Source organism: Anser cygnoides, chromosome 1 (assembly GCF_040182565.1).
Source record: "Anser cygnoides isolate HZ-2024a breed goose chromosome 1, Taihu_goose_T2T_genome, whole genome shotgun sequence".
Classification (NCBI taxonomy): domain Eukaryota; kingdom Metazoa; phylum Chordata; class Aves; order Anseriformes; family Anatidae; genus Anser; species Anser cygnoides.
The window spans coordinates 180,410,069-180,482,157 of NC_089873.1; the positions used below are offsets into that span (position 1 = coordinate 180,410,069).

At 41.4% G+C, this 72,089-nt stretch overlaps 1 protein-coding gene across 1 annotated transcript; it reads left to right on the plus strand.

Annotated features, from left to right (window-relative positions):
• Positions 1–22,459: 22,459 nt before the first annotated feature.
• Positions 22,460–42,429, plus strand: TNFSF11 (TNF superfamily member 11). The gene is made up of 5 exons (XM_013179680.3): positions 22,460–22,913; positions 28,854–29,021; positions 35,411–35,456; positions 35,538–35,636; positions 40,082–42,429. The coding sequence occupies exons 1-5, from the start codon at positions 22,680–22,682 to the stop codon at positions 40,501–40,503; spliced, it is 969 nt and encodes a 322-aa protein (XP_013035134.2). The 5' UTR covers positions 22,460–22,679; the 3' UTR covers positions 40,504–42,429.
• Positions 42,430–72,089: the final 29,660 nt, after the last annotated feature.

Below are 72,089 nucleotides of genomic sequence, written 5' to 3' on the forward strand. Positions count from 1 at the left end.
ACCTTTCAGTTGACTGAGATGCAGTGTAAAAAGGCTCAGAGAAATGAATATCCTTACAATTATGCATAGTAAGGCATTCTTACTCAGTTTTTCTCATGTAAAGAAAACCAAGAAAAACAGAGCTATTATGACTTTACCCACCTACAGACAAAGCCTGAGAAGATCCTATTTCTCAGACCTTTTTCGGATTTTCAGTCTATCTAGTGGGAATTTTTTTCTTCCCCTAAAAGATAAATACATTAAGCAGTCTCAAGGGACAATAGCTTTTCATCTGAGAAAACAAATGTCATCACTCTCTCTCATTCTCCACTCTTCTCTTCCTTTCCCCACTTAAACTTTAGCCCTATCCCTCTGGCCACGAGAATACGTGTTCTCCTTTGGTGTTCATTTCTCTTCTTCTGGGATCATATACCATTTGGGGACAATATATGCTGAGACAAAAATCGCATGTTAGGAAAATTGAAACAACTGAAACCTATCTTTATATTTGATTTTAAGTAAAATAAAGTAGAAAGCGTAAAAAGAGAGAGACTTACAGCCATTTAACTAAAGAAGAAAGCCACAGCTAACAAAGAAAATATTTAAACTGATCACTGCAAACTCCTGAATTTGCCAGCAAATTCACATTTGACTGTCAACTCCTTTATGATACCAAAGGCGAAGAAAGGAAAAAAATGGGGGATTAGATTTCAAAAATAATGTTGAAAATTACAAAAAATCATGTTATAAAAGTATATTTTTGCTAACATACCTCATGCAGCAGGTGATCAGTGTCTTCAGCCCCACACAGGTGAGCTAAGACACTGCTATTAGTACCAGAAGCCATTCTACAGTCCTTCACACATATGCATACAGTATGGGGACTATACAGATCCGTTTTTTAATGACCTTTGTCAGGGAAGGATCATGAGTCTTGTGTTGATTTTTTTTTTGTTGTTGTTTGTTTGTTTTTTGGCCATGAGATCAGCATGTTCTGTTGTGGTGGCTGCTGGTAATCCAAATCCCCACCTATGGGGGAAAAGTGAGCTGGAAGAGGCCAGTATTGATTGATGGGTATCCTGTTACAAGGGTGAAGCCCCAGCCTGCCTCATCCTCCAGTGGTATAACTGGGAAGTCATTTTATCTCCTGTTTGTGAAGGACATCTAGGGCTCCTGCAGCCATTTACAGTTCATAACTTGTGGCTCCTGTGCATATGGAGATCATGGAGTAGAGCAGATAGTCAGAAATTTTGGCCAGTTTCCTTGGTTCTGTGCACAGTATGATATGCCTCCTTAACCTCATCTGCAAGCTGACAAGCTTGCCATCTACAAAAACAACACTGGGGCAACAGCACAGAAGCGTGAAAGTTTCTATTGTAACCACCCGTGTCACAAAGTGGGGGCAGCAAGTTGTCCTTGACTGCTCTGCTGCTCTAGCCACACAAGCATTACAGCGGGGATTGCTAACATTCCTGACACCGTGCAGAGCCACACACTAAAACCTTCATCAGGCTGATGGAATAGAGGACAGGATAAATGAGAAAGTCTGCTCTGTGGCCTTGTGTGGGTGCATTTACATTAATGTTTCAGGTTGGATTGAGAGAAGTCTTTTAAAAAGTGATTCTCCATGTTGTCCTCACAGACTCTACTTCGGTTCACATCACAGAGCAGTTGCAGCTGCAGTTCACAAGTTCACTTCCTTACAGACGAATCTAAACTGAACGTTGCATTTTAAGATTACATCAGTTTTTCTCCAGTCACTAGTGGGCATGGGATCTGTGGGACTTGACCTCATCTGAAGGAAAGTCCTCCAAAATGCAAGTAGTGTGAACAATGGATCATCTGTATAAACTTTTTCATTCTGTAGATACATTTCCATTATGCCACAGGGCTTCCAAATGTGCATAGCCTGTGTGACCTTGAGTCACAAAGCTAGCTTTAGCCTTATCTAGCAAGGAATTAGCTATCCTTATTACCATTTTTGGAGGAGAGAATATTTTGTAATTCTGGAGATCAAATTCTTAAAGACTTCTTAAACTAATTCTTCAAAATAAGTCTTTAAGACTGATGATACCTGCCTTCATGTTCATGTACTTTAAATAATAACAGTAAAATGTTAGAAGCCCATTTAAGACATCTTCTTGTACTTAAGAGAGAGCTTTAAAGCACGTTAAGCAATTCATGTGTTTTGCAGTGACTTTTCAGCAATAATAAATTTTAAACATTATGGAAATTAAATAATCTCAGTATGGCAGGCTGGAGAAATGAGCTGACAGGAACATTGTGCAGTTCAACAAAAGCAAATGCTGAGACCTGTACCTGGAGAGGAGAAATCTCATGTACAAGTAGATGCTGGAAGCCAGATGTCTGGAAGTGATGTTTGCAGAAAAGGTATGGGGATCATGGTAGACACAGTCACTGGGGGTGTTCAAGGAAAGGTTGGACCTGGTGCTCAGGGACATGGTTTAGTGGATCACACTGATGGTAGGGGGATGGTTGGACCGGATGACCTTGGAGGTCTTTTCCAACCTGAATGATTCTATGATTCTGTGTTACACTGACGAGAGACTAGAGCCTGAGCTGGAAAACGTCATGTGGAACATGTGGAACAAGGTAGATAAGGCTGCAATTTGCAAGGTCCTGCAGTTTTGCCTCATACGGCTTGTGCGGCAGGAAGAAGAGCCAAAGCAGCGAGGTGAGCGGCAGGCCTCCTCAGTGTGAGGACTGCAATGCAGTCCAAGGAAGCACCGAGCAGGAGTGCACCTAACGAGAAGTGTTGTGGGCAGAGGGATCGCGCCTGCAGCACAACTGACACCAGTGCTCGAGGCACCTCTGGCACGCAGCCCACAGACACACACAGGTGGCACCACTGGCACTGCAATGATGCAGGGAACAGGCCGCCCCCTCAGCCATACGGTGACAGGGGGCCTGGGCCTAACCAGTGGCACAATGGCGGCGTGGGGCGAAGGCAGGAGCATCAGGCAGACAGCTGTGTGGAGCACAGGCCTGCCCAGAGTCTGAAACGCAGTGTGGGACCCAGCCATGGACATAAAACGGATGGCAGTATCGGACCCGCTCATGGAAATGAACCGGACAGTGGCATGGGACCTAGGGGTGGAACTGGAAGAGCCCCTGGTTCTGCACCCTGGCCTGAAAACATTCCGGACGGAAGGCATCCTGTTTGGGCAGTCCTGGGCAAGGACTGGCTTATCCTTCTGCCTAACACCGTGGAGCCCATGCAGCTGGATCCACCAGATGTGGAGGAACCGATGGAAGTGGATCCACCTTGGCCACATCAGACCTGGGACTACCCCGGCATGTCTTTGCTACCTGCCATCCGAATACACCAACAGCATCGCAGGAGCGCCAGGGGAGCTCCCTACGTCACTCAGGCTCCACCCCAAGCATTAGCTTGGAGCCACCAGACAACATGGACATCACACAGGCTCACCTGCAAGATGTCCCGGCAATAAAGAACTCTGTTGCCAATTCTCAGGGGTTGTGTGAGTGCTTCTTTCCCATCCTCCAGCCCTTGTGCAAGAGGTGGCATCCCTTCTGCACAGAGCCTCGAGGAAGAGCACAAGAGAGGACCTAGCTCCCTTCGGGCTGCTTCAGTGTGATGACAGGAGGAGTCCCCAAGGGCCACCATGTGCCTTTAACATTTGTGAAAAGACTGAGGGGTGAAAATAGTAGTGTGTAAGCAATTATAGGTGGCTAATTTCTTATATTAGGAGTGAGTTTCTATATCTGAGTAATTGGTAATGACAGACATGGAGAATGCTGAGGTACTCAGCAACATCTTTGCCTCCATCTGCACGGGTAGATGGGCTTCCCAAGACTTTCATTTCCCTGAACCCACAGATGGAGGCTGGGCGATCAAAGTTCCCCCCACTGTAAGTGAAGAGCAGGTTTGAGACCACCTGATGGATCTAAACAGGTACAGGTCTATGGGACCTGATGACATGAATCCCAGGGTCCTGAGGGAACTGGCTGATGTAGTTGCCTAGCCTCTCTCCATCATAGTTGAAGAGTCTGTCATTCGGGTGATGTCCCTGGTGAGTGGGAAAATGGAAACGTCCTGCCCCTACTCTTCAACAATTAAAACAAATAATTGAACAAAGAGCACTACCCTTCAACAATTAAAACAATTAGGAGACATTTCTTCTCAGAAAGAGCAGTCAGGCATTAGAATGGGTTGCCCAGGAAGGTGGTGGTGTCATCGTCCTTGGGGGTGTTCAAGGAAAGTTTGGACGTGGTGCTTAGGGACATGATTTAGCGGATCACACTGGCAGTAGGGTGATGGTTGGACCAGATGATCCTGAAGGTCTTTTCTAACCTTAATTTTTCTATGATTCTATGATTCTATGATAGCCACAAGATGTTCACCACAGACCTTAGAAAGACAGCAGGAATGAGACCTCTAGGACCTGTAGGACAGCCAGGAGTACTCAGAGATCTTCCATCTCACTATGCGTTGGTTTGGGTGCACAGCTGTTTCCCGGAGGATCCCAGTATTTTGGAGATTAAAAGACTTGTGGATGCATATTACAATATATACATGAATATTGTATGTTTCCTAACTTCTTTTGCCATCTTTTTTATATTCTTAACATGTTTATGTGTCTCCTTCTTAGATTTTTAACAAAGGAAATTGAAAGGATGGAAGTTCCAGTGCTCGTCAGCATTGTGCAATGTGAATTTGAGGGACTGGAACATTTTGATCAAGTATATGGGCTTCAGCAATTTGAACTAAGGGAGAAACTGAGTTTGTGGTTAATTTAACATAATTTCAGGGAAAATCCCGTTAAAGACAGATACTGAAACATCTATAGTGCAAAAAGATTTCTTGGCTGTCAGCTTCCAATATGTCAATGAGCACATCCAAACTAAATGTTTTTCTGTAGATTAATTTTTTAAAATCACCCTTAGGTGATGAGTATCCACTCATCAACAGTTTCAACCTGGAGAGGTAAAGAGCTATTGAGTGATAAGAAGCTAAATCAGAATGATATAACAAATCCTGTTGAGCAAGACTACAGATGGGCAGAACTACCTTCAGTATACACCTAGGTCAGAAAACCAAACCAAATATATTTCCAAAATTGGGATTAAGTCACAAGAATGTTGCTCTGTGCAAAATCTCAATGAACCAGTTTATTTTTTTTCTCTTGAGCTTTCTCACTTCTTTTTTTTTTTTTTTTTTTTTAATTCTTTAGAGCTGTCTTACTTAGGTGTTGCAGCTACCATAGTTTATGAGTTGAAAAGAATGAGATACGATTGAGAAGGTGTTAATGATGCACAGACCCCTGTTGGAGATACCTAACCTGGCATTGACTCCATATACAGAGCCAGAAAGTTGCAGCCTGGGTAGTAGTTTCATGTATTAATTTTCAGGTCTTTGGCTGTGCTTGCATGGTCTACTGTAGACAAAACTGATTTCTCCTTGCTGCCTTATAAGCCAGAAAGGTCATGGTGTGATTGAGAAGAAAAGCTATGTACGAGGATTTTAGTCAATCAGATGTCTCCCTACCACCCCTCTTTGCCCACAGGGTGCTGGTTTGTGCTTGGAAAATAGGAGTTTTCCTCCACACAATTCCTCCCTGGCATAAACTAACATAGAAGGGTTAAAGTTGTATTGCAAGACATGCTGGGTTGTAGGCTCATCAATACCTTGCCAGGTTACCCTGTAAGTAGATTAGCTGTTTCTGTGGTTACCTGCTTCTATAACATTGATTTTGCTTCTGCTAGACATGGCTAGCAATGAGAATCAGGTTAATATAGAAAAAGGCTAAGGAATTGACTACAGAACCAGAAATTGAGTTACAAAGAACTAAAACAATAAAACATGATGCCAGTGTCTTTACTTGGAGTTGTTCCTCTAAGTTTTTCTTTCAGTATTGTCCTCATATACTCTCCTGATCAAATGGCTGGGCAACCAACTAAAACATACCCCGCCATTACCCTGACTGAGACCCTTACGAAGTGAGCAGCTTTATCTGGGCCCTTTATCTGTCCTACTTGAGAATGGGAAGGCTTTCAACTCAGGAGTACTCAGGAGTCATTCACATTTTCTTCTAGTGAAAATGGTCAGCCAAAGGCCTTTCTTGGACGTTTCTCCAGCTCATCCCTTATGGTGTTATTCTGTAAGAGAATATATGCCTTCTATTGTTTTACCCTTGCTCTTTTCTCTTTCTCCCATTTTCTTTAGAGGGGGACTAAAACTGTAAATCTATTTCTCTGTCAGTGAAACCGTGATTACGACACATTTTCACCTGTTAAGCAATGTGGATTTGGATACCACCTGGTGTTGGGAAAGTAATCTTTCTTAACATATGTGGGCAGATAGATATTTTACACTAGTGAAAAAACTTGGCTCTTTTCTATGATACATGCCATCCATTGATCTTTAACATGGTAAAATAAACTTTTTTTTTTTTTTAAAGCAAACATCTAGTCTTATATATTCTTAGCCAGATTGACTTTTTGTTTGTTTGTTTGTTTTTGAACTAAGTTTGGCCTTTAGCTGCACCAGCTATAGCTTCAAGACCAATAAAAAGGTGGACAGCACACATTCATTTGACACTATAAATTATCAATGAATAACAAATAGCAAGATAACAAATATTGGGAGGTAAATCATGCAGCAAATGTATTTTCTTTTTTAACTTTCAACCATGGTTGGCTTGAAAAGTTCTAAAATGTCTGCTGGGGACTATCACTTACCTGCACTTTGGTGATTATTAATAAATCACAGAATATGAATTGCCCACTCTCTTTTTAATTTTAATTTTTTATACTTTGACTGTACTTTGCAGAGGTACTTTCAGGTTAATATCAGAACTAATCCATTTCTTTCCTCAAAAAGAAAAAAAATCAACTGTTAGTGACAACCATACAGGCCATACGATACAACCTCTAAAAAACATATCCAAAACTTAAATTTTAACACAATTTCAGGGTGAACAACAATCGACCTTTGGGAAACTTTTACCAGAATGGAGAGCTACACTTGTTTTGTGATAACTAACTCCCCAGGTACTGAGGTCTAATACTGAAAATGGTGTATTGCAAGCAAGCGAGAAAGCAAATGGAAACTGCACAAACCAATTTGCTGTTTTCACTTATGCTTCAGAGCTCTGAATGTCATCTTGGGTGGAAAATGTCTTAGCAGTTTTCTCTAGCCATCTGAAACCATTCTAGTATACTGAAAAATGGCAGTGACATTTCCCCGAGATATTTTTATGTGCAGTAATTGGTCAAACCTATGTGAGAAGAGAAAAAAAGAGCTTTGATTATAAACAACTGAAACTGTGTCTTCAATATAAATTTTCTTTTTTTCCCCAATATATAGTTTTTCTGGAAGAACCCTCAACTTCATAAAAATGCTGTATATTTAATTCAGCAATATAACCTTGAAGTAATACAATGTTCTCCTCTCCTCTCCTCTCCTCTCCTCTCCTCTCCTCTCCTCTCCTCTCCTCTCCTCTCCTCTCCTCTCCTCTCCTCTCCTCTCCTCTCCTCTCCTCTCCTCTCCTCTCCTCTCCTCTCCTCTCCTCTCCTCTCCTCTCCTCTCCTCTCCTCTCCTCTCCTCTCCTCTCCTCTCCTCTCCTCTCCTCTCCTCTCCTCTCCTCCTCTCCTCTCCTCTCCTCTCCTCTCCTCTCCTCTCCTCTCCTCTCCTCTCCTCTTCTCTCCTCTCCTCTCCTCTCCTCTCCTCTCCTCTCTCTCCTCTCCTCTCTCCTCTCCGCAAAGGCATTTCGACTGGCAGGTAAAGAGTCTAATAACTTTTCTAAAGGATATTTCCTCTCTCCCCACATGGTGGTGACTGAGTTGCAAATAAGCACGTGCATTTCAGGTGAATGGTAAACTTTAAGCACATACAGAGACTGTGCAATAGCTCCAGCCCTGCCCTGGAGTAGCAGTTTCCACATATGTGAGGTTTTATAATATCTTATGGGTGTTGCCTTGTAGGAAGTGTGGAAGAATTCTTTTCCCAGTGCCAGACTGACTAAGGAAAGCTGGTTTGGGGTTTTGGCTTCTGTTGCAGTAGATCAGGAGCACTGATGTGTGTATCAGGACACGCTATGCTTGTTGTCATAGTTAAATAGGCAACCGGTATCAACACAAGGTACTGCAAGTACTTTTCCAGCTATAGAGAACCACACATGCCTACTAGAATTAAGGTAGATTTCCACTAGAATTAAGCTAGATTTAGAATAACACATGTCCAAGAGACACGCGTCTCTTACAGCAAGATGACCCCACAGTCCCACCCGCATCAGATACCAGCTAGCTTTTTTCTGATGGCAGAAATGATTTAGGAGGAGACCTTGACCAGCTCTCTAAGAATTACTGTTATTACTTCCCAGGTGATGCAAGCTAATGCATTTCTTGCTGAATTAGACTACAACCCTAGTGCCCTTTTCTGCGCATACATTCTAAGAAAATAAAGGAATAATTTCTACTGTTGAAAAGAATCTGAAAGGATTATCTTCCAAATGATATTTTATTTTGGATCGGAAGCAAGTAGGAGTTACCGTTATTTGTGCATTTCTCACGTAAAACCAGTGACAGGCTTTGGCTTTTACTGAACAAGCCAGAGGATTTATTACTTAGCTAGGAAAGCCTGTGATCTAAAACCAGTGATGCTTCTCATAGACATACAATTTTTCATGTGTGTTTATGAGTTCCACTCTGTTACAGAGAAGAAAAAAAAAAAAAAAAAAACAGATGAGAGGAGTGGGATGAGGAAAAGGCTGCTGTGTTTCACTTCAGATGATGAATTAGTGTCTTGATGCTCTATTAATATTTGCATACACATTCTTGATGTATTGCATGGAGGTAGCATTGGCTTAGCTCTCAAACCCTTATGTGGGCTAAGAGCAGACAGTGCTCCTCAGTGTGTATGGGATTTAGCAGCAAAGACCTTCTTTTATTTCATTCCCCAGCTTCTTGGTATATTTGTGATGGTCTCCTGACTGCCCTCAAGTGACCATGCCTTAATTCTGTGGTCTGTTAAATGAGTACAATGACATTTATGCGCTTTGAAATGTGCTTGGAAGTGCATGGGGGAGAAAGGTACATGAGAAATGATCACCAACATGCTATTATCTCTCTTAACTTATAACGTCCTGGCACCCTGATGACTGTAGTGTAAAGAGATTATGGATACAAAGTGAGGTCAAACCACACCTGTAAAAATCAGAGATCAAGCCTTTTTCCTTTGGGGATGTGCCTGGTGGTTGCTGTTTATTCAGATGATCAGCTTCACAAACAAGATTGGGAGCACGACCTGGATGTATCCTAGCCAGCATGTCTTCAAGAGAATCACTGAAGTGAGTGTAAGAAAGCACTGGAAACAAGATTCCTGGAAGTAATTCCCAGCTGTCATGTTGAATTATAGAGAGACTTAGAGTTGCTAAGTTTTCTGTGTCTCTGCTTAATCCTCTGTAAAGTGAGTAAAGTAAAACATACCTCAGAAGGATGTAGTGAGTTACCAAAATGATATTGAGAAAGATTTTTTGTCTCTTTAGAAGAGGTGAGCTGTCTAGTTCAAGGTATTTGTGTTTTGCTGTGATGAAACAATTTGCTTTCCTGCATAAAACAGGACAAAATCCTGTAATTTGGTGCTTCACTACTGATGACTGATGTAGCTTGCTTCAAATTCATAATTATAGTCAAGACCCACATCCATTTCTTCATAATATAATAATTGTTTGGAGTTGTGTAATTATGATGTAAGAATAAAATGTTTATACCACTTATTTAATTTCTGTAAAGAGGAATAAGGGAATAGCATGAGACAGGGCTCCAGCTTCAAGTAAGAACCAACAAAAAATAAATGTGTATTTTGCTTTCCTATATGTTACACATTTTCCAGGTTACGTTAGAAATACACATTCATTTTGTATGTAACATATTTGTTATTTTCTGGTTTTCCTCCAAGACATTTTACCATTATCCTGCCAGGGCTGTATGTTGTCTGACCACTTCCCCATTGCAATTAAAGATTGAAACCACTTGCTTACGCACAACGGAGACCATCATACCTAACCCCAAAGGAGGCCAGAAACTCCTAGCACACTGCATTTCCCAGACCAACCAGGAGGCCCGGGGCACAGAAGGACAGTGTGCTATTTGCAACAAGGGCTGGCACGCTGACAATCCACATGCGTAGCGCACTTCAAAATAAAGAAAAAGGAAAAAAAAAACACGATGAGGGGGATTTAACGCGTCTCACAGAGAGGTCTTGCCTGAACTTTCATAATAAAAAGAGATTGACTACTTCAAAATCAGTTGTTAAAAATGCAGTACTGCGGAGCCAGTCTCAAGATGTAATGTGTAACTGGAAGCTTTCCTTCAAATCACGGAGTATATATTTAGCAGTGAGAGTGCCGAATCGCAGGTTTGATCTGAACAGACATCGGCGCATGAAGCTTGTCCATGAGGCACAGCCTTCCCCAGGGATTTCATTCTGGCCCTCTTCCCCCTTCCCTGATTTTCCTCCGTCCTCTCTCCAGAGCCAAATCCGTGGAGGAGGAGCAGAGATGATGCCTTGGGGTGCCGGAGGTGAGGTGTGAAAGAGGAGGAAGCAGCCTCTGTCTCTAAATCAAAATATTTCATTGGCCTCAGTGCGTTTTGAATCAGGCCCATCATACCCAACAACCTTAAAAGCAAACTGCATGCAATAAAAGTGAGATTTAGAGACGTATGATAAGGAAGATGAAAGTGATCGTTGACTCTGGTCTAAAATTTTGATGTGTGTGTGTGCATGTGTTTAGGGGCTGGGGATAGTGCTAATCAGTCAGAAATATCAACCTTTTGAACTCATCGTTATTTTCTCATAAGACAAATCTTGTCATATTACAGACCTGCAGTGGGCATGGGTGTGAATCTGGTAACTTGCACTGAAAAATATCTTTGCAGCCATTTGTTCCATCTCTTCCTGAAGGATAATGTTTAAGGACTTGAAAATGAAAATCAGATTGGATATCCAGATCATAGAAAAACAAACAAATAAACAAAAAAAATGAGCAGGATCAAATGGTATTGGATATCTGAGTCCACGTGGCAACATCTTGGAAATGCTGCTCTCCAGTTATAGCGTGAGGAGACAGTATTTTCTTAGGATGAGGAAGCACCGGGAGAGGAAGAAGCCTATTGAATGACATCCTGGCATAGACATGCATACATACGTATACAGACCTTATGTGCAGGGACTGCTCTGTCTACATGCATATTTAATTTGAAAGCCGTACTGTGAGAAAGATCCAATTCAATAGTTAAAAGGAAAGGAATAACTACGTTATGTGTTGTGTTTTTTTTTTCTCCTTCTTTTTTTTTTTTTTTTTTTTTCCCTGCCTAAACTTTTGTATTAGTCTGAAGTGAGCCACAGTTTGAAAATAAGAAGCTGTTCGGATTTATTGTGTTCTGGAGCCATTAATTACAGCGTGTCCCATTTCTGTTTATTTGTCTTAGTTCTTGGTGTTGAAAGACTGACCCTCGTGGACATAAAAAAGATTATCTAGCTTCATCTGTCTCACCATCCTCTGTGGCTCAAGTCCTTGCGGTAGGGCACTTCCCCAGACTACAAGACACAGCCAGATGTAGCAACTGGATGTCAGGCTATGACATAGCACTGACTTTAGATGTCAGCTTTCACACCTCATAAAACAGGGAGCATATTACAGTGTGTGCTAAATTCTAGAGCAAATAGTACCAAACATCTATGCGGATGTGTTGTAGATTTGAATAATCTGGCAGACAGTGTTTGGAAATATTCTCTAAATTTCCTCTGTCCCTGCCCTGAGACTGTGGTAAGTAGCACAGAGACCAGCTGTCCAGCCTTGTTTTTCTAAGCTATTGACTAAACAGTGAGTTCATGTTCAAGATAACTGTGGGGAACCAGTTCATGAACTTCTTGAACTCTGCTGTCCATAAATGTGGTGATGGGATTGAAAAACTGCCATTTAATTAATGGTAAGTCTTGTAACTAGAAGCAAGCCTTGGAGCAAAGTGTTTTTTTTCATCAAAAGATGTCTGGAGAGCAGAAATAGGTAAAAGAGCTAGTAGGATGGCTAAGCTGTTGCCTTTTTTTCAGGGAAAGACATTGTTCTGTAAAAGAGGGCATAAAACCATCACCTGCATGCACAGTCCAAGGACTTGCAGCACATCTCATCTCCAATGCCAGCCTATTTGCATGGAGCAGAATTCTGCTTGTCCTCCTTCCCAGACGCACTTCCTAATTTGCAAAATGATTAACCTGGAGGTCTTGCCACCGGCATTGTCTCTCTTAATGCAGCAGTTTGTAACCTCTCCTTTTCTTTGTGGGATTCAGTTCTGTGCCACTTACAGGCAGAATATGGGTTGGTCTCTGTGGGATGAAAGCTGCATAGTTGCAATCTCGTGTTGCAATTTCTGTCTTTAAACCTCTCCATTCATGTTGACAACAATACTTTGATGTTGAGCCTTTGTCCAATGCAAACTCTTTCCCACTATACGTGAAAAAATTGCATAAAGCACAGCCTTATTGTGTAGATCCACATACTCTGTTCCCCTGAGCTAGAAATCATGTAAATCCACTCTGCTTCAAGGTACGTGCACCTTGCACAAGCAGAGCAATATCTTAATCTCTCCCCCTTAGTATTAGAAAGTCTTTGACATCCATAAGCAGAAGTCAACACAGCAGAAGGACTGGAAAAGACATCCTGAGATAGACCCCTGCTATTCTAAGACTGCAGTTTTGAAACAAAATTCTTAAATAATCCCTTTCACAAACAGAGTAAAGTATATCCAATGAGGTACCTAGAGTGGTTCCCTGCCCCCTTTACTCCAGCTGGTAGGTTATTCCAGAACATCACTCCTTAAAAGTCTTCTTCTGATTTCCTACTTAAATATATTCCTTGCAAGCTTATATTCATCTGTTTATCTGTTGCCCTTTAGTTTAAATGAACTCTTCTGGCATCCCAAATGTATTTATGGCCAGCAATTATACCTCTCCAGCCTTGGCTCCAAAAGGCCACGTATGCCATGACTTTACAGGCTACTTTTGGATAGAAAGCTCTCCACTCCTCTGATACTCTCTTAGCCTTTCTCTGTTCTGCTTCTAGTTTGAAACTAGATTTCTTGAATGTGGCTACGAGACTGGGACAGAGTGTGAGATCTCACTGGAGCCTTAGCTGTGCCCCTGTGGAAACAGAACTGGAACAAGAGCCTTGCATTTGGAGTCCTACCCAACTTTACTGGCTTGGTGATAATCACCTTTGAGTAACTAAAGCAAATGCAAACATTTCAAACTATAATTAATTGGAAGTTCCCAGCTAGCAAAGATTTTTTTTCACATTATTATATTTGAGGCATCAAAGTATTTTACAATATGCAATTAGGATCCATATCTTCAAAAGTGTGACAGAATTAACAGCACGATTCTCTGTTTCAGTTCTTTTGCTGTATGATGAAGTGAATAGGGTGTAATCTTTTGCAGGTGGTTATTGGTGAAGGAACTATCCTATTTTTTCAGGCCCCAAGCTAAATAAAAGGTGCTGAAGGTTTGGCTTCTAATTCCTTTGCACCTGAAACCATTGCTGACTGTGGGCTCTCCTGCTACACTTGTTGAAGAGGTTATACAAGTTTTAGCACCACTGACCTACCAATAACTGATTATTACAAACAAAAGGCAACAAGTACAGATGCCTTTCTTTGCTATTGACCACGCTACATTGTCTTGTGGTCCCATTCTGCAAACTCTGCTTCTGCTTTGTAATGCTCCTGGGCAGCTTTTAGCACAGGCTTTATTTGAGCTGTTAAGTGGCACTGTCTGCAAGATCCAATGAGGTGATAAACGAGGGAAAAACAGTGGATGTGTGTTTCAGCAGGTTACTCTGGCCATGGCTTAGGCTTTGGTCATCCACGGTGCGTTGTTGCCATGTTGAGCAGTGTGACACCAAACCTCGTGTGATCCTTACCAAGGCACCAAAGGACACTGTCCTGGGTCTGTAGTCCATGTTCTCCGGAGCAGGTACTTGGAATGAAACTGTCAAGGACTGGAGCTGAGCAGCAAGTCCCCTCTGTTGTGGGGGAAAATAGAAGAAGAGAGAGGGCTTCTTTGATAATTAGGGCAGGTATTTGTAAAGAGAGACACCTCACCCCTGCACCAATGAATGTTTCCTGGATATACATTCAATAGCACATCTCAACTTATATTAAAACCTTCTTCAAACTATGTTGTCTCCTTTTTGCGCTGAATATCCTACTAAGTTGGAAGACCCCAATTTGATGTCCTAATTATTCCAAGCAATGCGGAAGGGCTCAGGTAAATGTCCTTGCTCCCACGTCAGAAGGGCACGATGATCATGCCACTCTCCAGGGAACCGGGACATGCTGCTGTGCCTTTCTTCACAGAGGCAGAATTGCATCCAGATGCTCCTGTCCCATGCTTTAACCACTGAAATATGTGGATAAAGGAGGGAGTGAGAGATGAAGACAGATGTTCCAGAAAGACAGATGTTATCTGTGAGGCAGATTATGTTTTGTATGGGAACACTTAGATCCATACACACACAAACACATGTTCTCTTTATTCCTTTTCCCTTCCTCTTTCAAATCTTTAATACTGCCATGCAAACTGGGACAGCCCATCCCTCAGCCAGCACACAGACATGTGGTTAGAATTTCTTCTTGGGGATCCTGGAATACGTGTGGGCTTGAATCCCGCTGGCAAAAGAGGAATGTGAAGACAAATCTCCCACATCCTGTGCAGTGCTCTAGTCCATGACCCAGGAGATAAAACTAAGTGCCTGTGGGAGTGCCCAGCATCTCTTCCCAACCACTGTTCTTTGCCAAGCCCAGTCCAATGCTCTGAGAGCACCTACTGTCGTGGCTGGTGCCAGTGAGATGGGCAGAAAAAACTAGTTTGTGAAATCTGATGGGATTAAATGAGAGCATTGTCAAAATTTAAGTGGGAAGAGCAGAGGCAGAGCCTTTTCTCTTCCAAAAGGAGATCATCTTTCCTCCTCCCATGTGCCCTAGGAATGCCACCTCCTCTTTGTAAGATAGATTTGTCTACATCGAGTGGACAGCTAATTTATTTCAATCAGCTTCCTTCCAAATCCCATTTTATACTTAATACTGGCAATGGCACATTACTTTTTAAGAAACAGCCTCCCTATTGTGTTGACCTCCAGTGCTTCAGTCTTGCTCTGGTCCCGTGGGTCTTCAGCCACTCCTTAATGTCTCCAGGTCTTTCCTGTTCAGTATGGTCTGTAAGGGATCTTTGCTACATCATCTGGTACTCCGTGTCCCCTCTTGTGAGCCACAAGCACTGCTAGGTCTCTGACAGCTTCTGACTCATATTCCCTGTTGTAATCGCTGCTGTGTTGTGTCTTTTCATTTCTTTTTGTGTCACATCCACTCGCCTGTGCCCTATCCAAGACAGCTCCCACCAAGGCTCCATCACATGTACACACACCATCATAATCCTCAGACATCTTCAAGCACAGCCTTAAACACAAAAAATACCACCACTGGCTTAGGACAGCTCTGAGCCACAAGTTGCTCGAGTGTACTGGGAAGTCTAATTACATGCTTGCCCTGTGCTTTTCTTTTTTTTTTTTTTTTCCTGGGCATAGACTATTGGCCACTGTTACTTCTGAAATCAGAACATTATTCTCTTTTCTTAGTTGGGTTTACTCACTATTGATTTTGCGGCTATTGGTTTCTTGGGCAGCAAGAGAGCCTGGATATTGAATGAGCACGCAAGTATTCTCCTCCCTGTCACCATGGATGGTGAACTGCAGGTGCTAAGGGCATGATTCTGGGTATTGTGTTTTTTTTGTTTGTTTGTTTTTTTGTTTTTGTTTTTGTTTTGGCTGGAATGACTTTTCCAGCCAGTTCAAGAGTCTCGGTCCCAGAAATTCCAACGTGGTGGCTGGAGCTCCAGTCTCCATCCAATTAACAAAGCTGTCCCTGTGAAGCACGGTCCCCAGGGAACTGTAGCCTGGTTTCCAAAGAGCAGGGCTTGGGCTAGCCACACTGCTTTCCACAGCTGGACACTGCAAATCCTATTCTGCAGCAGCTGCCACCCACACAGACAACTGTGAGCTAGTCTGACTCAGTCCTGCTGCTCTTATCCTCCTTTGCGAGAAAAGCGTCCTTCTGCATAAACGCTATCAACAAATGATTTGTTTTCAATTGCATGTATCTTAACTAAAGCTAACTGATTACAGTAATACCAGCAACAGGTTTTCTCTTGGCATCAAAGCAATTCCAACATTTCTGGGCAGTGCTGAAAGCAGTAGATGTGTAGTAGCTGCTCGGAAGATGGCCACAAGAAGTTAAAAGTTATACCGCTCCTAACTGGATTGTTAATTGGAATCATAAAGGTTAGGCAGATGGTCTTAATAAAAGCTTAGAGCCACATGTGTTTCATCATAAAGCAATGGAGGAGGAAAGGTTGCTGTGTGGAACGAGATAGGGAATGCTCATCTAATTCTGACAGCATGATTTAATTAAAAATACTATTTCTGCAATGCTTTAATCTACTTATTTTGTTTTGTTTTGTTTTATTTGGAAAAATAAAATCAAAACACTTAGAATTCATCGTTTGAACCAGGGTGACTTTGTCCAACATTGAACTCTTCTGACCATGGTGCTTCATGTGCATCCTGTAACCCCAGGATGGACTTCCACCTGTCTGGTAACTCCATTTCATGAGGCATCACATCTCATATCCATCTCATGAGGCATCACAGGACTCTCACAGCTCTGCATGTCACCTGTAACTCAGCCACGGAGCTTTTCTAACTGAGGATAATTGGAACTTTGGCTCTACAGAGAGATGTGGTATGACAGTCTTAAAAGGACTCTATTCAGAAATGTTTCAGCATATCTGGCTAGAGAAAATAGCCAGAATGTCTCTTTTCTGCAAAAGAGAACTTGAGGTGATATAATCCCATGTGTGAAGCCTGTACTATGCAGAAAAAAGTTGTGCAAATCAAAATAAAGTGACTTTGAGCCTGCGGACCAGAGAAACTTGCTCCAAAACCCATGAAAGAACTGAAAATATATTCACCAATTTCTCTGAGCTTTTTAACAGCCTCTGTGGACTCCAACTACAGACAATCACAGTGTTTTTTGTTTGTTTTGTTTTGTTTTGTTTTTACCTAATGTAGACAGATGTCAACTATTCTCTTACTTATTGCCCAGTATTTTCCACATCACCCTGTTGCTGATTTCATTTCTTAAACAATGTAAGAACATTCCTCTAAATTTATTTCAAGTGATTTTTCCTGAACAGGGAAAACAAGCTACTTCATTGCTACATTAATTTAAGAATTTTTACACAATCATAGGAGACTTTAATATACTAACTATTTCTGTTGAGATTTCAAAATCAGCTTCATTGTTATGACCTTGTCAAATCCACTAGACTAGAAAGAAACACAACGGCAATTCACTGGGAAATTTAAGTGACATTTTAATGCATTTTTCCACTGTTTTCAAATATAACAATTATTTCCTGTTATATCAATTGCTGTTTCCCAGCCTTTTCTAGAAGAGTATTTTAAATACAAGCACAAGTTTTCAGTGAGGCATTCTGTGTTATTGGCCTTATTTTGCCAGCCTTCTTTTTACACTTACACCTTTACTTATACTCATCACTGTATAGGATGTAGAGAAGTGAAAATAAAATCGGTAACTTCTTTTCATGACAGTTTCTGAGGTTGTAGACTTTCACTTCCTCCTAACATGCAGGGAAAACACCTCTCCAGACACTCAAACCAACTGCATCCAAACGTCCATGTTCACAGTCAGTAGATTATATTTTCAGTACATTTCCCTTATATCCCCCCCAAAGCCTGTCCTGTTTCTTGGAAACCTTACTATCCAAAGCATGCTCAAAGCTGACACATCTCAATGAAACATTCATGCCATGTCTGAAACAACTTTTTGCTGATGAAGCATTTTGCCAGCAATATTCCAACGACTGGTAATAGCAGAGAAGGAAGTTATGAACTTCTTTGCACAGAATACAATCTTGTTGGTGAGAGAATATGGCACCTGTTTAACAATGCCTGCTAAAAAATTATGCTGTTGGAGGGATGCACTTACTGATTTACTGACATGGAATATTTCAGCTGTGGAGTCTCTCGAGTTAATAAATGCTGTCTCATTGGCAGTGTAGGTCGGGAGATAATTTTTAGTGATTCTCCTTATTTTGGAGGAGAACAAACTAAAATAAAACAAGGATTTTTTTTTTCCCAATGTTTTTCTTCAACCTGAGGTCTTGCTGCTCTTTGACATTTTGATTTTTCAAGAGTTTTAACTCTGCGATGAGAACCTACTTTCAGCACAGCCTTTTATGTAAACACTTTACTTCCTGTTTTGCTTCAAAGCAAAATGATAAAGAAATCCTAGCAGTTACGCAGTCTTATCATAACAGGTACTATATTTATGATCAAGCCTCCTGCAACACAAGTGTTTTGCAGACAATAGCAGGGGCCAAGAGTTCACATTAGAGAACTAGGGCTTGGTTCCTTATGTCATTAGTCCTTAAAAATCCAAGGAAAGCAAAAAATTTTATGAAGAGTATATCTTTTATTAGGCCAACGGATACAGTTAGGTAAAGCAGATGTTAGGTTAAGCATACACACTTTCAGGTGGATGAACTACTCGTTGGCTTTGAAACAGTGAATGTGAGGGTATTTGTAGTTGGTTGCTCGGAACTGCACTTAACTGTGTTAATCATTTGGACATTTAGAGGAAAGAGTGAGCAGAGGGTGATGATCCTGGCTCTGCTAAGAGTTGAAGAGGTGACAGAAGCTAAATAATCAGAGGAAGTGGTAGAAAATTACCATTAAAGATCACCAAGACTTGAGATGCGGAAAAATTTACAGGTCTTTCTTGAATCCATGTGACACGGTATCTGCTGTCTGGTAGAGTTAGAAACTTCAGTTCTCTGGCCCACCTTTGATCTTGCAGGGTCAGACCTGCAAGGTTAGAGAGAGAGTAGTTGTATTAGGAAGATCAGTTCCCAGCTGGTAACCGGGTGTCACTAATTAGGCAGTACACAGCGGTTGTTTGGTTTCACCCACAGAATTCCCGGAGAGCACTGAATGCATCACATAATGACTTTCAGGATGTGCATGTGCAGGACCTATGGATTTTGGTGGTTCGGGCATAGCAGGCATTTATCATGCGGGTTGTGGCAAGATTTGGATCTGATTTTCCAGAGTCATCCGGTTCTAACCAGTATATGCTGGTCTGCCAGAAATTTGCTTCCAATAATGGTGCTGAGTGCTGCTTGAAGGGAAGGAAGGGTGGTTCTAGGAAAAATCATTTCAAGGTATGATTCTCTTCAAACCTAAGTTGCAGCTTGTTAATATTTTCCAGTATTGCACATTGTGGTACGTGATAACCAGTGAGGGGTTTTCTCTCTGTATGGTAGTAAGCTTGTAGAAGGTTTAGGTGGCTTCTTCAAATATGCAATCCTAGAGCAGTGTCACTATTGGATGAACATCATCCCTAGCTTTCTGAGGGCGTGCTATGAATGTTGTCCTCAGAGCAAATGAGGTGATGTCTGTGGGCTGGTACTATATCACAGTTTTTCTACTGTGTTTTGGATAGCTGATGGTTTGTGGAAGGAGGTGTGTTGGTCTGTGGATTTTCTGCATATGGTAGTTTGTACGTTGCTATTTTTTATGTTGACCGTGGTGTCTAGAAAGTTGATGCTGATGTAAGAGTTTTCCAGAGATAGTTTGATGGACAATTCTGGCTGCTGAATTTGTGGTAGAAATCAATGAGGGAATCCAAGTTTTCAGTTCAGATGTCATCTATGTATCCTAGTGTATCCTAGGAACCCACACTGTTTTGGTGGGATGGTTATTTAAAATCTTTTTTTTTCAGGTGACTCATGAATAGCCTAATATGTTTGTGCTTGGATACAAGCACCTGATTGCTTGTATTTGCATCTGTAGTTTGCCGAGGGTGAAATCACTGTGGATGAAGAAGAAATAGATGAGGTTAATCCCAGAATCATAAAATGGTTGAGGTTGGAAAGGACCTCCAAAGATCATCTAGTCCAACCCCCTGCCAAGGAGGATCACCTAGAGCACATTGCACAGGATGGCATCCACCAGGTTTTGAATAGCTCCAGAGAAGGAGACTCCACAACCTCTCTCGGCAATCTGTCCCAGTGCTCTGTCACCCTCACAGTAAAGAAGTGCTCCCTCATATTGAGCCAGAACCTCCTGTGGTTCAGTTTGTGCCTGCTGCTTCTCTTCCTGTTGCTGGGCACAACTGAAAAGAGACTGGTTCCATCCTCTTGACACCCTCTCCTCAGATATTTATGCACATTGATGAGGTCTCCCCTCAGTCTTCTCTTTTCCAGGCTAAACAGGCCCAGTTCTCTCAGCCTGAATTCATATGAGAGTTAAAAGGCTAGTATCACTTATACGGGTTAACCATAATACTTTCTTGGTGTAGCATAGTTAGTGATGATAATACAGAAGACAGTGCCAGTAAGAAGATAGTTTATGATGAACTGATCCAGGAGAAGTGTTTGTGGAGAAAGAAGCTTTCATATATAACATGTTTAAGGAGGATATCTGCAGATCCTTGTAGCTCGTCAGCAAAAGTCTCCTTGAGTTTCCTTCTGTAAGAATTTAGAAGAGCAAGTAAAAGTCTTAAGGTGGTAAAAGATGCCAATTCACAGTTTTTTCCTTCCTCATTAGGAAGAGTTTTGAGCTCCAAGGTGAAAAGAGCAAAGGCTTTTCTAGAGTTCTTTCTCATATGAAAGAATAAAAAATCATCTGTTAACATCACTGATATTATTCTGATTTCTCCTTTATCAACTGTTTAATAACTAATTGGCAACTGGATCTTAAAAACTATACAGACTCTTTAAAGAAAAATAAAAGTTGCATCTTTCTGAAAAATATTTCACTATTATTCCTCTCCTGAAAGTAAAATGTTACTGTAAACCAAGGTAAATTTCATTTACTATGGGCTGTCTAGCTGAGTATGTCAGATTATTTTCAAAGTTATTATGCAAGGGATGGTGGCTAGCTTACCTTCCTTTCGTTTTCAGAAGAGTTCTTTGAGACACATGTAGAGAAACATTTCCTCCAATTCTCTACAGACCACAATGCTACCAATATTTCTGAGCATAATTGTAAGCATTTGGGAAGGAGAGGGGCAGCCATTCGAGGTTGAGTATTGCTCCATGACTTCCTGATGGGTGATGTTGAGAAACAGGTGCTGTGAAACCATCATTTCTCAGATGTGTCTCACTGTTGGTGAAGTAATTGTTATTGCACTATGTGGGTCCAGTGTTAAATGATGTCAGCTTATTTTGATAGTAATTTGTCGCACAGTGGTTTGGTATATTTCGGACAGTTTTCTTTAATTTCTTGGAGCATGTAATCATGTCTTGTGCAGTCAGCCTCTTTAGGAGGTGAAGTTTCTCAGTTTTTTAGCTTGGGCAGACCTAAACAGGATATTCTGTCATGTTGTAAGAGCCGAAAACTAAACTGTGTTTTTACAGTCCAAATGACTTACATGGATCTGTGTTATTCTCCCATGTTCTTCAAAGGCCAGTCTAGACTTCAACTCAGTTGCTTTTACGTCCGTACCATTTCCCCACTGAATTTTACAGGACTGCAGATCTAATACATCTGAACTGTCTTTACAACAAGCACTTCCATAGGATTCAGGAGAACGCTTTCCACAAAGTGGACTAGTTAGGTGCTGAAGTTGGTCCTACTGATAAGATAGTTACATCTCCAAATGCATAGATAAAGTGATGAGCAAAAGAGCTGAGGGAAGAAAGACTATATGGAGGCAGGAAAGATAAATTTAGACAAGCTCTAAACGAGCAGGTATATGAAGGGGATAATTGATCTGAAGGGGATCATGCTGAAGTAAGTGCCTACAAAAGGCAGCATGACTCAGGCTGAGACATGGGGAGCGCAGGAAGATGCAGTTCCTCACCAAGCCTTCAGAAATGCCTCTGCAGCCGACTGGTTGTGTGGAGGAAGATGGGGAGCCCCATCTCTGGTTTGTCACTGGCAGGCAGCTCAGCTTTCTCCAATTTCGTTACCCCAGTCCTCTGACAACACTTAGCGCTGTCTCACCTTGCTTTGGACAGCGCAAGCACGTTTATTTTAACCTGGTCTGAACAAAGAGCGAGTTTAGACACCCAGCGGGGCTGACAGCCCTGCATTCCCCATACCCAACGGGACAGGGACAACCACGAGGGCACCTCCAGCTACAGCCCCAGGAGCCGGAGCTTCTGTGAGGGGAGAAAGCCCTTTGTGATAGGGGTACACAACGTGGCTTTGGGGACTTTATTCCTCTTCACACCGAGGCCTGAGGGGACGACGAGCAGCTCGACTCCCTGAGGAGGGCTCTGAGGGCAGGGGAGGGCCCGACCTAAGCCGACCCTCCCGCCGCCGGGGGCCGGTCCCCACTCGGGGAGGGAAGGGAAGAGACGCCATAAGAGGGGAGTGGTGGCCATGTGCGTGCGTGTGGTGGCGGCGGGCGGAGGGAGGACGAGTCACACCGCCTGGGGCTGATTGGCCGCCACACTTTATAAGAGCTGCCCTGCCCGGGGCGCCGGGGGTTGTTTGCAGCGAGGCCGGGGTTGGGGGGTGGGGGGAAAAAAAAAAAAAAAAAAGTAAGCTCCGTGTGAGCCGCTTTGCGGAGCCATGCGGCGAGCCAGCCGAGACTACAGCAAGTACTTGCGGGGCTCCGAGGAGCTGGGCGGCGGCAACGCCCACGACAGCGCCCCGCCGCCGCCGGCCCCGCCGCAGGCCGCCCCGCCGCTGGCGGCACACCCGCACCCGCCGCCCGCCTCCCGCTCGCTCCTGGCCGCCCTCGTCCTGCTGGGGCTGGGGCAGGTGGTGTGCAGCGTGGCCCTCTTCCTCTACTTCCGAGCTCAGGTAAGCGGCTGCCGGGGGGGAGAGGGGCCGCCGAGGTGTTTAGGCTGCGGGAGGAAAGGGGAGCAGGCGTCTTGGGAGCCCCCCGTGGCCCTTCGTGTTTTTAACTCCGGAGCTGCACGGCAGCTCTGTCAAAACATATCGCTCGTGGAAGTGCACAAGTGCACGTTAGTTGCTGTGCTAGACAGCCATTGCAATCAAAACAACTTATCACAGCATCTATATTTTTTAAAACCCCGTGTTCCCACTCTTTTTACCCTCTACCCCTCCCCTCCTTCAGGTCCATGACTGATAGGTTCGTGTCAGTGCTGCACACACGCCCAAGAAAGGATAATGAGTTTTCTTACGATAAAGACTACTTTTCTTCTGCTTCCTTTATTTAAAAAAAAAATTACATAGTGTGAGTGTAATTCTGCCTTTGGCAGCTTGGCTCTCTTGCTGGTTTCTAGTTGTAGATTTGGAGCAATGCTGTTGGATGGACTTTGCAAACTTGAACTTTTGAGAGGGCTCAAAAATGCAATGTACATAGGTGTAGACTTGACTAAAATACTCCCTGAAAACTTCCTAATGTCAAAAATGTCATCTTTGCTATCACTGAAAAATACGCTTTCAAAGTAAGTACGTAATTCACAATAATAAGATATGGTAGTCCATCATTGCTCACCAATTTCTTATTGTGCGAATAACGCAGATGGAGAAAATACAGTAGGTTTTGTAGAAGTTACGTATTAATTGCTTTGCAGATAGTTTTATTTATATGGGGCATGTTTTGAAAGGATTGCTGACAAATTTAATTGTATTAATCTATCTAAAGTTATCCTTTCAAATTTGGTTGTATCAATCTGCTGTCAAATTGAATTGTGTTAATCTATCTAAAGTTAGACTTTTTTTTTTATAATAGAACTTAGGTTTTGTAGTATATTCTGTTAAAATAATGAGAAGTTATTAGTAGGGGCCGTGTTGGTTGGTGGACTAACCAAATGTGAATTAGCAAGACTTGACTTTATAGGCTCGTATTAAGAAATTACTTGATTTAACAGGACTGTTTTACAAGCTCTTCAAAACCCAAAGAGGCTGAGTAAACTCTGACTCAGTTTTACCATACACTTCTTATTTTCATTTGCATAAAATCATTTGGGCTAGATCATGACACAATGCGAGCTGAGACAATAACCGAGGTTTTGGTTTTTCCTCAGTTTTGTTTGTTTTGTGGCTTGAGCATTTGGAATTTCACAAGACACAAAACTAAGACTGACACCAGATTTTCATGGGTAAACACATGTTTGTGGCCAAGAAATAACGTAGCACAATGCAAATGAGACAAGGAGCTGGTATATTTAAAAAGGAAGAAAAAGCTAAGAATTGAATGTTACTAGTATTCCAGAATGCTGCCATTCTGACCTGTAAAAAGATTAAGGAGTTCTGGCTTTTCTTTTTGGACCATCTTGTGCAAAGTACTGAATCCATGAAACTAAACACTAATAACATGTATTGCTCCTAAGTATTTATGCTGATTATGCTTCATGAGAAATATTTGCTCATGGTAAATGAAAATTCATCGCAAATTTGGGTACTGTGAGCAGATGGAGATAATAGAGACACATGCACAGCACCAAGTGAGAGTGCTAAGTATTCTATTTCTCTTTAATTGGGAGGTGCTAAAGTATAGTTTTCAAAAGCTGTGCTTTTACATTTTTCATTCTGGTCCATTTCCTTCCTGTACTTAGATCAGAAAAGAGTAGGGATTTGGTCTAATGCTGAGCGAACTGAAGGGCAGTAGAACAAGCTGGGAGGGCTCAAAGCCAGATGTAGAGTCTGGATGTCAAACTCCCCCAGTTTAACCTGCAACTCTAAGCTTACTTGCTTTTTTCCTATTTGAAAAAAGTCTGTTCAAATGTGAAGTATTCTACCATACCAAAGAGTTCACATTTAGATAAACGGGGACCTGGAAGACAGATTTTTATTGCCATTTCATGCATCTGTGGAAGTTTGACTTTTCGCTTCAATGTTTTAAACATCCTTTCAGAACTGATCTGAAATCTTGAGAGCGTGCTGGAGCAGTGGCTAACAGCAAACCGCTTACTAGGGGTCACTAGCACTTTCTGGAAGCCCGGAAGAACCCTTTCTTGGTGGTTAGGAAAGATCACAGAGTGTAAAGTGATATTGGATTAAACTTGAAGTTGGTTTAGGTTCGAAAACAAGTATAAATGATTAACGTTTATTTTAGTGAGAGTGCAGAATGTGATACTGTAATATTGCAAAATTAAGGCAATACTTAGTAAGTAAAGTTCACTGGAATATACGGTCTTTTAAAATCAAAACAAATCTTTTTATCTTTATAAAATTGGCTCTTAATTCTGTAAATTCATCTGGTGTCACCCATCGTATTGGAGTTCATTTTGCATGCCCTGAATTACTTGAAGGGAGTTCAGGGGTGCAACCAAAGTGGTTACAGATGATGAAAAACGGTGATAACAAGGGGCACTGGAAGGTGTGATCAGATTCCAGGGTTGGAGACGGTAGATGTGTATGCACAATAGTAACGTGTATAAAGTATAGTAAAATAATAGCTAGATTTCCTCTTTAAATGGGCTGATAGCTCTAGGGTATTTACTTCATTAACATGTTGTAAAGCTTTCTCCAATATTGTCCATTGCATCTTGATGATTTTTTTTTTTTCAGGTATTAAATCTTTAGGACTTCATGCTGAAGGTCTTTATTTATTCAAAGGCTAACCTTCTGTGCCTTGCAAGGTAGCACGCTGCTTTCTGTAGACCACTCTGGTATTTCGTTTTGGCTCTTCAGAAGCTCTTCTCAGAACACATCCTTGAAAGCTTTTTTGTTCGTCGCTTGTTGCCCGCAGTTAGGGTGTCGGTGCTCAGTATTGTCTGTTTGCAGCTATGGCAGCTCAGTATGCATTTTTTATAAAATGTCAGTTGCAGGATTTCTGAGAAGGGCTGCTCAGACAGGTGAGCTCATTTCCGTGGTTGAGAAGTGGTGCTGGCTGGGTATTCTTTGAAAACGGTGAGGGCAACCAGGTAGGTTATTAGTCCCGAGATCAGAGCTTCACCTTATCAAACAATAAATCTCTAGAGACTTCTGACTTGTCAGGATGGATTGTACAGCTTCAATTTAAGTTGCTGGAGCAATCAGTGTTTCCATTAAGTCCCCAGTCTTTTAACTGTAGGTGCAGAAATGGTGTTTTTTTGTCTTGAGCCTTCAACAGATCAGCTATAATCTGAATAAGTGCTTCTGTACAAGCTGCTGCTATAGTTCTGGCACAGTGTTGTGTGACACGTTTGACTCATTGCAGATGGGCAATAGCTGTAAGTCTCTGATGGGTGTGATTTGTCATGCTGAATGCTTAGGTCCTAGAAACATGAAAATCTTTCATGATTTTTGTGTTTTAAAACCTAGTTTTCTTGTCTGCTTTTCAGAAGTTGTGTTTAAATAAATCCCAAACTGGGGTAACAGTTTCTCACTAGAAGTATTGCTGATAAAAGTGAGTACCTACTGGCAGTCATTTGCTGTGACTCCCTGTTCTCTCTTCAGTAGTGTGTGTGTGTGGAGGGGAGAGGACTTAGATATCCAGATCCTGTCAAAGGCCCTAATTCCCTCTGGTTCCTGACAATACAAACGTAAGAGGCTACATCTGGAGTAACAGGTCCTGTTTTGGGCCCCTCAGTGCCAGAGGCATATCAACAAACTGGAGAGGTTGCAGGCCTCCATGGATGGCGTTTCCATCAAGCTTGGCTAGACAAGGCCTTGAGCAATCAGCCCGAAGTTACACGTTGGCCTTGCTTCCAGCAAGGGGCTGGACCAGGCACCTTGCAGACCTAGGTTTTTCTCCATGAACTGCCTCTTAACGGCTGTTGGTAACCATTTGTTTCTTCATCTCCACTTACTGTTGATTCTCTGAGCTTCTCTGTACTGGTGGAATCTGCTGGGATGAAGTTTTACAGCTGTTAAAGCTCGCGCTGCCTTCCTGCTCCTTCATGCCCTTGTATTAGCTCCGACGCTTGCCTGACACCTCTAATGAGCTGGCTTCAGGATGCTAATCCTTTGGGAAACTGCATCAACAAAAAGTTACCTCAGGGTAGTGCTCCACAATACTGGTTTAAAGAGGGGGTTGAGTGCCAGGAGTGGGATTTCATGGTGAAGAAGGTGAGGGCACAGAGGTCAGTTTACAGGTAATGGGGCTGCATTTAGAAGTTATTAATGTAGTTGTTAGTGCTTAGTAGAGTTGTAATAGCTATAAACAGATTTTCCTTTGGATCCCATGTCAAGCCACCCCAGAAGCTCTTACTGCCTCCAAGCCAGCCTGTAACTCATCTCTGCCCCTCTGCTCAAAGCTGTGGTGTCTTCTGATCCTCAGGTGAAACTTTTCTGACCTGTTCAGTTCCAAATCTGCAGGGATAACTCAGACAGCTAAACCAGCTCATGGGGGCTGACATTGGTGTGAATAAATGGGGCAAACAGCTCTCATCTGGAGCCTTCAGCAGAAGGATGGTGATGGAGGAGACAACTTGCTGTTGACATGGCCGTCCGTGCAACAAATGTTTTCTTCCAGTGTGTGCTGCTGGATGGCTGGCTGCCTGCTGGATGGCTGGCTGCCTGCTGTAGGCTTGAGCTTACCTCTGTAATCCTAACCTTATGTTTTTCAGTTAGTTTGGTTCTTTTTTGGGGTTAGGGGATTGAATTCATGCTCGTGTGTACAATTTACATAAATTTGATTCAGTTTGGCTGTTGCGTATTCTGCAAAACCTCCTTTGACATTTTGTTCAATGCTATTTTAAAGGAAAATGACCACTAGTTTGGTATTATCTGTAATGGATTGGTATTTCCTCATCATGATTATTCGTAACGTGTTATATTATGTAATTCTCAGATATAAATTGGTGCTTTGGTGTTTATGGAAAACAGTAGAAGTAAATGTTCATATTAGACCAGCTAATGCAGTTAGAGAACTTAAAGAAAGTTTTGAGTGCACAAACCCTTCTGATGTAAAAGCAGCATAAATACATGTTGAGATCAATTGCTGAGAGTCTCAGGCTGTATATAAAAGAAAGCGGTTAATATCTGTTGAGTGTGAGGTGTATGGAGGGGGGTTAAAGAGTGAAATGATTTGAATGTTTGTGCAATTGAATTCTGCTGAGGCACGATCTTGATTCTTGCAATATCCTTCTAAGTCATCTTAGAATTAAGATTGGTAGAATTTAGGAGCATTCTCTGCTTACAATTAAAAATTATATTTTCTTCAATCGGAGAGATTAATTGCTAAAAATATCTTGCAGATGTTTTGGATTTACTAGGCTTTGTCCAATAAAGAGGAGGTGTTTTGTAGTACAGTTTTATTGTCCCTTGGTCTTTCTGAATTTGTACGATCTTACCTGGTGACTGTTTCATGAAGCAATGCGTCTTGCCTGCAACATACTTTGTGATAGCTGTTTTCTGTTGCTTCTGTTTCTCCCCTTGAAAAGGATGTGCTGGATGTCGTACATACATTCCCCAAATTGCTGCTCTTGACACTTGTGTGTCATCTTGCAATCCGTATTTTTAATAGGTAGGATGGCTGCGTATGTTGCCTGCTAAAATAATTGTGATATTGCATCTAAAAATGGAATTCAGGTTTAGTGATTTTTACAGTAAAGGTGGGATTAATCTTTAACTAATCTTTAACTTTTGAAAGTCAATATTCAGTCTAAGCTAACAAATTAGGCAACTCCAGAAGACACATTTATTCTCTCCTATCTTATGTGCTTGTTGGCTGAAGTAAACGTTCCTGAGGAGAACATTTTTTTTCATTGTTTAGAATAAAAATTTAGATGATAAACTTAGCTAGTTGCCAAACTTTTAGACAGTTGAAAATTTACCCTGATTTAAATGTTCTTGTGTGTTGGACAGACTCTTAAAACTGTGGCCGTGCTTATATTTTTGTTTCAGATGGACCCTAGTAGAATTTCAAAAGAAGATGCACACTGTGTCAGAATGCTTTTCAGATCTCCAGAAAGTATAGGTTTGCAAGATACACCATTTGAAAATCAAGATATGAAGTTAATGCCGGAATCATGTAGAAGGATGAAACAGGCTCTCCAAAGAGCTGTGCAAAAGGTAAGTAGCAGTGGTTTCTCTTATTTTTGTTTAACTTAGTAATTTTTCCAATATCTTTGTTCAGAGGTAAGTTCTAGAAAGTATTTTTTTGGTGTTTGAAAAATATGGTGTTGGATCTGAGATCCTACTGCATATGCTTATGAACCTTGGTAGTGGTTAACCAATTCTGCATTCAAATACATTTTTTAGTTTTGTTAAAGGGAGGCTTGAAGTCACACAGAAAACTAACTGCAGTTAGTTGATAGGCAGTTCTGACGTTTGGGTAGGTCGGATGGCAGTCATCTATCCTAATACTTGTACAGGTTTGCCAACACTTTGGATGTGGAAGGACAGCTCCACTTCTTTTTTTCCAAACTGATCTTCTTGACTTTCTGACAGGATTCTCCAAGGCAAGGTCATTGACAAGCAAAATGCTGAGTGAAAGATAGAAGGCATAGTATTTGTTCTCATCTGTTCTTGTTTCTTACCCTTTCTGCAGTACAGTAGTTTTGATTACCCAGAATGAAGGATAGTATCATTTTTTTGCTCATTTTGCCACAGTGGTGGAAGATCTGCTTTGCCATCATGATAAGTAGGTGTTCTTTGCCCAGCAGTTGAGAATGACAGCTTTTTTCCAAACTCAAATAACAAAAGCAGACACCTAAATTAGCCCTAATGAAGAAACCTAGGCAAGCTGAATATATGTCACAATTGTCCCTTACCAGTTACTGTGTTTGATCTCTTTGCATGTTCCTGATAGTGTTCAGTACTAATTATGGGCTATTGAAGTTGAACGTGTGCTATGGTATTTGGTTTTCCTGGCTTTTGAAGTCCATTATCTCTTCACATCTGCATATGACTGTCAGTTTTTTCATAAAGGATACTCCGTTAGATTTGAGCTGAACTCAAATACACTTTACGGAGTGACTTGTACTTGACTTAACTATACAGTGCATTAATTGTGCTGATGTTTATTTTTAATAGAGTACTCTTGGTGATGGATCTTTTTCAGAACAAAGCTTAAAGCTGGGAGCCTAGTTTCCTTTACTTGCCACCTCCTTCAAAAACTTAGGAAAATGGGTTAACTCAATAGGACTAGTTCTTTCTTCCAGCATTTTCTTTAGGCTGACACTACTTCTACTTGTGTGTTCTGCATGCTGGTACTAGAGTGCTCTTTCATGCAGCACCCTTGACAGAGGAAGGAGCTTGTTACAGTAAGTGAATGGGAAGTTCTGCATTTTGGTTGTTTGCTGCTGGTTACTCAACAAAAGCATTAACTTTAGCGGAGGCTGCATATTCTGCCATTCAGCATAGAGGTTAAATGCTGCAAAGGCAGTGGCCAAGATAAGTAGTGAGTAGGATAATTTTTTTTGGTTGATGACCGTTAGTTTGAGAACAATGATGCTTTCCCTGCCAAAGTAATCAGACTCCAAAATTTTTGAATGCAACAGAACATATTAAGCAGCAGGGTCAGTGTTCTGGGTGCTTTGTCATCATACGTTGATGACACAGAAAAATAGGTAAATGTTTGCTTAGGGCTACATTTGCATCTTTTCTATTCGTATCATGGAAATGAAAGAAACGGTGTTAAGGCAAATTAAGCTTGCCTTAAGCTGTGTGAGCTGAGCCCTTCATTGGTTCTGCCGTACCAAAAGGCAGAGATGCATCTGAATCTTATCTACAATTGGACTAGGCCCTTGTGTGGGAACGCAGTTCATGTGACTGGAAAGATGTTTCCTATTTTCTCTGCTTTATTCAGTTTCCTGAAGTGTGTGTGTGTGTGTTTCAAGAGCTGGTATCCGTATTTGCACTGACAGTGCATTAGGTGACTGAAATGGAACACTTTAAAATAAAGTTGAAGTTCTCAGTTTTTTCAGTTGTTTGTCTTTAGCAATTCAAGCTATTCAGGAAATGAAAACAGACAACCACCTTTTTTTGTTAAGTTTTATAGTCTGGTTACAGCTTTTAGCTTACTGTGTCAGTTCTCATCTGTTTTCTTTGCACACCTGTAGACCAGTGTTTAAATCTAAAGCAGGGACTGACATTGCAAGTGCTCTTCTGAAAACCAGTGTAGTAGTGCTGTAAGGTCAGGTGTGGAAATGTTTGTCTCCTGACTTAAAAATAAAAATAAAATTAAAAAAAAAAATCTAATGGTGACCTCCTCAACATATTCTGGAATAAAAATACTGCTTAGGTAGCAGCTTACTCAGTAGAAAACACATTTTCAATACTATTGCAAATAAACTTTAAAGCAGACAAATAATATACTTTCCTAGTCTGTCTGTTTGCTTAATTTTTTTGCATGTAACCCTAAAAACCCTCTGGCAGCCCAGATGCACTAACCACAGTTCTTATGAAGTCTGTTATGAGTCTGAAGTAGAAAGGAATACAAACATATCTTGGTCAATTCATAAGTATCTTTCTTGGCAATACTCCCAGCTTCTAGCAGCTTGGGGAGTTCAGGCGTAAACTAGTCTCCTACACAGCAACAACACACTTTGTAGCTAGACCTCCAGGGCAGCACTTATAAAGAGATCTATATACTTAGCAGACATTTTAAGTGCATGTGGTTATGGACAAAGTGAAGGTTTCATGGGTGACTGTTGTAAGCTGTTAAAATTTCAGTTTCCACACTACAACTTTACATGCCCTTTTTTTTTCCTGCAGGCAATAGACTACTCATTTGAATAAGAGGTTGCAGTGCTCATCTCAACCTTCTGAAGAATATTGGTTTATGCACTTTCTATTTCGCTTCCTTCCTGATTAGCATTCTTCAAACTGCTGAATTTCCGGCAAGATAATCAGATACTACTTCTTGATATCAACTGGCCTTAAAGCACCGTGGGGGTAGTAGTAGAAACATTTGTGTAAGGGAGCCTTAGGGTCATGATTGAAGCAGTACATGAATGTCCTGAGGGTGGGTCTCTTGCCTGGTTTTAAAAGGCTACTTGTAGCTACTCAAAGGAGACAATGAGATACTGTAAAAACAAAGAGGAGGAAAAAACATTCACAGATGTTACATGTTCCTATGTAACCTTGTTTGTGTGTACTCAACATCAGACGTAACTTGAAGGGCAGGACTTGTGTTTTAAGGATGCTGATGACATGCTAATGTAGTAATAGGTGTGATAGTTGTCTAAGGGTTAAAACCCGAAGCCTGCTGTGGATGAGGAAAGAGCATTTCCCCACATTCTAGCCACTTAAAGCATGGTTTTAGCTTTTAAAATTTGGAAGTTTTGCAGCTTCCCCATGGCCTCTTATTTTATTTTTTTGGAGGAAGGAAGACATTCATTTTTCTGACTGGCTGCTTGTTTTTTTGAACAGTGACTGTATGGAAAAGTTTAGAATATGGGAACAGGCCAGTAGAGTTGACACAGTGTGCAGTGAGCAAATGACACGAAGATGTACAGAAGCAGCTTATTTTAAAACTAACAGTGTGGTGTAACTTTTTGTGTACAGTTTTTTTCTAAAAATAACTCAACAGCTTGGGAGCTCACTTGGTTTTGTGGCTGCAAATCTTAAGAGAAGTCACTGGCAATGTTTGTCAGCAGTTCTCATGCTTCTGTGGCTGTGTCTTAGTGACAGGTTCTGTTGATCTGTTTCTGCATTCTTAGCGGTAGTGTTCTTCTAAGGTAGGTTGTGTATCAGTGTCTTGGAACTGTAGAAACAGATGAAGTGGAAAATAAAAAGAAATGTTTTGGAGTACATATCCTTCAAGAGGAAATCCACAGCTCCATACCTGTTCTCTAAGGACTAGTTCATGTATTTCTCCCAGTTTTTTCCTGGAAGTATGGGCAATGGAGCAGCAAGACTTAAATTTTTGGGGGGCTGGTCAGTGTCTAGTAAAAATTTGACACTAGTCCATTGTTTGGGAACTCAGCTGGTGGAGGATTTCTGTTTTCTGGCCACAGGATAGCCTTTGTGATGAGCACATAGAAGATTCAGCATGAGCCAGACTGCAGTTCTTCTAAGTGTATTAGTGTTGAGCTCACTCTTATCTCCCTTTTTGTTGTAATGGTGCTTGCAATCTTCATGACATAGTAGCCTAGCTTCAAGAGGAGCACCAAATTGCTCCTGTCAAGTCCAGGCTACAGCTTGGTGACCAAGGTGCTCCTAGGAAGCAGGGGAGTGGTAGGTTCAAGATCATTGAGACAAGTGGACCCAGATCTTCCTGGGTAGCTGTTTTGCTCACCCAGTAGTGATGTAGATGAATAGCACCACCATCAGTTAGAAAGAAAGTGGCTCAGAATGCATCTCACGAGGACCACAGCCTTTCTTCATGGAAGATATGCTGAGTCAGACTACTAGAGCTCAAAAAGCGAGGTAACCAGCTGCTCAAGTCAGAGCATCTTTGGAAACCTAGAGAAGCAGAACTCTAGGCTACTAATGAAAAAAATAGATTATAAGGAGGATAGCAATCGGCCAGTTCAGGGACTTATCAAGCTTGTCTTTTTTTTTTTTTAGTACTGTTTTGGATAATAGAAGATTAAAATGTAAATATCTTTTTGGGTATGTCCAGTAGCCTCTCTAGGCAAGCATTCCCCAGAAAGAAAGGATCCTAAAAAAGACTCCAAACCTAAAAGATTTCAATTAAGAAAGGAAAAAAGAAAAAGGAGTCTTCCCTTTCTAGGGAAAGGTTTGGGAGCAGTTGTAATGCAGTGACATCTGAGAATCTAGTCCATCTTCCAGTCTCCTTTACCTCGATGTCCTGTTCTCTTCAGATGCTTTTACCACCTTTGGCAGTACCAAATACTTGCAATTTTTCTTCTTAGTACTTCTGATGAAGTTATAGATCAGGTGTGGCTAGAGGCTGATGTGCAGCTCCTAGAACTGAGCTTCTTACTTCAGCATCAGTTCTAGCAGCATGAAAATGAAGATCAGAGAGGGGAAGTGAATGTAAATGGGGGGGAGGTGGACATGGGTTTTGCTTCTTCTGAAGTTGCGATTCTTCTGCTTTTCTTCTCGTCTCTACAGCAGAAAGCATCGTAATGATTCATATCTACACAATCAGCATATCTCTGCTGAACTATCATGCTTTGATAGTCATACAACAACTTCCACGCTGCTGTGGCTTTTCATTTTGGTTTAACATTTAGACACCTACTGAAAGGAGAAAGAGAGAGAAGGTGTTACAGATTTCACTGTGGCTGCAGAATTACATAAAAGAGGAGCTAAGTGTTTTCAAAGCAAGATTTCAAGTTCTAAAACACTGCAGTGATAGAGAACATGGTGGAACTTTGCTGATCTGGCCAAATCTGAGGTCGGTTTTATATACATGGCGTTTAATTAGACAAGCAGCAGTATGTGAAATGTAAAGAGAAAACACAGGATCCCACTTACATTTCAAAGATAAGAATACAACTTGCTATCTGCAGCAAAATGTTTCCTTCTACTAAACATCTTGATAGTTCCATAGTGTGAGGTAATCTCAGGAGGAAGGAGTTGTTATCCTTGTTTTTTTTAGGAAACAGATGAGGAGAGTCATGGTGTGGAACCGGGAGCAGAACTGAGGAGTGAACCTAATTCTATAAAGACTGTCCAGGCTTGTAACGACAACATGTTGCTTGGACTTTTGAAAACTGCTGTTTATACATCTTCATAAGAAGAAAACAAGAGAGGATTGTTTAAAAACAAAGCTTTGTGGTACCTGTTGTTTATTTGCACTGTTCTTGGTTTGGGGTAACATGAGCTTTGCTCATATTAAAATTAATCTGCAGTCTGCAGTTTTGGAGAACATGTACTTCCAAACTCTGGCACCTGTTTAATTTGGACCAGTACAGATGTGGAAAATGCTTAATCCTTCAGTGTCTGCATACCTCGATATGAGGGAGGCTTGGTTGCAAAGCCTTATAGTCTTGCAACCTCTCCTGTTAGTGGTAAAGCATTAGGGGTGGAGGTTTTAATTTAGCTCATCATAAAGGAAATGTGGGGCTTAATTTTCCACAGTTAGTGTGATTACATACTGGTGTCTATGTAGAACTGCCTCCTTCGTTACCTTTTGACCCCAAGTCAATTCATAAACTTCATGGTTTTATGTGATGCATTTTTAGCAGTCATTGTTCCATTATACTTAGAAACGTTCCAAGTGCAGTAAGTAGAAATGATTGTAAATGTCTGTAATCACTACTTCGATAAACGGTGCAGTGATCACACAGGCTAGTGTTCCTATCCACCTTTATCAGAAGTATTGGACAAAGGAAGTAATTTGATATGGCATTTAAACTGTGTGTTCACATTATACATCCTGTAAATATCAGGATATGTATTCCAGGCATCTGGCTATACTGTAGGTAGAACCACCCCAACGTATGCATGTATACAGAGAAGATACTGTGTTGTAATTGTGCAAATGATCTGTGATACAGACGCAAGCAAGGCAATATCAAAGCAGTGTCTTTTTCTCATTTTAGGAAGTCCAGCGTATCCTGGGGAGAGAAACACCAAGACCAGAAAAAGGTAGATGCTGACTTATGAATAAGAAATATTTTAGTTCTATTAAATTTTTTTTCTGAGATAATGGAGTTCTTTTATCTTCAGCGGCAATGGAGGCGTTAGGAATGGACCTGTACAAAAGAAATAAACCTGAGAAGCAGCCTTTTGCCCATCTCATTATTGATGATAAGAATATTCCATCAGGTAAGTTCAGTTTTAAGTGGATTCTTCTAATGCTACTATGAATGTGCTTAACTCATTACTTAAGCTGTATGCATTACTTTTCTGCTTTATATAACTAAACCAAAGGGGAATTCTCTCAGGCCTGAAATCTGAGATTTTTGCCAGCCTGTTCTGTTTAGAGATAAGTCATCTGCACATGAGGGGTTAGATTCTTGCCAGAGGGTAGTATTCTTTCCCCCTCCAACTGCATTGGCATTGTCCAAATGTTGAGCTTTATAAACAAAGAGCTTTAAGCAACTTGTAAAATGGCAATCAGAACTTCTACAGGCTTTCTTACTAGTTCAGACGCCTTCTGACAACCTTCTCTTTGAGTCAGATTTTCTCTTTTGACATAGGTCAACAGTAGAGGATGCAGTATCAGTAAGCTTGTCTTAGCACTTTGTCTTTGGAAGATTGAATTTTCTAGTTATATACATGGTCATTTACATCTACGGAACTGGAGTCTGTCACACTTTGAGAAATTCACCCATGGGACTTTTTTTTTGCTGTCTATCTAGATGTTACTAGGTAAAATGTATTTTTACCAGGACTAATACTTGATACTTTTTTTTTTACTGATGTGCATCGCTGTATTAATTTTCTAGGGAGTGAATTAGCACATTTGTGGGTAATGGCAACAGAAACATTGCTTTTTTTTTTTGATCATTACAGTCTTGTAGGAACTCTCAGAAATACAGTCCTTGTAGTAACAAACTTTTGTTTCTCCTTTTGAGGAGATCAACCTCTTACCAATGCAATGAGTTGGGCTTATTCCCTCCAGATCTGGCAAATAGCTTATGCCTTCTTTGGAAGAGAATTACTGGGACATTAATCATGAGGACAGCTTCTGCTGTTATTTTGAGCATTGTGGCATTAAGGGACTGCATCCTTTTGGGTAGCTAGAACCCTGAACCTACTGATTGTGAGGTGCTCTACTATCTTATCACTGGCGTGTGGCTCTACCCACTTGACTGGGTGGCATAGAGATCAGTGACAGGCATAAAGGATGAAAAATTTGCTTGCGGATCACCAGGAGTTCTTCCTGTTTTCTCTGACTGCAAATTTCTATTTTCTTGCAGTGTTTCTTTACTCTACATGTCTGAAATCCTTTTAAATAGCTCTTTGCTATCCATGAGTCTGGGCAGATTGGTTCTTAGTATTTTAAATTCCCTACTGTCATCACTCTGACCCAAAATAAGCAATGTCAGGGAAAAAAAAGTCAGTCTATCATTATCAAACAGGATTTTATTTTGTTCAAGTAATTTGCAAGGGAACACCTATCATGAATAGGCATTGAACACTTTCACCTCGTTCACAATAATACCATGCCTCAAATGGACTTCTGCAGTTGTGGAGTGACAGGGAGGGGGAAAAATAACCCCTCCTACATCTTGGCGTCCCACCCATCATTTAGCTGCAGAAGCCATAGTGGTTTAGATTTGTTGCATTAGGTTAAAGCTGGATGCTTGCTGTTTGCTTTTTACCAGAGCTCACTTCAAACACTACCTAGGTTTTAAATGAAAATAGTGAATTTTGGTTTATAAATTGATTATAGAAATTAGTCACAGTTTAAAGGAGAAGAGCACAAACAGAAATAAATGCAAATGTTAAATATATCATTTGGAATGTGAATTGGTACCTTTAGCTAGTACCTAAAGAAACACTAGTATTTTTGAGCTATTTACAGCTACAGGTTCAGCTTAGCTGCCCTTTGCCTCCAGAAGTGGTTTTTCAGAGCGGGCAGAACTTTGGCCCTTTCCTCAGGCTTTATTTATACCTGAAAGCTACTATAGTGCAAATGAGTAATAAATATTGGTTTACTTTATCTTTCCATCATCTTCTTTCCTACTAATTCTGTTGGAACTCAGTTGCGTTAGTCTTAGTCCATGCCTGCAAACATTTAAAACGTTGTTTTGATTTGTATTGAGTTACCAGAAAGACTGAGAATTACCTTTTTTTTTTTTTCTGCTTGTTACCATATTTGGAAGATTACCTTAGTCATTATCTCTGACTTTTCTTCCTTCTGTCAACAGGGCTTACTCTGTGTTATTTCTTCCAGGGCTCAATTATAAATTTTTGTCTCAAAAGATACTGTATTACAGCACTTCCGACTGTCTTATAATTTGGATTATGTTTTTGGAGTTTCATATATGGACAACTGAGTTGGCACTTAGATGCTCCATTTTTTTTCCTCTGCCTGTGTTTCTGCATATTGATCAATTGGGTGTATTGCCATCTGCAGTACTGAGATCCTGTTTACTCCTTCCATTAAGCGTTGCATGACAAAATTTCCACCAACGTGCATTTGTGCTGTGCTCCTGGCTCTGACATGCCTTGTCTAAACCTCTGAATTGTGGCAAAACGTCCGGCTGCCTTGGTTAATGAAGTCATAGCATTATAATCTAGGTTGAAAGGCACTTCCAGAAGTCGTCTAGGCTAATCCCCTGCTCAAAACAGGTCTAATTAGATCTTTAGATAGGATCATTCTCCATCAGCTCTTGGCTTGTCCCTCCACTTGACCATGAATGAATGGTACATATTGCTCTCAACACCAAACTGTGTGAACAAGCTTCACCTGTACCTGCTCTCAGTATCACAATTACAAGTCACTGTGGCACCAATTTTCCATCTTCCCCCTTCAGCAAAGAATCATATATTTTCACTTAGGATTTCTTCAAAATTGCCTCTTGATTTTTGAGGCTAGCAACTAAAGAATTTACTTTACAGGTAAATAAATCCTGCCTAGCATCGCCCTGGTGGGCCACCAGTCAGTCACAGTATGTCAGCAAGCCTTTCTGCTTGGTCATATGTATACATTTCTGCCTAATATTTCTGTGCCTCTGTCCTTTGTCAGTCCAAGCAGTGATATTGGCTCTAATTTCTCACCTATCCTCCTCATTTTGAAGGTAGCATAGCTTCCCAGGGTGGTGTTTCTGGTGGACTTAACACTGTGTACAAGAAGTCCTACAACTTCTGCTGTTCTTCAGCTTCAGAGATGTTCTCTGGTATTTCAGCATTCTCTTGCAGATGAGTTATTCCAGGATAAGAGACTTAAGATCTTAGTGTGACTTCCAATTCGTTGATGGCTTTCAGAGTTTTTTGGAGGTACTGCACAGAAGAAGGCTTTGCTGTACAAGGTGGCTTGTGTAATTTCTACTTAGCTACACTGGAGCCATAAGACAGCAGCTATTTAAGGTCTGCTTTTGATAACCTGTGCTTTGCTCAAGTCTCTGTGGAAGAATGCCAGAAGATTTTTATTTTTGTTCTGGACTACCATTAGAGTATTCCTCTCACATGCAAAAGTTGCCCTTTGCAGCTGGGGAAGACTCATAGCTCTCAATTTCCCCTGTTCCTGTCCTACTTACCTTCCCTCACTTCAACACGAACAAATCCAGGAGGCAGCTTTAATCAGAGGTGCTTGGGGCTGTTCCCCAGCATGTTTGTGAGCGCTGGGCGTGGTGGGAGTAGATTGTTTTTAGTTTGGTGTGGGGAGAGGATAAGGTACTGAATATTCCACGCAGGCCTGTAGATGCACTGAGAGTCCAAGGTCTTCTGGCACCTGTGCAGGCCTGCTACTGTGGGTGCCTCTGAGGGAGCAAACAGAGCTGGGTTTGTGTGGGAGTTGCTAGTGGTTAGGAGGACAAGTTGGCCAACTTTCATCTCTTGTGCTCTGCCCTGTGTATTGTGCTGAATAAATGGTAGGTTGTAGTGGCTCTTCTGTGCCATGGTGCGTCTTAGAAGGGTAGGGACCAGTGTGACTTTCTCAGGAGGCTGCTGTTTTCTCTGCCTGTGGGTCTTGTCTGGTTCTTCTGTGACTGTTATCTAAAGTATAGATACTTTATGTAGTACTAAAGATACAGGATTGTATTGACTTTCTTCCTTTTTTTTGGTGTGTTCTCAAATAAGAATGTGTTTGTCTTTGTACTGCTGCAGTCACAAGAGCATAAACTACACGAAGGTTTCATAAACTTTCTATCTGAGGAAATATCAGTTCTTTTCAGATGCTGTTTAGTTATTCTTTGCAAACACAGGTTAACTCATAGCAAGATTTGCCTTTTTTTTTTTTCTGTTAGCAATTTTTCATTTCAAATTCTCCCAATTGTTTGTTACCTGAATAAAGTTTTAGGTGGAATGCAGTTACTGTATAGAGCTTGTTATGTGACTGAGTGCCATCAAACTATTGGCCAAACAAGTGTTTTGTACCATGTTCCAGCAGACATTCTGTGGGAGGGCAGCACATGATGAAAAAGGAAATTTCTTATGTCTTTTATCATAACTGTTTAATATCCTGAAGCTTTAAACTTCACTTTAGCCTATGTGAAGGTACTTGCTATTGATTTTAAAAATCTGGGTATTGTTTTTTAAATGTTGTGTTTTGTGAAATGCTTATAAATGAAATAATTATTTTTTTCCTCCCCTCTCTTCAGGAACTCGTAAAGTGAACCTTACATCCTGGCATCATGACAAAGGCCAGGCAAACTTATCAAATATGACGTTTAATGATGGGAAACTAATTGTTAATCAAGATGGATTTTACTACCTTTATGCCAACATCTGTTTTAGACATCATGAAACTTCAGGAAACCTGACTAAAAGAGGGCTTCAGCTGATGGTGTATATGACTAAGACAAACCTTAAAATAAGGCGCTCTGATGTGTTGATGAAGGGAGGAAGCACCAAATACTGGTCAGGGAATTCAGAATTCCATTTTTATTCTGTAAATGTAGGAGGGTTTTTTAAATTAAAATCTGGTGAAATGATAAGTATCCAGGTATCTAACCCATTGCTACTGGATTCATCACAAGAAGCAACTTACTTTGGGGCATTTAAAGTAAGGGATTTAGACTGAATATTTAGTGCGCTGAAATTGAGCGGGGGGGGAAGGAAGGGGTTAGTGGTCCAGAAACAACCTGAAGACAGAACTGAAAATTTTTTGCATCCCAGTTGCATCTGTATAAGGCATATAGCTCTAAAGACATGTTTTGCCCTGTGCTGACTCTGGCAGGAGTTCCATAAATGCATCAAGGATAAAATTTTGTGGTTCTGATTCAGTCTTACACCAGTTTTACTTCGTACGTCTCCACTGGCTTCAGTAGAGTCGTTATGACTTCTACATTGGTATAGTTGAAATCAGAGCAATTGGTATTACTGAATTATTTCCATATTCTGGCCTGACTGTTTGGCACAAACGTAGGGCAGGACAGAATTTGGCTCCCAGATTGCATTTGGGGCTTAATCATGCTTGGGGCTGAGCATTCTGACCCTGAGACAGCAAAGATAGTGAATGTATAACTAATTCCATTGCATTTGATGTGGCTTTTCACGTGCTTAGTTAAGCATGTTCATGCTTTGCTGGACTAGGGTTGGAAAGCTCAAGCCGTGGCAGAAATGAGTTGTGGAACACCTAAACAGTTGAAATCACATTTTTACCTGATTAAAAAGGGCTATTTCTAGGAAGAAGGGAGATCTGGCCTTACAGTTCTAAAAGGTTAATTACAGGTCATTATTATTGTTGCACAGCTAATTGCAAATAGAGATTGCCAAAATATGGAGTGCCTTTAAAGTATTAAATTGTGCCAGAACCTGCAAAGACATTTTTTAGACAAAAAGTATGTATTTTTATATTCTGTAATATCTAAAGTTATATTTTAGGTGTAATGTTTTGTGTAAAAAAATGTAAATTATATTGTCCTATAGTATTTGATACAAAATATTTAAATTCTCTTGCTGTTTGTATATTTAATGTTTTAAACTGTTTTTAATGTACAGACATGTTAAACTAGTGCACTTTTTAATCCCAATGGGAAAAATTGCAGCTAAAAGAGGTTGTTTGCAATTAGCAAATGTAATATATACCTTTGTACTTTTTAACTTAATAGATTTCTGTTAAACTTGTCAGTATTACTTGGGGGAGGAGGGAAATTCACACCAAAGTCATGAATAATTACACCAGAATGCTGGTCACTGGGTGCCTTTCAAACCTGGAGGGTAATTAATGTTACAAAGCTGGTATTACCTGAAGGGGAGAAAGGAAAAAAAACAACATAATAAGCCACAGAGATGTATTGGGGGTATTTATAGTTATTGAACAGGCATATTTTCCTACAATGAATTCCACGAGTTGTAAATTCTGCAATAGAGCAATGACTTTTTTAGCCTAGTTTCCTGAGAAAACGAAGCTTTTGTCATTGCATTGCCTGTCCTTTTCTCCCCTTCTAGCTTCTAGAACTCTGCACCTTCCTGCCAGATCTGGCAGGTGAATAGCAGTATTGAGAGAGATTCTTACAGGTTTTATGAGAACTGACAGCTGAGAACAACTCAGCCATTTTCCATTATTAATCAGTGGCTGGCCACTGTTCATATTAGCCAACGAATTAATATTGGGAAACTCCTAGTTAGCCGCTACACGTGTTGTCTCTTCTATAGTTGCTTGGCCGAAAAGGTAGGTGGAAGGAATCTGAGGGTGGGTATGGGGAACATGGGAGGGAGCTGCAAATATTGTAGGTGATGTTTAGAGCACATCTGGGCAAGGAACAACTTTAGGGTGGGGATCACGGAGGTTTTAGGGATGTTTGGGTGCTCTAAGGGTGATGTGGGGAAAAAACCTCTTTAATGCAGTAGGAATCAGAAGGCAGAATGCTCAAATGTGTAAGAAATGAAGCTTCATACAAATCCTCAGACTTTTGTTATAGTAAACTGAGTTGAATTCAAGCAATTATTTTATACTGTATAATAAACATTTCTTTTTAATGTTAATATTGTTTTCTTACAAAATATATTTCTAAGAAAAAATACCTTTGTGGTTTCTTTATTTTCCTGTGTCCCTGTATTTCTTGTGCTGCTTCAAACACTGTTCATATTTCAAAATACGCAGGGTGGGTATATTATAGCTCAAGTGGGTGCGTAAGTTATAGCTCAAGAAAACTGAGGCATGAATCAACTGTCATGAGAATGGAACTGAATTTTAAGGAGTCTTGATTTGGCTCCAGACTTTGGCACGTGCATCCACCACTTTCAAGCAGCGTAGTTAGTATTAGGTGTTGTAAATTTAGCTGGAAGTGGGGATCTCCATTTTGTGTCACACGGACTAGTTTTCAGTTCAAAATCAGAAATTACTGAGCAATCTGGGTCTCTTCTTTCAACATTTCATCAACATACCAGATTCTGTGTCTCTTCTTTCAACATTTCAGAATCTGGGTCTCTTCCTTCAACATCTCAAGAACTAGATGTTGTACTACAAGAATACATATTTAAAGGGGTCTAATAAAAGGATGGAGAAGGACTCAGGTAGATAACAATAGGACAAGGGGGAACAGTCTTAAACTAAAAGAGGAAAGAGGGTAGACTTAGACTAGACCTTAGGAGGAAATTCTTCTCTCAGAGCATGGTGAGGTGCTGGAACAGGGTGCCTGGAGAAGCTGTGGATGCCCCATCCCTGGAGGTGTTTGAGGCCAGGCAGCATGGGGCCTTGGCCAACCTGATCTAGTGGGTGGCATCCCTGCCTGTGGCAGGGGGGTTGGAGTTTGATAATCTTTAAGGTCCCTTCAAACCTGAGCCATTCTATGAATCTTGTTTTTTTTTTTTTTTTTTTCCTGGACTGGATAGGTGTCCATTGATAGGCTGGGAGAAAAACATCCACTGTGTGTGTCTTGTTATCTGGGGGTTAAGTGCCCATCTCTAGCTCCTCAGGGTTTTCAAATGAATTGGAAGTTGAGTTAATGCTTATCAAATGTTCTGACTGCTTACAGTATTACACAAAGGAGTGGAACCATCAAGACTAAATGTCATCTGAATGATGCTGACTGTGAGCTGTCTGCTGTAGATGAGTTCATGGTAGCTGTGGTATGTCTTGAGCCCCTGTGGGTTCACTTGTGGGTTACCCTGTGCATCTTACATCACCAGAGGTTAGAAGAAAGCTTCTGAGGCTCAGCTCTGTAACACATCTGTCCTCGTTACCAATGCAGCAGGCACCTGAATTTTACAATGCAATAATTGGCTTTAAATTTCCGTTGTATGATGACTTTGGGACCTAAATCATTTTTATATATTTAATTATTTTTGGACTAAGCGTCATCTGGGTGCAAATTGACAAGCTATGTCATGAACCAGGGAGGAAGGATGTGATGAAGTAGTCCTAATGGGGCTACATAGACTACTCTGGGTGTTATAATTAGGGGTCTTGCTCTGGCTGTACTCTCTACAAAACAGTAAGAGAATACGGAGGTCCTGCTCTGCCTTGTCTTGCTTGGTCCTTCTCCCTTCTCACTCCTACATGCATTTAAAAGGAAGCAGGAAATTCTATGTACTGCTATTAGGACAGCTTGATTTAGCTTTTTGTACCACAGCAGCCCTGGTTTGGAAAGCTTCGGTAGGGTCACTTAAGGCAGCCTGGGCATATATGCCGAGATGATAACGTAAAGCCACCTCTCTAGCACTGACCTTCTTAAACCAAGTCTTCTCCAGAAGTGTCAGTTCTTTTGTCTGCTTCCTTTATAATAATTGCTTCATTGGGATGCAGTTAATGACCGGAGTAGACTCATAAATCAATGAAGAGAGCTAACTTGAGAAAAGGGTAATGTTTTCTTGGCTAAGAAAGGTAAATGTGACAGTTTATAATCTCCAAAAGACAATTTTGGTTTGTGTATAAAGGTTGATTATTTGCTGAAATCTGAAGTTAGAAAAATCTGACTTGGAAATAGTTTATTTGGAATTTTGTGTATTTGCATGTATGTAAGCATTCGTATATTTTTTCTGTGTTCTTGCTAAAAAAGTAGATTTTCATACATGGGGTTACAATTGCATATTTTGGCACCTGGGTACTCCTCCCCCCCGCCTTCCCAAGCTCTCTCCAGCCAGTGAGTGTTTCTTTTTCTGTCTATCCCACTTCCTTTTCTCCGGCTCCTTCCAGCTGCCAGTGTCTCCTGCTCACCCCCCTCTCACAGACTTACAGCTCTTTTTCCTGGTGGTAGCAACAGCCGTGGGTTAGAGCTAGACATCCTCCTTTCTCACCCACTTTCAGGTGGCTTTGCCTTCAGATAGCAGACAAGCATGATGTTTGTCAACAGGGTTTATGAGGCACTGATGCAAAGGCTGAGCCGCATATGAGCAAAGGAAAGTACTTGGGGAATAAGGAGCCAACAGATTGGACACAGAGCAGTCCATACTGCACTCTGATGTATCTGCCTTGGAGGGCTCCAAACAATTACCACGTGCTTATAATTTTGCCATTACAAAATTAGTCTCCAGCAAAACTTCATGAACGTGACCACATGCAGCATTTTGCTGCAGTGATTCGAGAAAACTCAGGTCTTGACCAGGAAGTGTTCTCACACATATCCGCAGGCACATGCAGATGATTTCTTGTTCTTTCTCCTTCTCCCTAACATTTTCTTGTCCAATATTTCCTGGTTGCTGGTATCTAGGATCTCAGCCTGTGGACTTTGCTGACTGTTTGTTATTTTTTTTTAAACTTACTGGGATCTGATCCTGTAAAGCCCCTACCTTTGCTTAATGTAATCATTCATGACTAGCTCTGAAGCACAGCGTGGTCATGAAAAGCTCAGAAATCTGTGTCAGCTTGAGGTTGTTTGAATCAGATTTCACAAGTTTCTGGGCAACATGGGATGTTACTTTTATTTTTTTTTCTATTTTTCTTCCTTTATTCTTTGTATGCTTTTTTTTTTTTTTTCCCTCCAGCTTTAGCTTTAAGTGTGGACCTGCTGGTGTTTCTAGCTGTGTTTCCAAGGAAGTATTCAGGCGGGGGTGGAGGTGAGGGGCTGGGTATCCTTGATTTACTGCTCTCTGTTCGCAATCCATTTTACTAAGCGCAGGCAGGGCATATTTGCACACCATTTGTTCAGCATTTGAGCCACGTGCCTTCTACCGTCTGCGCTCTTGTGAGACACATTGCTTTTCCCCAGACTGCGCATCGCCGAACTCCAATCCATTTATGTTTGGCTACGACAGAAGACAAGCACGAACACCAATTACTTTCCGCTCCTTACATGCTGCAAGTCACAAAATGATGGATTCCTTTCATTTTTCTAACCTTCTGGTTCTCGATTCATTTGCCATGTGAGAGGTCCCTGGTTGCTCATTGAGCAGAGGATGCCAGAATCCTCTTTTGGCAGCTGGGCTCACATTTTAGGTGCTCTTACATATTTATAGCTGCTGTCTCATCCTGTAGGTACCAAGTTCCCTTAACCCCTAAGTCTGTACTACCAGGTGTGAGTAAGGCTGCCTGGGGTGCAGCCTGGGGGACACCTGCTCCATGAGGGAAGGATTCACACACAACATCTCCTTCCCCCATCACCTTTCCACCAAGTGATGGATCTTGGAGCCCTAGAGAACCAAACAGAGCCTGCATAGAAGGTGATTATTTGGAAAGTTCAGATACTCTTGTCTTCACGATGTGTTAACCTCATATCCTATCAGTTTGAAAGATTTTAATTAAATCTTTAATATTTATTGGTCTGGTTGAGTACAGTGCTTGGAATGATTATTTTATTTATTTTATTTTATTTTATTTTATTTTATTTTATTTTATTTTATTTTATTTTATTTTATTTTATTTTATTTTATTTATTTTAATCTTTTTAACCATGTCACAAAAAAAAAAATAAAAAGGACCCTAGAATCTCAGCTTTCCATGGACACAGATAAAATCAGTCCACTCCAGATGTTGACTATGAATGCATGCAGTAGAGCAGGTTTTTTTTCCTGGGCCCTGGCTTATGCTGGCCTGGTACAGATTCATGTTCCTGCTCTGACTCCAGCGTAGGCTCTGCACCTTGCTGATGTCCAAAAGAACCAATGTGCAGCAAATGGTATAATCTTTCTGTACTTATTTTGCCTTTGGAGAACTTATAACTAATAAGACCAGTTATCAGCCATTTGTAGATTATTTTTTTTTTGTATAAACTCCCAAATAATCTGCTTTCTGGGTTATACAGAAGTTTGATCAGCTCCCTGGTTGCCTGTAGCATTTTGCTACATCACTGTCACTAAATTTCTCTGCTGTGCAATATCACATGCAAGAATACAACTTAAAACAAGGTCGTTCTCGTTTAATGCTTTATCATCCATCACTGCTCCAAATCTTTGCTGTGGAAAAACAACTGAAATTGGATAGTTAGGTTATTTCTGTCCTGCTAACTGGAAGAGGGCTGGAGTTAGGAGGCACTGAGTGGCAAACAGCCTTGTGGCTTAGGCCTGCCTCTCTCTCAAGCAGAAGATACTACCACGTCTTTTTCTAGACCCTATAAGGTGTCCCATAAGGCTCCTTTTTTCTGTTTCTGAGTTGAAACTACTTGAAATAATGCGAGGGCAGTACTGCAGCCCACTAAGTTATGTTTTTATCACATGAAATTGAGAGTACGTGCTGCGTGCCCTGGGGCTCGATGGTGAGAGCTCCTCCGAGCAGGTGAAAACAAAGCTGGAGAGAGAGCTGAAATAAACCTGGGTGGGCAATGGAGGTCCAGGCCTGAGCTTCTGCCTTCTTCTTTCAATTCATCACTCTTGATAGAGAAGCTAAATTTGGGAGTAATCTGGCAGCAGAAAACCTTTTTAATTTGTTTACTAATCCCTGGAACAGCTGTCTGATTTACCATCTATTGTCACCTATTAATGCATTTTTGAATTACTACTTAGGTAAACTTTCTATCTCAACTCTAACAGTTCTATCACAACACTACGAATAAGAAAAGGTCACGTTATTTAAACCTAATTAGCCTTATTATAAACATAAAAAGTAACGTACTAAATTACTATTGAATGCCTTGGATTGCAATCCAGTGTTTTGCTGCCTATGGATTAGTAGCACTTTATTCTGTTTCTGCTTTGCTATCTTGCTATTTTTATTTTTCCAGTTTGGTTGAAATTTACATTTTTTTTTTATTTATTTTTTTTTTCAAATATACAAGCCAAGTAGAAATGCTCCCATGATTTATTTGAAAACAACCAAACAAATTTCCTCAAGTTTGCTCTTGTTCTCTGGAATATGCCATCTGTACATTTGCAGAATTTTGCTGATGTGTGAGGTTGTGAAACAAAGCAGCTCAATAAAAAAAGATAATTGAGAACTCTATTGGCCCAGCTGTGCTGTGAGACTTGCTGAATGCGAAAATTTTCCCCCAAATACATAAATTGCTTGTTACAATTCATTCAGTTTTATTAATCTCGGTTAATATTGTACTGGTAAGAAAGGGCTTAGCTTCTCACTTTGAAATCAGAGGACATTTTCCTGCTGACAGCAATAAGATTAGTATTATAAATAGTTTTTTATAAGACAATTTCTTTTTAAGCCTTTTTTAGGAGGTGGCTCTTTCAGTGTATACTGGTGTTTGTCACTGTGCAGTGTAAACTTCTTTTACACAAAGCAACGATGCAAGTGATGTTTCTTCTACTAAAGGTTTGCTAGCTAGATCTATTTCAAGTACAGTATATATAGCCTACGTGTAATTGGGAATAATATTGCCCTGCAGTGTTTGCTCAGTGGTGACATATTTTGTCTTTGTTCCTCGTGGGAGATCTGCCACAAAGGAAGTTTATAACTCTTTTTGGTATTTCTGTGCCTGTGTTAAAAGGATGGTTCCAAATGACTTTGGCAATATCAACAACAAATGGATAGGTGATGCTGTATTTGCTTTCCGAATGTCGCAAATGATGCGTCTCTTGTCAGCATCCCTGACTGGCAGCCAGGACCAGGCCAGGACCAGGAGCACATGGTTGCTCCATCCTAACTTAGAGGGACCAGAGATGCGACACAGCTGACTTTCCAGTGGATTTCACGTTGCATTATCATATGTGCTTGCGCAATCTTTGTAAAATATGACCCAAGCAGAAATTCTGTTTTAAGGGTAGGGGGGCTTTTTTTTTTTTTTTATTTTGTCAGTTTTGCCCAGGTATCAATGACACTTGAGAAAATGAAAGGCAGAGAGCAGAGGAAGCTCCAGTCGGCATCTGCTGCCCTCCACTTGCAAGCCAAATGCCCAGGAACACAGATGGCCTTTATGACTGTTATGGGCTGGAGACACATTCAATGAGAAGTAATTTAAGTTCTTACAGAGAAGGAAAAAAAAAGAAAAAGTATATGAATGTGGGTTTGCTCCCAACACGAGACAGTCTGAATCAACAATGGGAACGGGCCAGTTACCAAAGAGTCTGCTGGAGCAAGTTCCCGCTGCCAGGGCAGGATCTCCTCTCCCTCTTGGCCATTAGAGGGAGGAAAAAATAACAGACTATAAGAGCCACTAAAATAAGGACCCACACCAAGAATGTACCATGGGTTTAATACCAGCTCCTCCCCTCGAAGTAATTATAGCTGATGTTGCCCAATGGTTACCAATGAACTATCTTTCATCGTGGTCTTTTGTTTGGAGTCAGTAGTTTGGATTGAACATCAAGCCTAGCACACACCAGCCGGAGTCTCACAGAGAGTAAAATAGGACCAAAGGTGACAGTGAGCATTGTGCTGCTTCAAGCGATGGAAACAGGCAGCCGGGTTCGGGCTCCACCAAAGCCCTTCCTACGTGTTTGTTTCACATAACATAACCTTTAGCCAAAAGTTTACCACAGCACTAATTTTAAAGTGAGAAAAGGCCAGGCTGAACGAAATTCTGATACTTCACATATTATCTTGACTCCCGCGTACTCGGAAATGTGGTACTTGCTAAAAATGTATCGGTAAACTCAGAAGTTTTCTTTGCATTTCTTCATGTGACCTAGATTTAAGTGATGCAAGTAACCCTTGCAACACCCTGTTCACCTAACCTGTTCCTACTTGTGTGCAAAAGAGATGATGTACAACCATCACCACGAATCCCCCCAGCAGTCACATTTGTAGGTCAATTATTTTTTGTTAAGAGGAAAATTAACTCAGCACTTGCCTCTGAAGGCTCAAGTTCTGCATCACTCCTTTATTTCAGTGATGCACACTTGGTGTGTCTTCTGCCATAGAAGTGAGCCATTCATTAGATGCCTGGCTGCAAAGCCATGGACGTGATCACGTACACCTTTCCACATAGAGAAACCTCCATTTTATTTGTTTCCTTGGTTAAGCAATAAAAACCTTTCTGATCCAACTCTATTTCTTTACTTGTTCGTCAGTTTGGGTGTGACGACAAACAGTGCTCTCTGTTATTTGCACTGTTTAAGGCAGAACCTTATTTAATGTACTGAAATGTTTGGAAAGTTAGTAAGTGATCCCATGGAGATCTCTGCAAATGGCCATTGCTACAGGACATATTCATTAAGGGTTTGATACCTTTGCTAGCACTGGCACGTACTTCACTAGAATCAAAGCATTTGAGAAGAAAACTGTACCCAGAAAACCCAGCAGAACATTTCTATGCAGAAGGACAATCACAGTCTGTCTTTGCTTTTAGGGATGCAAATTTTTCTGATTTTGACCATAGTCAGAACCAGACTGACTGGAGAAAATCCTGCTGAATTTGGGTAGAGACATGGAAAGAAAGCATGCTGGTGCTCTGTGCTCCAGAGGTTATAAGCCTGTTGTAATTACTGTAATACCAAATCCACGCACAAGTCCAGGCTCTTTCTAACACATTGCATTTACTCAATGCTTAGGAGTGTCATGAAGTAGGAGAACAGACAAGCAAGGACCATTTTCCTCTGTAACTGTCCACTGTTTGCGTGAGAAGGAAAAAAAGGCAGCTGTGCTCTCCCCATCGTTCCTTTCGACTACCGTTTGCAGGGCTTTACAGAAGAGCCCTCAGGCCTTTATTTATTTATTTATTTTTTAATTCACTGGGGCTAGGCTGCAAAGTATTGATGAGGACTTGAATCTAGGAGATTGAGTGCTCCTAAAGATATATATATATATTTATATATATATATATATTTATATATATATATCTTTTATATATATATAAGATTATATATATATATATTTTGTCCTGGGCTTTCTAAATTAGGTGATACTGTTAACTTTTCAGGGTCCAGACAAAAAGGAGTAATGATTCAAAGTGACAGTCCAGCTCACTTTTCATGAAGCGATTTCCAAATTTTACAATGCTGCGCTGAGCACAATGGGTGCAGGCTACCTGTAAAACTAGGTCACATCTTCGAGCTCTAGCTTAAACTAGGTCATACTTTCTGACTGGTGAAGAGGGGGAGTACGGGTTTCAAAAGCTGGTAAATTATCATTTCCTGGAAAAGCCCCAACATGATTAAGTGCTATCCAAAAAATCAACTGAACCAGCTTGACACATAAGAGGAAGTTCATAAAACATTACTTTATCTTCCTCCGCCTCATGAAAATGGAAATGTATTTCCCTTTCAAAATAATTGATGGTGCAAACATTGATGCTGCTTGTGGCTTAAGCTGCTACTGAGTCATTTAAAGTTTTGTGAGCAGGAACATTGGAAACGAACTTTTCTGGGTCCATTCCTATAAATTGCGTAAATATGGGGGAGGTTTGCTCTGCAAACTTGGAAGTCACTTGGGTTTTCAGAGGTCCAAGAAGAAACTTAGAACATTATTTTCTAAAATCATCAACAAATCATCTCAGTCCAAATAACCCTCTCAATACCAACAGAAGTAGGTAGCTCTTGAAAACTATACTTCAAAAACTAGAATACTCAGAATGTTCTTTGGACTTACAAATGAGAAAAGTAGCCTGAGATGCCCAACACATCCATGGAATCAATTGACCAAAACTACTACTTCTGGCACTATGACACCTCTGTGCTAATTCCTGTGAGCACAGATTTCTGTGCAAGAAAGGATTGTTATCTGCGGGTTCTTCTTAACATTCCCATTGTGTCCTGCCTCGGTGTCATAGTAAACAATAATTGGGACATTAATTCCTTAGGATCATAAATAAGACACCTGGCCAAATGTATCCAAATACAGAATATCACTGGCAATGAATAATCTAGCTGAGATTTTTGAAGCTGAACTCAAGGGTTTAGCTGCTAATTTTGCTGAGAGTTGAACACTCAGAATTCCTTCACTGGCTCAGAAAAACCTAGACTAAACTTTTCTCCACCAAATCTGCCTGCCTGCTCTGTGAAAAGAGAGGCATGCAGAGTGCTGTCTGTAAGGGAGGACAAACAACACCGGGATGGCTGATGGGGAGGGAGGAAACAGGGACAAGTTTTCCTGAAGTGGTACCTTCCCTCTTGACCTGGTGTGGGCTTCCCCCTCCTGACTTGAAATCCCCTCTGACTGGCATGGCAACAGACCTCCTGCCTCCGTTCAGGGTCCTGGGCAACCCTGTGATGGGCAGGCTTGAGAAAGCACACCAGGGACTTCAGCTGCCTTCATTTTCTTTCTCTGCTCTGACAGCCTGTTTGCTTACATCCTGCTCCTTGCAGCATCTCTGCTGCCCCATTGTTTCACCTCTGCTCGGCTCAGTTCATCCTCCCCTCCATTCTCTGGCCCTTTCCCACAAGGTTCTTAGCTCGCCTGTCCCACAGCAACCCCTTTCCCATCCTGCAGAAGCCGTGTGTCCATTTGGCACTGACACGGTCTTTGCCTCAATGACTTGTTTTGCATCTGCCATGTGTCCTACTTGCCCCCACTAACATTCATTTTGGGTACAGGTTCTGAACACCTCCAAGATCCCCACAGACTCATGTTTCCTACTGATCTCTTCCCCACCTCAAAGCACACAATATTCCACAAACTTGCTGTGCTATAAAGGGCCCAGATTTAGGGACCTTTCCTTGCTTAGTGCATTTGTAGCTGCTTCTCATCAAGCAAGGGGTAGATTATGAGATATTTGCAGTATCTGAGCTGGCCACAGTTGCTGAACCAAAGGAAGTACCTGCATTAACCAGGACCTATGCTGCTTATCTTGCTCTGAGCCAACATAAACAGGGCTAAACTGCACTAGAAATCAGCCATTGGCAGGTTGGAGCTGTATAACACAGCAAGGCAGCTGCACTACCCGGAATTTCCTCTTCTTTTGAAATACATAATAAAAATCTGAAGCAGGAAACGGGTTATCTGGTAAAATTTCAAATGGTGTTGTTATCTGGTATAACCTCAGAGCATGCTACAATTCATCATCTGCCTTCCAGTCCTTAAATCAGCTGAATTGTGATGAACTGTTATACATTTTAATTCTCCGAGTAGATATCCACGTCATTATCTGTGCGTTATTTCTCAAAAATATCACTTTCGGCTTTCAGATAAGAGATGAAAAAACCACAGGTATTAATGTAAATTAAGGAGTAGGTTTATGATGAAATATACATACATATATATGTCTTCCTTTACACATTTTCCAGATATATACTCACAAATGAAAAATTTCACTTCTGAACTAAATGTTCCTTCTGGTTCGCTGGAACCACAACAGTACAAAGGGTCAAAGAAGGTTCTTGAGCTGTCTGATAAAAGACATCTCTTAATAAATGCTTAAACACTATAGATGTCAGAAAAATGCTACCATTAACTGGTTAGAAAAAATGGACTTCCATCAGCAGGGAAAAACAGTCCTTGGCCTTTCAAGTGCCAGCCTCATGAGGCTTAGATTTCTGAAACTTTGTTTGAATCCTGTGTAAGGGCATAAACAAGACCAGAAGATGTAAGAGGAGGTGTGGATGAGACTGAAGAGGCCCCGGGCTGTCCCTATAAAATGAGGTGCAATTTAACACATATCAGAGTGAAGAGTGTTACAAGATGCCAGCTTAGTATTGAAACCACCTCAGCTTCAGTCATCTAAATGAGGCCTGAAAATCTAAGTATCCATCCAGTCTCTTCAAATGGTCAATAGAGACAGCAGATGCCTTAGGTGGTACCAAACCCACTGTAAAAGAGGAGGTGGGAAACGTGGAAAGAAACTCCCTGGATTGTGCTGCTGCAGCTGCTTCCTACTCTGCACCAGGCATAGCTCTCAGCAGGATGGCCAGGAATCCATCTGTGGGCTTGGCCTCGTACTTGCCCATAGACCCCTTTTAGGTAGCAATGTAGGTACGCTTGATGGACTCGGTAGAAGCAACACGTGGTCATTTTGGCCTGGGGAGTGGTGGTTCCTTAGAATAAAAGCTTGTACATTAAATCAAATCAAAACAAAACAAAACAACAACAACAAAACAAAATAATATAAAACAAACAACAACAAAACACAGAACACACACACAAAACATGTTAAGTAGTGGTGAAAACTGTAAAAGCGATGCCAAGAACAAAAGCAACCTCAGTAGGAAGGTTTATGGCTGGTCACCTGAAGGCTCTTGGTGGGGGTACCAGGTGAAATCAGTTGGTGGTTCCCACTGGGCTTGGCTGTAGGAGGGTGCGAGGGTTTGGTCCCCACAGCTCCAGCAGCAGTAGTCAGGGTTGCCCACCTTCTCCTCCCATCCTGCTCTTTGGAGATGTGCTGAGCAGGATCCAGCAAGGCAGAGGGCTGAGGAGTTCCCCTTTCCTGCTGGACACTCATAACCAAGGGAGATAAGCAGGCTGAAAGCCAAAGAGGCTGCACGTGGCCTTCAGCTTCCCTGTTGGCAGGCTTTTGGTGAATTTGACTTTTTGCCACTATGAAACACAGCTGAAAGAGCTTTCCAAGTCAGCAGCTGGGCTGCTGTCTGCTCAATTTGCTTGACAGAAAATCAAAAGGATTTTGAAAAAAAAATGAAAATTTTCTTGTAGAAAATTGCCTTTTTGTGACAACAGAGTTGTTTTCCCACTAAAATAATTCCAGCTATCTTTGTGTTATTGGTGCAAGGTTGACATAATCAACTGAAGCAACAACTCCATTTGGGCTGAATCTCTCAAAGATGTAGAATTCTGGAGAGTCGTGACTGTCCAAGCTGGTTTGCTCCATTTTGCTTTTCACATCCATCACCATTTCCAATTACACTTCCCTCCAGTGTGCTCTGGCAATGTCTTTATATGCCCTTCTGTCTCTGCCCCCTCCTTCAGTACAAACCCATTTGGCATTTCAGTCAGGATTTTACTATTCAACTGGACAGGCCTCCTCCTCCTTCTCCTCCCCCTGCTCTTCCTCCTCCTCCTCCACTCCTCCTCCTCCTCCTCCTCCTCCTCCTGCTCCTACCTATGCCATGTACACTCCCTTGCATGTGGGAGTGGACTATTCTTGCACAATGTGCTGGTTGCTCAACCTTCTCTTCTGGGCAGCCTCCCATGGGATCCTGCCTTCCACTGCCTTGAAAAAGTTGAAGTTTACTCTCCTGAAATTCAGGAGTAGTTCCTTTCCTCACTTCCCTCAGGATCTTAAGATCTACCATATCGTGGTCACCAAGGCTGCCATCAGCCATCACATCCTTGATCAGTTCTTCATTGCCTGGGGTAGCTGAATTGGCAGAGCACCTCCTCAGTAGGCCTGTCCAGCAACTGTGTAAAAAATTGTCCTCAACACACCCCAGAAATCTCTTGGCTTGCCTGAGTCCCACCATGCTGCTCTTCCAGCAGATTATGGGGTGGGTAAAACCCCCTTGAGAACAAGGGCCTGAGATCAGGGATGTCACCTACTCCCTTCTCTTGTGGCAACCCCCTTTGCTAATCCTGTGCCTTCAGCATAACAACAATATAGAAGAGAAAAACTTCAGAATACATCTGAACAATACAATGTCAAACAATGTCTTCTTGTCACCAGAAAGCAACTGGATACAGCCTCTAATATGGAGAACCAATTCAAATAAAATACTGCACACAGAAACAATGCATGTAAGACGTGAAGAGTCTGCAGATGAAAAAAAAAAAAGATAATGATTTATTCTTGAGTGTACACTTCAGTTCTAATGAGATTTTGATTCCACTGACTATGACCTCAAGCCAGGTTGGCAAACACACAGAACCTGAATTTAATCAAGCCTTTCACTGTTTGCAAAGCAGCAAATGATATGCTTGGTAAGCAGAGTAGGCATATCTGTATGCTGATCTCTCCTCAATGTGCAGTGTGTGCCACATACAACTGGCCTGCGGCTACTTCTGCCAAAGTCTTCTGAATAAATGAACAGAGCATACCAATTTACAGAAATAAAGACAGCACATCAGACTTAAAATTTCTCTGTGTTCTTGGGAAAACATTAACAAATTCAGCTTTGAGGGACTGTAAAAAGAAAAATCCAGAGCAGAACAGTGTTAGATGGAGAAAGCTAAGGTGTTCTCCACAACTTGAAGCGATGCATCACTCAGATCACAGCTCAGATAAAGAATTGCAGCATGAATCTGGTCAAAACCATAGGGACCCTTGTTAGTTTTGGACCAACTTATGGCTTTATAGTATAATTCTCTTTTTCCAAACATATTTATTTCCGTATTTGTCTTCCTGAGAGAGATGTTATGGAATAGTGCCTTTATCTGGAAATGTAACAGAGTTACAACCGCATTTCCATCACAGAGCTGTACAAGAAAAAGATAGAAGGGAGAGTGCAGAGACAGCAGACAAAGAGCAACATGGGATGTTGTACAGCTGAAGGTCAGAGATAGCCCAACCCTGACTGATTTCTCAAGATTTAGGAGTCTAATCATCTTTCAGAATAATTTATTTTGTTTTTCTCTACTTTGTCTACCTGTCAGTATTTTTTCAGCTCCTAACCACATAATTTACTCTTTCAGGTGTAAGACTTCTATCTCTGAATATTCTGCTTTACTGTCTACACTTACCCTGGTGGAACCTGGGACAGGACTCTGGTGCATACCAGTGCCTGTACATCACTGTAGGGTTTAGTGCCATGTCTCCTGGCAGTGACATAAGGGAGGGCCAAGGCTCTCTCTGCCTTCTGATCTTCATACTGTACTCAGGTTATGCAGAATCACTGAATATTAAGTCTTTGAAAGGTTATGTTATTCAGGACTAAACACAACCCTTATCAAAGCTGGATTAGAGAGGGATGTACACACTACCTAAGTCAGGTACAAATTACTGTTTTGCTTTTACATGGAAGCAGATCTATTGGTGCCTTATCTTCTTAAACGGCCTCTTCCTGGCCAGTTTGCTACCAGATGCTTCAAGAACTGCTTAGTCCATTGTTACAGTACACTGTAACTGTCCACTGTCTATTGTCAGGGGGACAGTTACTCACCCAGCTTTGGCTGGCAAACCTGTTCCTGAGGTTAACAGTGTGATATTACATGTAATCCATCTGGAATTCATGCTGCTAAAACAGAGCTGCTCTTCTGTCCATACAGCTATGAAAACACTCGATTATTCTCATATTCCGTGGGTTCAAAACACAAAAAATATCAAGTGATACTCGTCACCTACTTCTTCACAGGACTTACATGCAACCAGGGAGGTGCCACAGGCAGTCTCAGGAACAGGCATCGCTCTGCACCCCATGCTACAGGAGCCTGGGTTGCCACAGTGGAAAAGTGGCCATCTGCAGAGCCCTGGACGGACACATTCAGGATTTGAGGCCCTATGAGTACCTCTTAAGAGACAGTGAAGGTAATACCCTAAAGTCACTTGTCACACAGTTAAGTATGTATGTGCATTCCTATATAGCATTCACACATTACATGTTTCTGGAATTTAATAAATGTGGAGTTTAAGCGGTGCCCAAAAGATGGCACTGTTTATTTGTGCCTTTTTCATTCTTAATTGCATACCCTCTTCTAGGCTGGCATATTGTCTGACAAAATTAAGACAGGACTTATGTACCATACAGAGAAAAGAGGCACAAATCAAACCATTGCTGCAGCATGGCCTTTTCTGTAACCTTTAACGTGCAATATTTTAGTGGAAATGAGCATATTGACACTGCTTAATATTATAACTGCATTGTAGTTGCCCTTTTATTTCCATCCCTTTTATTTTCACCTTAGATGATTCAATCACATACATTTCATTTAATATCTGGTCATTGAAGAATGTGCTTAAATTCCTTAAAATCAGAAGGAATTATTGACAAGAGATGGATCAGGACCAGGGTTCTGGCTTGAGGGTCCCTGAGAGTTAGCACAAACATCCCTGCTTGTGCATTAATATGATGTGCTGAAAAAAGAAAATACTCCAAATAGCATGACAGCAAAATTGCAATGAATCAGTTGCCTACATTTCTGTTTGAACAGCCAAATCCCAAGTCCTACTTAACTGCTTGCTGCAGCCACAGAACTAGTGAGAATGTGGAAATAGAGTTTACCTTGCAGCAATGAATTTAATGAAAGGTTTGCTGGTAACCATAGCAAATGACAACATTAATCCTCATATCAGCTGTCAGGTTTCTACAGGCCTTTAAAATGGGAAGGTGTGCCAGACAAGCAATAATAATGACAACAATAACAACGACAACAACAATGACCATAATGTCTTATTTTATTAAATTAAAGCTCTTCGCAGTCTGAACACAGGAATCGCTTCACCCACCAGTGACATCCAGCCATTTCCAAGATAACAAAATTCAGGTATAAGAGTACGCAACAGATGGCTATGGTGGCTTTTGACTCCACATTTTCCCTATCTATCTCTACATTATGTTACTTGTGGCTGCCGCACGGACTTGGAGGGTACTGACCAGTGGGGTTCTGATGGGAGGGACAAAATCCATTGCTGCTATCCCTCGCCAGAGCCTTACCCAGACATGGGACCTCCAGATGTGGATCTGAAAGTAAGCTCTAACGCTCAGGAGTAAGCCACCATGGTGTTTAAAACATATCACCTATGGAAGCAGCGTGTGATCACAGGGCTGGGTTGTGCCTTGAAGATCCCTTTGTGGGGAAGGGTCTTGTTTTTCAGCATGTGGTGACCATTAGGCTGTGCGTGGAGGTGGAGAGAATGAAGAAGCCAACCAGCCAGGCATGCAACAGAGAGAGGTGACTCTTAAAAAACAGCTTTCTCCCGACTGTGAGTACCTGTTAGCAGCTGTGAGAGAAGGCAAATGGGGATTACAATTTTTCTGCTAAACTTCCTTCTAGCTCCAACTCAGCAGGAATAAGTGCAAGGCTGTCCTTCCCAGAGAAGGGTCCTCACCACCAGGCAAAGAGTGGGAAACAACCGGCCTGATGAAAAGCAGGGTGATCATAGAATCGTTAAGGTTGGAAAACACCTCCAAGATCATCTGGTCCAACCATCACCCTGCTATCAATGTCACCCAATACACCATGTCCCTAAGCACCACGTCCAACCTTTCCTTGAACACACCCAGGGACGGTGACTCCACCACCTCCCTGTGCAACCCGTCCCAGTGCCTGACTGCTCTTTCTGAGAAGAAATGTCTCCTATACACTCAAGTCCCAGGCTTTTAGCTCCCGTCTCTAGTGACCTGTGAACATGCTTTGACAGCACATAACTCAGTGAGCCCCGAAACACCAAATTTTGTGCTTGTAATACTGACATTTTTTTTCTGAGAATTTAGTCCAACATGGAGTTAAAGCAGTAAGTGGCCTATTGGTTGTTCCTTATCCAATTTATTCTTGCTCTTAGATGCTTGTTTACTGTTTGGGGAAAAAAGAAATGTGGGCTTTTTTTTTAGTTGTGGAGTAGGATTTGTTTGTTAAAATGACAGTTTCAAGAATCAGATGGGTATCTGGAAATGAAATCTTTTTATTTTTTCTTTTTTGGCTCTGTACATTTTCATTGGCAATAATAAAGCATCAGAAATCAAAATTTAGCTGGCATTTTTGATGATGCTGCAAGAAGTAGATATAACTTGCTGTTCAGCTATATTGGCTCTGCAGTGCTGAAAGCAGTAAACATTTGATTGTGTCAGTAAACCGAGCTGATAGATCTTGGAAGATACATACGGGCAAATTTTCAAAGTAATACACGGAGCTGGAGCCACAAGAATCAGTACTAACGGGAAGTGAAAGATGGTACCGAAAACTTCAGCCACAGAGAGCAGACCTGAGCAAGTGTGTGGTGGCATTTTAAAATCAGCCGTATCACCACAGTTTAAGAAGCTGTGTTTCTTGGAATTATTTTTGTTTAAGGGGTAATGTAGCTAGGTTGCTGTGAGCAGGATGTGCAGAGTTGGCGGCTGCTCTGGCACTGCTCCCGTCCCCATGCCTGCAAAGGGGGGTAAATCTCCCTCCCGAGGGGCAGCAAACCTGGGTGCTCAACGTGAGGAAAACCACTGGGGGTCGCTGATTTTGGAGTTATGTACCTGCACGGGCAGCCAGGCACACTGGTGATGGGTAGCAGCTGAGGAAAAACAAGAAGCACGCCCTAGGAGCTGGCATCTGTCTGCCCCCACCCCTGCAGCAGGGCACCCTCTGCCCTCCCAGCTGCCACCTTCTCTTCCCCAAGGCTCAGTTATTGCCACTCGGCCTTTAGCAGGGCTGGAGAAAGGGGGTGAACATTGGTGGGGGGAAGTTTTTGACCTTGCTGTTTCACAACAAGCGCTTTGATTCCTGTTTAAATACCCCCAGCTGAGGAGCGCTCTTGCTTGACAGACTAAATTACATTTAAACACAGAATCTCAGCTTGGTCTCTTTTCCTCACTCAGCTGATAAAGGCACAGAGTGCAAACAGCTTGATATATATTAGCTGAATCTATGCTAAAATCTTGTCTAAGACATTGCCAAACCAGAGAGGAGTGTTGGTTTGCCCTGGGATAGGTTTGGTACATAGGCTGGACAGGGGAGCATGGCCAGCGGATGAAGTTGAGGCAGGGCTGGTGTGTGGTTTGCCACATGCTGTCAATTTTTACTGGTCATTGCCTTCTTTTAGAGTATGTGCTTCAGTGACTCACCTTGTAAATCAGCTGTGGTCCTAAATTGCTTTCTGATGATATCCAACTCTTTTTTTTTTTCTTTTTTTTTTTTTTTCAGGTTACCACACCACAGAGGCATATAGGGTGCCCTCTGTTAAATCTATGCTGCGCTTGCACACAAGTCGTCTCTGTTTCTTTCTTTCATGGCTATTTTTTTTTTTTCTTTTCTGTTGATACCAGATACTGAAAGGATTCATTGTTTCGTGCTACATCTGCCCCCTCAAAGTAAATAGTGGTACTCAGTGCTGCTGAGCTCAAGCCAGATAGCATAACCATTTCCTCCTGCAACCATTCTTTCTCAGCCAAGGGAAGAGCAAGACATAAGACCTGCATCAAGACTTCCACCAATGTCCTAGTAGCTGTCTGGTGGTAAAAAATGGCAGAGCTCCCTCCTCAGACCCCAACCCTGCTGGGGAAATTAATCTCATGAAAATGCATCCAATTTTCACACACCAGGGCATCAGACATCTGAAAATTGCTGCTAAATCTGGATTACAAAGAAAAAAAGAAAAAAAATAGAGGCATTAGACTGTTCTCTCTCACTCTTAGCTATTTAACTAATATTTAACACTTTAATCCTCCTGAATCATTTTTTTTTCTATTTTTGCTATAATCCCTTAATATAGTCTGCAGTGTTTATAATCATTCTCCTTTCTCACAATTTTAGGTTCCCAATTTAAGCTGCTTTCTTTACCTTAATTACTTGGCTAACTGTAATCTGTCAGAAATCACAGACGCACGAGAGGGCAAGCCCTTATGATGAGGCTGTCTTCTTGCCAAAGAAAAGCTGCTCACTGCAGTCTATTTTGTTACGTTTTATTCAGCAATTGAGGCTTAAATGCCTAAAGTCAGGAAGCTTCTACCATTTCCTTTGAGATACTAAGCTGCAATAGAATAGAAGTCAGTGGTAGGAAAATTTTCTCTGAAAATTTGCAAGATTGGTGTAGTGTACCTTCAGTGCATTTAATTATTAGCGGGTAGTCCCAGCTGTGTGTCTCAGCTGCTTAATCGGAGAGCCTTCCCCAACACCAGAAAGAACTCTTGTGTTCATATTGTCTTGTCTCTCAGCCGAACAGCTGAGACAACAAAGCACCCCAGGAACAGATCATCATCCTTTTGCAAACATGGACACAGACAGGAAAAGTGACAGCAGCCAGCAGAATGGTGGTGACGCTGCTGATCGGATCTGCTGGCTCAGTCGATCATAGCTGGGGCTGATCCTCCTAGGTGACGTAGTCTCTGACTTGTGAGAGCTTTGATGAATACTCAGTGGTATAAGGAGCAAGAACCCCGCTGTGTGCCAGCATGAGACACTATCTTCAACATCTGCAGGGTGAGCATTAGTTGTTTTGTTTACTGGCTTCCTTTAGATGATACTTTGGATGGTCTTCATGGGATGCAGCTGTGTCTGTCATTGCAAAGTCCTGGGCAGGAGTAGGCAGCACATTTCTGTAAAAATAGAACAGAAATGAGCCTAATAAGCACAAAATACCTCCTGGAGCAAATAGCTCACAGAAGTTTCCATTCCAAAATAATATTTAGAAGTAACTGGAGATCATTTCCTATAATGTTCATCACCTTTTCTGGTGCTCAGAATGACTCAGAACCAGCTGCAAGATTTCTGTAGTCCTGGAAACACTTGAAAATGTGTGCTTTGCAACAGCAGCCACTACGCAGTTACAGAATGACTTGTATCTTCTCGACATCTCTTTCTGTGATCCAGCCTTTATGGCTCAGAATGTATTTGCTGCCAAGGACTTGGAGTTTGACCATCCAGCCTGTGTAGAGCTCCTGTTCATGTGCTTTTAATATAGTCTCTAACACTAGTGTTCAGATCTGAATAGGCACTTGGATACCTCAGATACTACCTAGGTGGAACAAAGGCACAAGGAATGTACCCAACCCCTCCGCAGAATTAAGTGTATGCATTTTTGCCTGGCCATAAAAGTCCTGCTAAAGTCCATTTTCAGGGCTGCTACCATCTCAGATCAGTGTAAGACTAGTCTGATGTCCCTGTGGGATCCATAAGACATCTCTCTACCTAAAAGCATGAGCAGTCAGGTTTAGTAGGTTTGTTCTTAGCACACCTAATTAATGCTGGGCATGAATTCATGGGGCATTGGTCTCAGTTTGAAGCAGAGTAAAACCTCTGCTAAATTTTCATTTATTGAACTCACAGGATGCTGAGCCATCAAAGCTGATTTTGTTCAGAAGAAAGAGAAGACACCCACCTTCTGTAAAATAGTTGGTGGCTGGAATATTCACCAAGGTGGTAAAATCAAATTTCTAGAGTCCAAGGCTGAAAAGGGGGTACACGTTCTTCTCCCACAATCCAGGCTACTATGGGAGGTTCTTTGTTGGGAGGAAAAATGGAGGATGAAAACTGGATCATTTTACAGCTGAAACAAAAAGGTTTGTGAGACTGGAGGGAACCCTTGCAAAATCGTCTTATGATAAGGGCATTCACGAGCAAGTGTTTCTTTCCCTGTTCCCACAATGGTTTACTATTTTTAAGACTTTCTAACATAAAATTAACACCCAGGAACATGGCTGTTCCCTTAGCAAGAGAATTCCATCAGCCTTAGGCTTTAGAGTAATTTTCACTCCATGAATCTGCCATTCTTGACAGGGTGGTGGTAGAGTTTCAAGAAACGAAGAGCAATGCTGTCAGCACAGTGGGTATGGGCTCTCCCTGCAGCCTGTGTGAACTCCTGTCGGATGCGATTCCTTGGTCTGTAATCCTCTCTGTGCACTGTGCGATGCTCCGGGCACACCTTTCGTGTGCGCTGAAGTGCAGCACAGAGGCACGGAGACGTGGCTGACAGGGCAAGAGATGGTGCCAGCCCAGTGCTATGCCTGGCTGAGAGGGAGCATGGATGCACATTAATGCACCAGGTAATACCCCAGCTAACTGGGGCCCTCTAGCAGCTCCACACTGCACCATTAATGGCTGTTTTACGTTTGTATCTTCCATGTATCTATTTAGGAGTCAACTATTGCATGGTATACCCTCCTCTGATATCTTTAGTAGATGCACTACTTCCTTTTGGGCCTGTTTCTGCTCGTTTGTAGATGCCTTAATTCCTATGAACTCCAGAGAGAACAGAGAAACCCCACACTTCATTAGCCAATGTTTGTACAATGCCTTGAAAATGTAAAATACTGCACAAATGATGAGTGCTATTTACTTCAGAGCTAATTTGTTAACCTTTCCTTCATTTGGGGACCCTTTTTTTTTAGCTGTTCATTTGCTTAATTGCCTATCAAGCTTCCAATGAAAAATGCCTATAAACACATTAATTGTACCATGACCCAGGAAGAAAATAATGCAGATTACATTACTCACCCACCCATCACAAAGCCATGTTCTGTATCCCTCTCTCCACCTAGCCACCTCCATCCTCACTTCTCCCCTCCATCTCCCATGCGTAAAACTGATACAACCACTGAAATCCCAGATTTACAGTGAGCCTAATAATACTTTCTCCTCTCATGAGTTAATCTTCTACCTACTCATTACTTGGCTGCTTGGCACTTTTTATAATTATCTCTGTAACACCCTTGAAAATGCTTTTGCCTCATTTAGAGCATGCTGTAAATGATACGATTTTGATAAATTAAGCAATGATCAGAAAAGATTTTCAATATTCTGTAGTTTTCCATTAAGTTATAGTGACACAATTTGCTCTGCCACACTTCACACTGAGTTAGCCTTGTTTTCATTAAAAACATAATTATTTAGAGATTTATAACTCATCCATAGAAATTTGCTCTGAGTGAAGCTTGACAATGCTTTTAGCTCAGAAGTAACCTTTTTAAGAAAGAAGACTAATTTGTTTTGTTTTGTGATTTTTAAAGTAAATTCCACCTGTTTCAAGCTTTATGTGTTCCTACAACTCAAAATAGCCTCAATTTAAGAAATATGCTATTAGTTATGATAACAGTAATTGCTTTTATTACAACTTCTACTTATGTATATATAGAAAATAGCATTAAGGGATGTAGTCAAGAATAAACCAAGATATTTACTCAAAATGGTGTACAACCCCCCACATTCAGTAGGTGAATAAGATTAATTGTTCCTACTGCACAATGCTTCACTATGGAATATTGCTAGAAGCATAGAATCGTAGAATTATGGGATGATAGAAACATCTGCTTTGGAAAGTACCAACAAGATCATTAAGTCCAACCATCAATCAGACCTACCAAACCCCATCACCAAACCATGTCCCTCAGTGTCATATCTGCACGTCTCTAAAATACCTCCAGGGATGGGGACTCCACTTCCCTGAGCAGCCTGTCCCAATGCTGACACATTATGAAAGACTATAAATGCCAGTCCTGAACTTGCAGGGTGTGAGTATATTTGGTGATCATGAATGGAATTATCAGTAGTCTCTTCTGTCTGTTGCTTTGTAGAGTCTCTGGTTCAAAGGGCTTTATAGACTTCCTTCATGTATGGCCTCAAGGTGCTCCTGAAGGTCCAGTGACAGCATCCTAGATCCTACTAGGCTCAGATAATGTTGAGATCATGACACCAAATGTTAACAGCCTTACAGGACAATGCATTGACTTTGCAAAATCTTCTGACTGCTCCCAAATCTCTAGGGAGAACTTGCTCAAATTCAGGGGATCTGAGTGGGAGCCAGCTTAGGAAAGTCAAAGTTTTCCTTCTGGTCTGTTTCCTTGCCTCACCTGTTTTGCCCCAAAGTAATGTCCCAGTGTTTCCTATTAGTTTGTTGACTGTAGTTTCAGCTCCTGCCATACTTAATATTACGTGTGCAGCAGACTCACAGTGCATTTGTTTGAGGACACACATTCAGCCAATTTGAGTTCACAAATATGAGTTTTGTGTTCCTACTTGGGTGGGTAAAACCATTTGTGCATGACAAAATTAGACCACTAATTATAGAGACTATCTTAAAACTGCCAGAAAATTTGGTACAAAGCACGTATTCCCTAGGCAAAAAGCTGGTTGGGCTCTGTTAGTTTGCAACATGCAACCTGCGGGAGAAAACTGATCCTGCACAAATTAAGACATTACTACTTTATTATATCCAGTATAAAATATAGGAGCTGCATTTTCACCATCTACCATGTTCCCAGGACTAGAGGAACAGAAATAAAAAAGAATTAACATTTTGCATAGATGCAGTGACTAATCCTGAGCGTTGTGTCTTTATGTTCCTAATAAACTCTTGTCAGCTTTTTGGGTTGGAGTAGCTGAAAAACAACCTTGTCAGCAGAAATTGAGGAACTAGTTATCTTAGCGAATAATGGAACCATCTTGCCTCTGTCTATGTAGCTGATTAATGCTACCCAAGTGGTATGGACCTGGTGAGTTTGAGGGTAAGCAACACTTGAGAGTGAAATTTCAGTAATGAACCTTTTAGAAATGGCAGTTCGCTAGGAAGTTTGTTCTACGTACATGTGTGATATAAAAGAAACACTCATAGCGTTGGGATATAAACTTCATTTCACTGCTATATAAACAGTAGTAAAGCAGCTTTTTCTGAAATCAGGACAAGGAGTAGATTGCTTTTAAGTAGTGTTTGGGATTGATGCTAGGGAAGAGAAATACCCAAATGAAAATTATTGATGTAATAAAAAGAAATTCAGATATTTTTCCCTGTCTCAGCCTATTTTTCAGGCAAAGTTGGAAGGCAAGATTCTCTGAGGGAGTGAACAATAACTGTTTGGGTATTTGGGTTCAGTTTTCAAATGGGCATTTTCTGGCTCTACCTGTGTTTCCACTGAAGTCAATGCTTTTACCGAATACGACTGACTTAACAACAATAATTTTGCAATGTTGAATTCACTTGCAAATACCACTTTTCAGGAGTGGAAATTCAGTTTTTTGAAGGTCTGTAGGAATTAATTCTCCCTAATCCCCTGCATATTACTGAGGATCTGAACCTACATGTCTGCACATGCAAATCATGCATCACAAGCAATGTGACATCTGAAACAAGGGAGTAATGCTTGCCTGTTTCCAAGGGCCATCTCAAGGGGATAAAAGTCTGCAACACCTCAAGTAGGCAAGTATAAGGAAGCTGTCTGAATATGACTCCAGCAGCCCAATTCCTAGGGTCAATAAAAATACACTGAAGTCACAGGGAAGTGACATTGGACATTGCAGCAACAAGGAAAGTGATGAAGAAATAAAACGAATTAGCTTCTTTCGGTGTTATGTTTAAGATTTTCAAGTTAATTTAAATAGAGACATCCAGGAGTCACAGCTGTTTTCCAAAACTGGATCTGCACTGTTTTGGTGAACCTGTAGGACTTGGGCAATGGCATTAGTAACAAATCTAGCCTATGGGCTTTGTAAGGGAGTGACTCAACTCTTGAAAGAAAATAGAAGAGAGAAGAGCACAGAGAAGCCAATCACCTTTGTCTTGGGAAGACAGCGCTGGAAATGTAAACCACTGCAAGGCAAATGCTGTAATTAAGATGGATGCACAGCTGTGCTCCATTTCTGCAGGCAGGGACAAGAAGGGACCAGAGGATTCCTCCAAACACCCACACTTTTCATGCAATATAAATCAGCAAAGCTTAAGATGTGAGATTCCTCTTGGTAAACTTTTCACTCCCATGGACCTTTGGTCAGTACTAAAGCATAGCTGCTTCTTATAGCAGGGTGGCCTGATAGCCCAGGCAGTCTTTTTCTCTCTGAGATCTCACAGTCACAGACAGGAAAGGATTACATTTTTAGAAGCTGCTGTGAATCTTTTTAACATGTGTAAATCCATCTGTGGATACACTGTGTTCTCCATACATACCAACAAGGGCTCATGTGCGGGAATTTCCATAGTTTTATTCCCAACAGCATTTTTTACAAAGACAAAATGAGACTATTGCAGAATCCCTGAATCCCCCTGCTAGACCAGCTGCTTCAAGCACATACAAGAGGGCAAGAGCACTTTTGGCATCTTCTTTCCCCATGATGGGACCTATGCGGGTCATATGAACAACGATGTGCCTAGCTCTTCAGGGCACAGGGGGAGGTATCACAGCTGGGTGGGCTGCTGTCCTCTGGGGATGGTGGGTGCCAGCAGAAGCAAGAGACACCCTTCTCCAGCCTACTTTAGCTCTCTTTGCTCTTCCAAGCAAAAGAAAAAAAAAAATTCCTCTCAGGCCACACACCAGTCAGGGGCAGCTCTGCTTACCTCCATACCCAAGAGGGAGATGGCAGTGGAAGGACCGATGCGTCTGGGGGACAGAGCAGTAGGATTGAAGGAGGGTTTCATATATTTATTTATCTGAGTAGGCAGGAAATTGACTTTATTTTTATTTTTTTAAATTTGTTTCATTTGTTGATCTGGATCAGGGAGCAGGGGAAAGTATATTACCGAGCAGATGTTGCATGATTTGCTGACAAAGGAGAATGTCTTCTGATGGAGTCCTAGTTAAAAATTTGGCAGCAAATTGCTTATTAGATGAGAAATGAGATGCTTCAGATGGAAGGCAAAACACCTTGTCATATTTATCTGAACTGTCAAAATACAGATCAGTGACTGTGTAGCTAAGCCATACTGTATGGCTGATCACATTTTGTTCCAGGGAGGGAAGATATTCCTTGTTATGGAAGAATTGTCTCAAGGACTGTATGACAATCTTTGAACAAATGGGACCTACATAGGATATCCTTGGAGCACATGCCTTGCAATGACTGTCATGGAATGAACTCCCTTGGGGTGAATATGCAACACCATGCAAGGAGATGGGGCATCATGTTCACATGCCACTCAGGACTTGTGATCATACCGCTACTGGGTAGGATTATCATCTGGGTATGGCTTAGAGCCCCTTCACACAACCTGGCAGGACAGATTTCAGCAGAATTAGTTGAAAAAGAAAAAGAGAAAAAAAAAGAAGAAAAGAAAAAGAAAAGGAAAAACAGAAAAGGAAGGGAAGGAAGGAAGGAAGGAAGGAAGGAAGGAAGGAAGGAAGGAAGGAAGGAAGGAAGGAAGGAAGGAAGGAAGGAAGGAAGGAAGGAAGGAAGGAAGGAAGGAAGGAAGGAAGGAAGGAAGGAAGGAAGGAAGGAAGGAAGGAAAATGTATGAGACGTTTTGAAGGGGATCACAGCCTCAGTTAGCAGTAGCCAAGGAAGGTATTGCTCTGTTAATTTATCATGGCAGTCTGAAAGTTGAAACAGCCAAGTTGGGATAATTCTATCATTAAAATGTAGCATAATTATCATTGATAACAATTAGTAGGATACATAAAATTCAAATAACTAAATGAGATATTAAGTATCTTATCTTTTCTTCATCAGTCTGTTTCCATTATTTTGGCTGTTACTTTCAAGGATTTAGCTGTTTATTCTATCAAAAGCCTTACCATATAGGAGGCAATTTGGCATGATTTTAGAAGGGTAGACGTTTCAGTTTTATAAAGTTTTTTATAAACCTTAGCGAAAGAGGACCTTGAAGAAGGCCTTTATATTAACAATGCATTGTAGGTAAATAATTGTCAGGGTGCAGCAGTGGAGCTCCCTAGGGCTTGGCAGTATGGGGGCTCCCCATGGGGCCACCAGGGCAGGGCTTGCCACCCAGGGCCCACCCCACTACCCGAGTCAGGAGCAGTGCAGCTGGGAGAATTGTTTCAGTGCCAGAGACCAACGAATGGTCTGAGTCCTGGTTGTGGGCCCATGGGCAGGCCTGGTTGGGCAGGGCCATGGCCGGGCAGGGCAGGGCTGTGGGGAGCTGGAGCCTGGCCAGCCCTGCTGAAGCCTGGCTGGGGCGTGGGCTGGTGGCCCTGGGGCTGACATGGGGGCCTTGGGCCTGGGAAGGGTGCAGGGGACCCCGGGGTTTGGGAAGGAACAGTCAGGGCTGGTGGTGTCCTCAGGGCCCTGGATGTGATTTAAAGCAGGCTGTAAGCAAGAGCAGTAGTAGAAAAATATAGTAATTCTTGTATCTCTTCCAGACACTTCCCACATATGTACTTTATTGTTGCATATGTAAACATTTGCCAGAGAAGCAGAAATGTCATTACATTAAAGGCTATTTTGGGCCATGCCTGCCACAGAAAGGCCATTCAACCAATGCAACTGGAAGAAACCAGATGAAAGCCTTATATGTTGTTTAGCCAAACTACACGCTTGTGTTTAGTCCTTTTGACATGTCCTACAAATCTTTCCCACCAGGCTAGTCATCATCCTGCTACTTTTTGCTTGGATCCTCACTTATTGTTGACGTTTCTGGCAGTGATATACATGGCAATGACGTCTATGGTCCAAGTGACATCTTGTGGTCTTCACAAGAGAAGTTCATTAAGTGTGAAGGAAAGCTTAAGACGCCTTACTAGTGACTGCTTGTCAGCTGTAGCTTGATAGAAGTGCCCTGCCCACCACTTCCACCTGACTAGGTTGCTTCCTAGTGAGTGGTGATATAATGCTGAACTGGATTTCTGTTTGCAAAACATGACATCATATACTAAATTCACACCCATAACATCATATACTGTATGCATGTATATTTTCAAAAATGGAATGGGGAGCTGCTTCACAAAATCTCCTCAGTCCAGCAGCTGAAGTGGTAAGGTACAGGGTTGGAAGATAAAACTAAGCAAATTCAAGGAGGTAACAAACAACTTAGGAAGACTTCTGGTGAATTCATGACCGGATTTTTTTTGGGTAAAGATAGGATTTTTTTTTCCTAAAACTTATATTTTAGTTCAAAGAAAAAATGAAGCTGTCATGCACAACACAAGGGAAAGACTGGGATGACATCCGGAATGAATACAAGGAAGTGGAAATGGAGAAATAGAAACAGAATGGTCTTTGAAAGTACAGAAGCAAAGGTCACCACTTCAGTACTAATAGCAGAAATTTCTGGTGTCAACTGGAATCTCATCAGTTAGAAATGAAGAAAATACGACTGTATGAAGCCCTGAGCAGTCTGGAGTGCTCTAATAGCTGAAATAATAGTTCAAAGTAGACTCTACGTTGCACAGGAGATTGGACAAAAGATCTTCTAAGGTCCCTCCAACCTGAATGATTCTGTAATTTGTACAATTCTATGATTCTGTGAAAGAAAAGACCTTGAAGTGTTAACCAATTATGTGGTATACAATGCGGGGGCAGATTCAGACACCTAAATTAAATCTAAGCATCTGAAATTTATGTGCCTCAGTGTGAGCTGGATTGCTAAGCCCCTAACAGTCAACACAAATCAAGTCATTATAGAAAGTTGAGTCTGCAGAGGCTCATTTAAGGATGAGATGAATAGCTGTCTAGGTGCTATTGACTGTGATATAGGTGCACAAACCTACAGACACCTAGATATTGGAGTCCAGTTCTGGAAGATATTTGAATCTCGTTCTGGAGCTGCATCCTGTAAGTCACCATTATGATATGGCTATGAAAAAGACAAATGCACCCTTGAGAGAGTCTTACACAAGATTTTATTTGCAGAGGTAAAGTTCTAATGTTATTTTACACCGTCTGCTGCCATTTCTATGTTTTAATTGCAGTTAACCATACATAAGACAAGTTGAATCAAGCAAGACAAAGAAGAGAAAAGGGCTGCTAAAATGTTCGCTGGAATCTCACAGAAATCTTACCATCAATAAGGAATGAAGGCTCCATTTAACTTGTTTATTATAGGAAAATGAGGAATGTAGTTTCTCTCTGTAAATACTTCAGGAGTTAAAAACATGATGAACATCAAGGGAACAGTGCTGACATAAAATGATTTAACCATGAGATTTGTTATAAATTTGATTAAATAAAACTTAATTACCACTCAAAATTTTTCCTAGTCAACCCTGCCTAGGCTTCCAAAAATCATTGCAAATTCTGTTTATGTAAGCAGAGATTAAGAGTTAAAATTCTTTAGCACTAATATCAAAAAGGCACACTTCAGTAACAAAATGTTGGTTGTAATTTGCTAACGTTCTTGTACTCACACCTTTCTTGGCCTGGTAAAGCAAGATAATTAACAGATTTCAAAGGTATCATCCTGAGAAAAGCTCCGGAGTCTTTAGATAGGTCACTTAATGCCCCAACTGGTATTAAATGCATATTGATTACATGTGTATCAGAATAAGTTTGGCTATTTTATTGCATAAGTCAAACATCATTTCCATATTCTCAACATAGTTAGGGATAGTGACCTTACTGGTAGCTTAACAAAATCCACATATTATTATATGCACTATTATTTCCAGCCTCAAGAATATCTTATTAGAAACTTACCATCAACTATCTTCCTCATCTTCTAAATGCATTCCAGTACAATAAATTAACCCATTTCAGGGATTTATTTATTTTTGCTCTTTATACAAACAACAACAACAACAAAAAATGGTATCTTGTGTGACAAAAAAAAAAAAATAAAAACACCACAAACAAAAACAACAAAAATGTGGTAGCTGTAGAATTCTTTTTATCTGGGCATTTTCTTTTTTCCTTTTTCATTTCTTTTTTCTCTTTTTCTCCTCCTCCTCTCCTCTCCTCTCCTCTCCTCTCCTCTCCTCTCCTCTCCTCTCCTCTCCTCTCCTCTCCTCTCCTCTCCTCTCCTCTCCTCTCCTCTCCTCTCCTCTCCTCTCCTCTCCTCTCCTCTCCTCTCCTCTCCTCTCCTCTCCTCTCCTCTCCTCTCCTCTCCTCTCCTCTCCTCTCCTCTCCTCTCCTCTCCTCTCCTCTCCTCTCCTCTCCTCTCCTCTCCTCTCCTCTCCTCTCCTCTCCTCTCCTCTCCTCTCCTCTCCTCTCCTCTCCTCTCCTCTCCTCTCCTCTCCTCTCCTCTCCTCTCCTCTCCTCTCCCCTCCCCTTTTCCCTTTTCCCTTTTCC

Excerpts from the sequence above, each read along its gene's own strand:
- TNFSF11 (XM_013179680.3), top strand. The coding sequence starts at position 22,680 with ATGCGGCGAGCCAGCCGAGACTACAGCAAGTACTTGCGGGGCTCCGAG. Across the intron at positions 22,914-28,853 it reads TCCTCTACTTCCGAGCTCAG|ATGGACCCTAGTAGAATTTC; the intron begins GTAAGCGGCTGC and ends TTTTTGTTTCAG. Across the intron at positions 35,457-35,537 it reads AACACCAAGACCAGAAAAAG|CGGCAATGGAGGCGTTAGGA; the intron begins GTAGATGCTGAC and ends TTTTATCTTCAG.